General features: G+C 43.3%; 2 protein-coding genes and 2 long non-coding RNA genes across 6 annotated transcripts; 2 read left to right on the top strand and 2 right to left on the bottom strand.

The window, feature by feature from the left end:
* Positions 1 to 12607: 12607 nt before the first annotated feature.
* On the bottom strand, positions 12608 to 17581 carry LOC308110405. 2 transcript variants are annotated; one of them, XR_013935390.1, is made up of 4 exons: positions 17226 to 17581; positions 16438 to 16489; positions 14286 to 16130; positions 12994 to 13170 (listed from the first exon to the last, which is right to left on the bottom strand). It is a non-coding gene; the product is annotated as an uncharacterized lncRNA (long non-coding RNA). The 2 variants fall into 2 exon arrangements; XR_013935389.1 differs by having other exon boundaries at positions 12608 to 16130.
* On the top strand, positions 13717 to 15747 carry LOC308110404 (uncharacterized protein; the record flags this gene model as incomplete). Its single annotated transcript, XM_080464664.1, has 2 exons — positions 13717 to 14788; positions 14999 to 15747. 2 exons carry the CDS (start codon positions 13717 to 13719, stop codon positions 15745 to 15747), a joined length of 1821 nt encoding a protein of 606 aa, XP_080320790.1.
* A 3953-nt stretch (positions 17582 to 21534) lies between the features above and the next one.
* On the bottom strand, positions 21535 to 26508 carry LOC308110403. 2 transcript variants are annotated; one of them, XR_013935388.1, is made up of 4 exons: positions 26153 to 26508; positions 25365 to 25416; positions 23213 to 25057; positions 21921 to 22097 (listed from the first exon to the last, which is right to left on the bottom strand). It is a non-coding gene; the product is annotated as an uncharacterized lncRNA (long non-coding RNA). The 2 variants fall into 2 exon arrangements; XR_013935387.1 differs by having other exon boundaries at positions 21535 to 25057.
* Positions 22644 to 24674, top strand: LOC308110402 (uncharacterized protein; the record flags this gene model as incomplete). Its single annotated transcript, XM_080464663.1, has 2 exons — positions 22644 to 23715; positions 23926 to 24674. 2 exons carry the CDS (start codon positions 22644 to 22646, stop codon positions 24672 to 24674), a joined length of 1821 nt encoding a protein of 606 aa, XP_080320789.1.
* Positions 26509 to 66371: the final 39863 nt, after the last annotated feature.

Genomic DNA, 66371 nt, shown 5'->3' with positions numbered 1-66371 from the left:
ACCACTCTCTCCATACAGATGGCCCTGGATATGATAAAAACAGTATCCAACTTCTGGCCGGACTCCCCCATCCCAGCAAACGCCCCCTCCACTCCGCCGGCCTCCAGTCCTCAACAAGAAGAGAACCAGCGGCCACCTCAAACAACGGGGAGCCGCACCGAGGAGCCGCAGCAGAGGAAGGAGGAACCACCACAACCAGGCCAGAGGGGGGCCAGTCCAGAGACCATCCCGGACCACCCCCGAAGCAAGGCAGGAGGGGAACGACAGCGCCGACGGGGAGCCCAACAACATCCCCCCACCCCACCATCCCGGACTGTCCCGGGCTCAGAAGTACCACTCCCTGAGGCAGTCCGGGTGGTGTTGGACGCAGAGGATCCTCCCCCCCGGCCTACCGAGACCTCCCAGGCTCCCAAACTAACCCAGAGGGACACCTGGAAAAAACGAGCAGGCAGGGGGCCACCAACAACCCCAGTCGGCACTGACCTTCCAGACCTGCGAGGGATGAGAACCACACAACACACGGACTCCTTCCCCAGCACGCTGCAACCCAGGGGCACTAAATATCGCCACCTAAGTACACGGCTAACCCCACCAGCTCAATGTAGGGGGCTTTTAACCTCACCGCAACTCAGACAATTTTAATAAAAAAACTCAATACTCAGCGACGTTCTGTATTTTATAATTTTAGCTTTTTTATAAATTAAAAATATTTTACTCCCCTTCTTCTCTCCTTCTTCCCCCCAATTCCTTACCCCCTCACCCACTTCCCCACCCTAAACCTAACCATCCTCCCTCCTTCCTTTCCTAACCCTAACCCCTCCTTCCCCTTACCTAACCCTAACCAATTTCCCCCCCCCCCCCCCCGACCTAAAACCCAGCCCCTATTCCTACCCTAAACCTAACCATACCCCCCCCCTTTTTCCTTTCCTAACCTTAACCCCTCCTTCCCCTCACCTAACCCTAACCCCCTCCCCCTGCCTAAAACCCAACCCCCTTTCCCATCCTAAACCTAACCACATCCCCTTCTCTCCAAACCACCCCCCCCCTTTTTCCCCCCCCCCTTCCTCCTTGTTTCACCCCTTCCCCAGTAACTTATCAATTTTAAACAAAACCAGGCAAACGTCGACTGTTTTAGGATCCGGAGTTCAATTTTAATTTGGGTGATATCTCTTTTATCTTAATTTAATTTTTTTTAATTATTTATTTCTTTCTTTCTTACCTTTTATTGTAAAAACGTCAGTCTTTTATTTCCCCTTTTAAAGTCATCCACTTGGGGTAATATAGATGAACCCACCTCCTTTTAAACATATGACGATTTTTATGAACACCCGAGGTGAAACTACCCTCTTTTAAAAGGACTGAAGTAATTTTAATATCACAAGGAAACACTTTTTAAATATGGTGTACTGTTGCCCGTGCCTTCCTCTCCTTTGTCCCAAACCTAACCTTGCCAGAGCCAGCACTATAAATAAGTGTTTTTAACCTACAGATATTTAATTACCTTTTATATTTCTCTTCTTAAACTCTCTTTTCTTCCTTTATTCAGTCAGTTTGTTTTGAGGCTCTGATTCTTTCCAGAGGGGCAATCTATGAGGTGACCACTAGAGGGAGCCAACTTCAAACCTACCAAGGCATACAGGCACCTGGACTACAGAAGGGAGTAAGAGGACAAACTTCCGGTCCAGGCCCCTCCCACTTCCTCAAACCACCCACAGAAGACCTTCAAAAACAGCCAGCAACACATGCAGACTCACCTTGCCCCTGAAGAAGCCGGATAGGCGAAACGTCGGGCCTTTTTAACCTTTTTTCTCTCCTCTTTCGTTTTTATGGAGTATTTTATGGATTAAAGGATTTGCAATTTTAGACTTTTTTTATTCTGAGCTCAGAATGGGACCTTTTTAGGATGGATACAACGACTTTTTAAAGACCACAGCTCCAACCTCCAACCAGGAAACCGGCTACAAACAAAAGGACCACTCAGCCGCAGCCTTGCAAAAACCTGACGATCCTCAGGATAACTGACTGCAGGCTTTGGGCCTACTCTGCAGGCTTTGGGCCTACTCTGCAAGCACGGTAATTTGGCAGGTTGGCAGCAAACTGGCACCTTGATTGAACCCCTCCGGGACACAATCATCCTTCTTTCTAAAGGGTTTTAACAACTTTTATCCAATCCTGCTTTTTAGATCCCGGGAGCAGAAGAGTCTAATTTAATTACTTCCGTTTCTAAAAATTTATCTCCTGTTTTCCTCTCTCCTCTCCCTGGTTTTTAAATTTGTTTTGATAATTTAAATCCACTTTTAAGCTTTATTATTCCTAGTTTTCCTTTTGTTTAAACAAGAGAGGAAGTAGCTTTTACTGGAGCTGAAGATTTTAATCATTACATTAAAAACCTCATTTTAATTTCTTATCACCTCTTTGATTTTTAGAAAACTTTTAACAAAAAAACCCTTTTCCTCTTTCCCTGAGAGATATCACCCCCATGGCGTTTTATTGCACCAACTGCCGCACGGCTCAGCCCACCCAGCTGGGAGGCCACAGGGAATCTCCACCCGGACCACGGGGCCCTGAGCAATCAGTGGGAACAGACGACAGTTTTACACACCGCAGATGCACAAGGTTATATTTCAAATACATCCAACTCATGCACCACTCCAATATTACTGAAGCAGCCATTGAGAACCACACCATTCCACCAGGAATGAGGAGGAAAACCGAACAACTGACAGAATTCATTAAACCGGCCTGCCCAAATGATAAAATCAAAAACCTGATCAGACAGAACACGATTCAGTGGATGGAGCAGAACCTAAAAATACTAAATCAACATTATAATGACAGCATGGATGATTTAAGTACAATAATTGAAGAGCTCCAACCGTTTAGACCACTAGCCTGGCAGGCAGCACGAACCACAGCAAAAAAAAGATTTGGCCCACGTCTCACCACTCTCTCCATACAGATGGCCCTGGATATGATAAAAACAGTATCCAACTTCTGGCCGGACTCCCCCATCCCAGCAAACGCCCCCTCCACTCCGCCGGCCTCCAGTCCTCAACAAGAAGAGAACCAGCGGCCACCTCAAACAACGGGGAGCCGCACCGAGGAGCCGCAGCAGAGGAAGGAGGAACCACCACAACCAGGCCAGAGGGGGGCCAGTCCAGAGACCATCCCGGACCACCCCCGAAGCAAGGCAGGAGGGGAACGACAGCGCCGACGGGGAGCCCAACAACATCCCCCCACCCCACCATCCCGGACTGTCCCGGGCTCAGAAGTACCACTCCCTGAGGCAGTCCGGGTGGTGTTGGACGCAGAGGATCCTCCCCCCCGGCCTACCGAGACCTCCCAGGCTCCCAAACTAACCCAGAGGGACACCTGGAAAAAACGAGCAGGCAGGGGGCCACCAACAACCCCAGTCGGCACTGACCTTCCAGACCTGCGAGGGATGAGAACCACACAACACACGGACTCCTTCCCCAGCACGCTGCAACCCAGGGGCACTAAATATCGCCACCTAAGTACACGGCTAACCCCACCAGCTCAATGTAGGGGGCTTTTAACCTCACCGCAACTCAGACAATTTTAATAAAAAAACTCAATACTCAGCGACGTTCTGTATTTTATAATTTTAGCTTTTTTATAAATTAAAAATATTTTACTCCCCTTCTTCTCTCCTTCTTCCCCCCAATTCCTTACCCCCTCACCCACTTCCCCACCCTAAACCTAACCATCCTCCCTCCTTCCTTTCCTAACCCTAACCCCTCCTTCCCCTTACCTAACCCTAACCAATTTCCCCCCCCCCCCCCCCGACCTAAAACCCAGCCCCTATTCCTACCCTAAACCTAACCATACCCCCCCCCTTTTTCCTTTCCTAACCTTAACCCCTCCTTCCCCTCACCTAACCCTAACCCCCTCCCCCTGCCTAAAACCCAACCCCCTTTCCCATCCTAAACCTAACCACATCCCCTTCTCTCCAAACCACCCCCCCCCTTTTTCCCCCCCCCCTTCCTCCTTGTTTCACCCCTTCCCCAGTAACTTATCAATTTTAAACAAAACCAGGCAAACGTCGACTGTTTTAGGATCCGGAGTTCAATTTTAATTTGGGTGATATCTCTTTTATCTTAATTTAATTTTTTTTAATTATTTATTTCTTTCTTTCTTACCTTTTATTGTAAAAACGTCAGTCTTTTATTTCCCCTTTTAAAGTCATCCACTTGGGGTAATATAGATGAACCCACCTCCTTTTAAACATATGACGATTTTTATGAACACCCGAGGTGAAACTACCCTCTTTTAAAAGGACTGAAGTAATTTTAATATCACAAGGAAACACTTTTTAAATATGGTGTACTGTTGCCCGTGCCTTCCTCTCCTTTGTCCCAAACCTAACCTTGCCAGAGCCAGCACTATAAATAAGTGTTTTTAACCTACAGATATTTAATTACCTTTTATATTTCTCTTCTTAAACTCTCTTTTCTTCCTTTATTCAGTCAGTTTGTTTTGAGGCTCTGATTCTTTCCAGAGGGGCAATCTATGAGGTGACCACTAGAGGGAGCCAACTTCAAACCTACCAAGGCATACAGGCACCTGGACTACAGAAGGGAGTAAGAGGACAAACTTCCGGTCCAGGCCCCTCCCACTTCCTCAAACCACCCACAGAAGACCTTCAAAAACAGCCAGCAACACATGCAGACTCACCTTGCCCCTGAAGAAGCCGGATAGGCGAAACGTCGGGCCTTTTTAACCTTTTTTCTCTCCTCTTTCGTTTTTATGGAGTATTTTATGGATTAAAGGATTTGCAATTTTAGACTTTTTTTATTCTGAGCTCAGAATGGGACCTTTTTAGGATGGATACAACGACTTTTTAAAGACCACAGCTCCAACCTCCAACCAGGAAACCGGCTACAAACAAAAGGACCACTCAGCCGCAGCCTTGCAAAAACCTGACGATCCTCAGGATAACTGACTGCAGGCTTTGGGCCTACTCTGCAGGCTTTGGGCCTACTCTGCAAGCACGGTAATTTGGCAGGTTGGCAGCAAACTGGCACCTTGATTGAACCCCTCCGGGACACAATCATCCTTCTTTCTAAAGGGTTTTAACAACTTTTATCCAATCCTGCTTTTTAGATCCCGGGAGCAGAAGAGTCTAATTTAATTACTTCCGTTTCTAAAAATTTATCTCCTGTTTTCCTCTCTCCTCTCCCTGGTTTTTAAATTTGTTTTGATAATTTAAATCCACTTTTAAGCTTTATTATTCCTAGTTTTCCTTTTGTTTAAACAAGAGAGGAAGTAGCTTTTACTGGAGCTGAAGATTTTAATCATTACATTAAAAACCTCATTTTAATTTCTTATCACCTCTTTGATTTTTAGAAAACTTTTAACAAAAAAACCCTTTTCCTCTTTCCCTGAGAGATATCACCCCCATGGCGTTTTATTGCACCAACTGCCGCACGGCTCAGCCCACCCAGCTGGGAGGCCACAGGGAATCTCCACCCGGACCACGGGGCCCTGAGCAATCAGTGGGAACAGACGACAGTTTTACACACCGCAGATGCACAAGGTTATATTTCAAATACATCCAACTCATGCACCACTCCAATATTACTGAAGCAGCCATTGAGAACCACACCATTCCACCAGGAATGAGGAGGAAAACCGAACAACTGACAGAATTCATTAAACCGGCCTGCCCAAATGATAAAATCAAAAACCTGATCAGACAGAACACGATTCAGTGGATGGAGCAGAACCTAAAAATACTAAATCAACATTATAATGACAGCATGGATGATTTAAGTACAATAATTGAAGAGCTCCAACCGTTTAGACCACTAGCCTGGCAGGCAGCACGAACCACAGCAAAAAAAAGATTTGGCCCACGTCTCACCACTCTCTCCATACAGATGGCCCTGGATATGATAAAAACAGTATCCAACTTCTGGCCGGACTCCCCCATCCCAGCAAACGCCCCCTCCACTCCGCCGGCCTCCAGTCCTCAACAAGAAGAGAACCAGCGGCCACCTCAAACAACGGGGAGCCGCACCGAGGAGCCGCAGCAGAGGAAGGAGGAACCACCACAACCAGGCCAGAGGGGGGCCAGTCCAGAGACCATCCCGGACCACCCCCGAAGCAAGGCAGGAGGGGAACGACAGCGCCGACGGGGAGCCCAACAACATCCCCCCACCCCACCATCCCGGACTGTCCCGGGCTCAGAAGTACCACTCCCTGAGGCAGTCCGGGTGGTGTTGGACGCAGAGGATCCTCCCCCCCGGCCTACCGAGACCTCCCAGGCTCCCAAACTAACCCAGAGGGACACCTGGAAAAAACGAGCAGGCAGGGGGCCACCAACAACCCCAGTCGGCACTGACCTTCCAGACCTGCGAGGGATGAGAACCACACAACACACGGACTCCTTCCCCAGCACGCTGCAACCCAGGGGCACTAAATATCGCCACCTAAGTACACGGCTAACCCCACCAGCTCAATGTAGGGGGCTTTTAACCTCACCGCAACTCAGACAATTTTAATAAAAAAACTCAATACTCAGCGACGTTCTGTATTTTATAATTTTAGCTTTTTTATAAATTAAAAATATTTTACTCCCCTTCTTCTCTCCTTCTTCCCCCCAATTCCTTACCCCCTCACCCACTTCCCCACCCTAAACCTAACCATCCTCCCTCCTTCCTTTCCTAACCCTAACCCCTCCTTCCCCTTACCTAACCCTAACCAATTTCCCCCCCCCCCCCCCCGACCTAAAACCCAGCCCCTATTCCTACCCTAAACCTAACCATACCCCCCCCCTTTTTCCTTTCCTAACCTTAACCCCTCCTTCCCCTCACCTAACCCTAACCCCCTCCCCCTGCCTAAAACCCAACCCCCTTTCCCATCCTAAACCTAACCACATCCCCTTCTCTCCAAACCACCCCCCCCCTTTTTCCCCCCCCCCTTCCTCCTTGTTTCACCCCTTCCCCAGTAACTTATCAATTTTAAACAAAACCAGGCAAACGTCGACTGTTTTAGGATCCGGAGTTCAATTTTAATTTGGGTGATATCTCTTTTATCTTAATTTAATTTTTTTTAATTATTTATTTCTTTCTTTCTTACCTTTTATTGTAAAAACGTCAGTCTTTTATTTCCCCTTTTAAAGTCATCCACTTGGGGTAATATAGATGAACCCACCTCCTTTTAAACATATGACGATTTTTATGAACACCCGAGGTGAAACTACCCTCTTTTAAAAGGACTGAAGTAATTTTAATATCACAAGGAAACACTTTTTAAATATGGTGTACTGTTGCCCGTGCCTTCCTCTCCTTTGTCCCAAACCTAACCCTAACCCTAACCCTAACCCTAACCCTAACCCTAACCCTAACCCTAACCCTAACCCTAACCCTAACCCTAACCCTAACCCTAACCCTAACCCTAACCCTAACCCTAACCCTAAACCCCTAACCCTAACCCTAACCCTAACCCTAACCCTAACCCTAACCCTAACCCTAACCCTAACCCTAACCCTAACCCTAACCCTAACCCTAACCCTAACCCTAACCCCTAACCCTAACCCTAACCCTAACCCTAACCCTAACCCTAACCCTAACCCCTAACCCTAACCCTAACCCTAACCCTAACCCTAACCCTAACCCTAACCCTAACCCTAACCCTAACCCCTAACCCCTAACCCTAACCCTAACCCTAACCCTAACCCTAACCCTAACCCTAACCCTAACCCTAACCCTAACCCAGTAACTTATCAATTTTAAACAAAACCAGGCAAACGTCGACTGTTTTAGGATCCGGAGTTCAATTTTAATTTGGGTGATATCTCTTTTATCTTAATTTAATTATTTATTTCTTTCTTTCTTACCTTTTATTGTAAAAACGTCAGTCTTTTATTTTCCCTTTTAAAGTCATCCACTTGGGGTAATATAGATGAACCCACCTCCTTTTAAACATATGACGCTTTTTACGAACACCCGAGGTGAAACTACCCTCTTTTAAAAGGACCTATGTATTTTAAATATCACAAGGAAACACTTTTTAAATATGGTGTACTGTTGCCCGTGCCTTCCTCTCCTTTGTCCCAAACCTAACCTTGCCAGAGCCAGCACTATAAATAAGTGTTTTTAACCTACAGATATTTAATTACCTTTTATATTTCTCTTCTTAAACTCTCTTTCCTTCCTTTATTCAGTCAGTTTGTTTTGAGGCTCTGATTCTTTCCAGAGGGGCAATCTACGAGGTGACCACTAGAGGGAGCCAACTTCAAACCTACCAAGGCATACAGGCACCTGGACTACAAACAGGGAGTAAGAGGACAAACTTCCTGTCCAGGCCCCTCCCACTTCCTCAAACCGCCCCCACAAGACCTTCAAAAAGCAGCCAGCAACACATGCAGACTCACCTTGCCCCTGAAGAAGCCGGATAGGCGAAACGTCGGGCCTTTTTAACCTTTTTTCTCTCCTCTTTCGTTTTTATGGAGTAATTTTATGGATTAAAGGATTTGCAATTTTAGACTTTTTTTATTCTGAGCTCAGAATGGGACCTTTTTAGGATGGATACAACGACTTTTTAAAGACCACAGCTCCAACCTCCCACCAGGATACCAGCTACAAACAAAAGGACCACTCAGCCGCAGCCTTGCAACAACCTGACGATCCTCAGGATAACTGACTGCAGGCTTTGGGCCTACTCTGCAGGCTTTGGGCCTACTCTGCAAGCATGGTAAAACTGTAGGTTGGCTGCAAAATGGCACCTTGATTGAACCCCTCTGGGACACAATCATCCTTCTTTCTAAAGGGTTTTAACAACTTTTATCCAATCCTGCTTTTTAGATCCCGGGAGCAGAAGAGTCTAATTTAATTACTTCCGTTTCTAAAAGTTTATCTCCTGTTTTCCTCTCTCCTCTCCCTGGTTTTTAAATTTGTTTTGATAATTTAAATCCACTTTTAAGCTTTATTATTCCTAGTTTTCCTTGTTTAAACAAGAGAGGAAGTAGCTTTTACTGGAGCAGAATATTTTAATCATTACATTAAAAACCTTATTTTAATTTCTTATCACCTCTCTGTTTTTAAGAAAACCTTTAACAAAAAAAACCCTTTTCTTCTTTTTTTGAGAGATATCACCCCCATGGCCTTTTATTGCACCAACTGCCGCACGGCTCAGCCCACCCAGCTGGGAGGCCACAGGGAATCTCCACCCGGACCACGGGGCCCTGAGCAATCAGTGGGAACAGACGACAGTTTTACACACCGCAGATGCACAAAGTTATATTTCAAATACATCCAACTGATGCACCACTCCAATATTACTGAAGCAGCCATTGAGAACCACACTATTCCACCAGGAATGAGGAGGAAAACCGAACAACTGACAGAATTCATTAAACCGGCCTGCCCAAATGATAAAATCAAAAACCTGATCAGACAGAACACGATTCAGTGGATGGAGCAGAACCTAAAAATACTAAATCAACATTATAATGACAGCATGGATGATTTAAGTACAATAATTGAAGAGCTCCAACCGTTTAGACCACTAGCCTGGCAGGCAGCACGAACCACAGCAAAAAAAAGATTTGGCCCACGTCTCACCGCTCTCTCTATACAGATGGCCCTGGATACAATAAAAACAGTATCCAACTTCTGGCCGGACTCCCCCATCCCAGCAAACGCCCCCTCCACTCCGCCGGCCTCCAGTCCTCAACAAGAAGAGAACCAGCGGCCACCTCAAACAACGGGGAGCCGCACCGAGGAGCCGCAGCAGAGGAAGGAGGAACCACCACAACCAGGCCAGAGGGGGGCCAGTCCAGAGACCATCCCGGACCACCCCCGAAGCAAGGCTGGAGGGGAACGACAGCGCCGACGGGGAGCCCAACAACATCCCCCCACCCCACCATCCCGGACTGTCCCGGGCTCAGAAGTACCACTCCCTGAGGCAGTCCGGGTGGTGTTGGACGCAGAGGATCCTCCCCCCCGGCCTACCGAGACCTCCCAGGCTCCCAAACTAACCCAGAGGGACACCTGGAAAAGACGAGCAGGCAGGGGGCCACCAACAACCCCAGTCGGCACTGACCTTCCAGACCTGCGAGGGATGAGAACCACACAACACACGGACTCCTTCCCCAGCACGCTGCAACCCAGGGGCACTAAATATCGCCACCTAAGTACACGGCTAACCCCACCAGCTCAATGTAGGGGGCTTTTAACCTCACCGCAACTCAGACAATTTTAATAAAAAAACTCAATACTCAGCGACGTTCCGTATTTTATAATTTTAGCTTTTTTATAAATTAAAAATATTTTACTCCCCTTCTCTCCTTCTTCCCCCCAATTCCTTACCCCCTCACCCACTTCCCCACCCTAAACCTAACCATCCTCCCTCCTTCCTTTCCTAACCCTAACCCCTCCTTCCCCTTACCTAACCCTAACCAATTCCCCCCCCCCCCCGACCTAAAACCCAGCCCCTATTCCTACCCTAAACCTAACCATACCCCCCACCTTTTTCCTTTCCTAACCTTAACCCCTCCTTCCCCTCACCTAACCCTAACCCCCTCCCCCTGCCTAAAACCCAACCCCCTTTCCCATCCTAAACCTAACCACATCCCCTTCTCTCCAAACCAACCCCCCCCCCTTTCCCCCCCCCCTTCCTCCTTGTTTCACCCCTTCCCCAGTAACTTATCAATTTTAAACAAAACCAGGCAAACGTCGACTGTTTTAGGATCCGGAGTTCAATTTTAATTTGGGTGATATCTCTTTTATCTTAATTTAATTATTTATTTCTTTCTTTCTTACCTTTTATTGTAAAAACGTCAGTCTTTTATTTTCCCTTTTAAAGTCATCCACTTGGGGTAATATAGATGAACCCACCTCCTTTTAAACATATGACGCTTTTTACGAACACCCGAGGTGAAACTACCCTCTTTTAAAAGGACCTATGTATTTTAAATATCACAAGGAAACACTTTTTAAATATGGTGTACTGTTGCCCGTGCCTTCCTCTCCTTTGTCCCAAACCTAACCCTAACCCTAACCCTAACCCTAACCCTAACCCTAACCCTAACCCTAACCCTAACCCTAACCCTAACCCTAACCCTAACCCTAACCCTAAACCCTAACCCTAAACCCTAACCCTAACCCTAACCCTAACCCTAACCCTAACCCTAACCCTAACCCTAACCCTAACCCTAACCCTAACCCAAAACCCCCCCCCCCTTTTTATTTTCCCATCCCCCCTCCCATTCCCCCTTCCTAACCCTAACCATCCCCACTCCCCATACCTAACCCTAACCAAACCCCCCCCCCCCCCCCCCCTTCCCTCAATTTCCCGTTCCCCCCTCCCTTCCCCCTTCCTAACCCTAATCACTCCCACTCCCCATGCCTAACCCTAACCATTCCCACTCCCCATACCTTACCCAAACCCCCCCCCCCCCCTTTTTATTTTCCCATCCCCCCTCCCATTCCCCCTTCCTAACCCTAACCATCCCCACTCCCCATACCTAACCCTAACCACTCCCACTCCCCATGCCTAACCCTAACCATTCCCACTCCCCATACCTAACCCAAAACCCCCCAACCCCCCCCCCCCCCCCCCCCATTTTATTTTTTCGTCCCCCCTCCCATTCCCCCTTCCCAACCCTAACCATCCCCACTCCCCATACCTAACCTTAACCAAACCCTCCCAAACCCCCCCCCCCCCCCCCCCCTCCGCTTCCTTCCAATCACTCCCCCCACTCTTCTTCCACGTACCTTTCACCTTAATCCCCAGCGCATCAGGATCCGGGCGGGTGTTAAATCTTCTCCTCCGCTATGCTCCTTTAAATCCTCAAGAGGGAGCCATTGCCCAACATAAAGAAAATTCTCAACGGCAGTGGCTCCTCAGAAACAAACTACAAAGCAACTTTGGGCTCCTACTTTCCTACTCTCCTACCCCTTCTACTTCACATTTACATCATCTTTCACACACACTATGAGGAATCCTCAATTCTAATTTATTCTACTTTATTTTATTTTAATTTATTTTATTTACTTTTTTTTAAAAAACCTGGGGACACATTCATTTAAATTCATATCACTTACTTCATACACCTTTCTTTTAACAAAAACTTTTCTGGGGTCACTAGTTGCTCTTTTGTAAATTACAGTAGAAATATTTTTTTTTTTTAAAAAAAGAGTCTGTTGCCAATGCCTTTCTCCAAATCATGTTCCAAACCTAACCTTGCTAGAGCCAGACTCATTTCTACAGTACCTGTAAAACGTAACAGAGCAACTACTATTAACGGAACTACCACAAAGGGAGAACCTGTGAAGTAAAAACACTAACTCTTGTGGACATGTACAGAACATAAACTCCATTTAGTTATTTTTATTTTTATTTTCATTTTAGAAACTATGGTGAATTTCTTTTATCTTTTTACCCCCTTCTTTTTTCTTTTTTAAAGAAAAGAAATTATAAACAACCCCCCCCCCCCCCCCCCCCCAATCTTCTCTGTGACAATGGTGTGCGGGTTGTGTTTCTGGTATGGATGCAATTTTAATTTTTACTTTTAATTATTTTTTTTTTTTTTTTTTTTTTTTTTTTTTTTTTTTTTTTTTTTTTATTTTTTTTTTTTTTTAATTTTATTTACCCTGTTTGCAAAACACGATCGTGAATGGAGGGTCTCCCAAAAAAAATACAAATTGATAAAAGACCGGATTATATTACCACCAGGGGGCACCAACCACCAGCAGGTATGGATCACTTGGAACAGGATCAGCATGGACTTCCTGTTGGGAGGAGAGCCCCGCCTTACCGGACACCACTCCCCCTCTTTTCCCTCCAAAAAATCTATAAACACACCAAACACCATCACTGTCTTACCTTTGCCCCTGAGGAAGCCGAGCGGCGAAACGTTGGGCCCCCCCCCCCCCCCTCCCCCTTCTTTTTTTACCCTTTATTTTCAACTTGTGTTTTCTCTTTCGCTATATTTTGCGATTTTTCCTTTTTTCCTTTTTATTCTTTGGACCACATATTGTTTTTTCAAAGGGACTAGGCCCTACATTCACACAAAGCCAGCTTGGCACAGAATTCTTTGTCGGATACGCTGCGAGTGGACTATCATCTCCACAGCCGGAAGAGAGGAGTTCCAACGACACCCCCCCGGGGTCCCCCAATCCTCGAAGGAGACCTACCTCACCCCTAGAAACAAAGGGGACAAGAAAGGACTACAGTGTGTGAGTGTGCATTGACAAATTTTTACAGGCCTCAAACATCCGGAAGGACCCCGCCCGTAGAAGCCGGCCTGCAGGACTCGGGCGTCGAGCAAAACTCTGATGCATGTATGTGGCCTTAAAAAATCCAACAATCTGACGGTACAATTTGTTGTTTTCTTTGAAAAAAAGAAACCCCACGCATAAGCTGGTTAAGTCAGTACTGTGATTAACTTCTTCCTGTTCTCCCTTGATGAGGATTCTTATTACTATGATTGCTTTTGATTTTCTTGTTTAAAAACTCTTCTTGAACACACCTGCCACCTCAACCTATAACCACAGGTCAACGGTTTTTATTTCTCCTCCTTCTTTCTGTGTCATTCCAATTCATGCACTCCCAATTTTAGACTACTTTCTTATCCCCTTTTAATCCACCATCAAATTTATTAGTCAGAAACTTTTCAGGGTTGATAATTAATTCTCTACTCACCTGGAGGCAAAAGGTTTCCTCCCCCCAAAAAAATACTCTGATATTATGTCTATCCCTTTACGCAATAGGTTTTCAGCCTTGTCAACGCAGGGGCGGGAAGACCGCTCAGAACGCCCGCCTGGGCCCCAAGACAAAACACCCACATCTGGTCCAGATGTCCGGAACAGGGCGGCTAACTTAAGCAGTACTAAACGGTATTTTAAGATTCTTCAAACCCTACATCACGCAGAAGTTTTAACCACAGCTAAGGAGACAAAAATATTACCAGCAGGTATGAAGAAAAAAACTGAGAAACTGGCGGCCTTTATCAAGCCTGCATGCCCGAATGAAAGAACCCTCAACAGAATAAAACTAAATACACAGAACTGGATGGAGGCAAACCTCGCCACCTTAAGGGAACATTATGACACCACGCTGGCCGACCTCCTCACAGAAATAATGACTTTTGAACCTGAAGCTTTTAGCAAGGCCCTACAATGGGCCAAACAACGATATGGTAGAAGACTAACAGACAGCTCAGTGACAGAATTTGAATCCATACTAAAACATGGTGCCCCTGGTTGTCCTCATTCTCCTTCTCTTCCAATGGCTGCAAACCCACAGGTGGCACTTACGGAGGAAAACTTCCCCACCCTTCCAGCAACACGGGAAGAGGACCCCCTCCTTTCCGTCGGTGCAGCTTCCCCACGTCCCCAGCGCAGTAATCTGCATAGGGACAGGAAAAGTAAGAACCATACAAACATCAAAGAAATTGCAGTATTTCCAGTGCCACCTTCCGTAACAATAACAGCACAAATACACAGAAACAGTGAAACCTTGGAATCATGTAAGTCTCACATGGGACAGAATATTGGTTCACAATCTCTATTTATCTCTCCGGAACCCAGTTCCTGCCCTCCCTCCCGAGTTACAGCAGAACTTCAGCAGACACTCCTCCCGATTGGGGATCCATTTTCCAACCACCGGGAAGCAATCTTCGGTACAGGACCAGCTAACTCCCCCAGGGTGAGGGAACCACTGGACGTAGGAGATTTCGACAAGAACGATGCAAATTTCCTACAAAAAACATCCACCTTTCCCAGGGAAGAGGACAAACAACAACAGGCCAACCAAACAGGTGAACCCACCATATCAGAACTTGGGATTGCACCGGCCGGGCCCGAGCTGGACCTTGTACTCCCCGAGGAGCATCTTATGACACACCCGGGGCAGAATACAAAGGAACACACAGTAAAAGCAGTATACAGTAATGTTATTGTGGCAAGCTCCGAATTACAAATACTTACCTTGACAGACTCTAATCCAGACACCTTGCCTCCAACTCCAGATTCTCCAACACTGCGATATGATGCGCAGGGGGCGGGACCAAGCGGTGGCAAAAGACACCCATGTACACCAGTCCACGAGGACCCGGGGTTAGCACAACTGATTACGACTGATGGAACGACGGACGAACTCACCACTTCACCGTGCCAGTCTGAGTCTAACTTGAACCACTCGCCCCCCGTTGGGCGACCCAGCCCCCCCACCCCCCGGAGGTCTGAACCTGTAATTCATTGTCATACTGCACAAAAAATTAAAAACTGGGAACTGGAAATAACTAAGCCTGTTCTAATCATTGGGGATTCCAATCTGGCACGACTAACGTCGTTTACACATCCCAAAATCCAAGTGGACAGCTTTCCAGGAGCACAGCTCCATCACATTAAAAAAGTTTTGGAAAAACTAACCCCAGACAATAGAGTTGAAACGGTTGTATTGTCAGTGGGCTTAAATGACTGCCTGAAAAGACTACGACCATTAACGGTGGCAAAGCATTTAAACGCGTGCCTCAATCAGATCGAACGAATCTTCCCGGCAGCTATTTCCCTCGTTCCATTACTCAATTACAGCCCTGAATTAGAGAAGGGTCAAATACAGTGCCTCATGGCCCTGAACGAACACATAGTAAAGAAACACAATTTCTTAACAGACATTAAGGCAGACGTCTTCAAAACCGAAACAACAGACCCAGTGCATTGGACCTGCGAAACGGCAAACACCATTTTAAATCACTGGCTGTCACAGTTAAACTAGTAGGAGGGGAGCCGAATCAATATAGTGCCCCCAGTAACTCTAATGTTACAAATCTATCAAGCCATAACATAAGTGTCTCACAACAGGAACTTCTGGAAAAAGGATTAACCTTTATACCCACACCCAAACCTCCGAAACTGCTAGAACTACGCAAAGAGGTTCACCTCTTTCACAGAAGGCTAAAAATCATGGAATACTTCGAAGGAACAGAATACAATCACTTACCTTTCACTGAACAATCAAACTGGGAACCCCCAGATGAGGCTCTCTCGAAACCCCTCCGGGAGCTTATCCAAAGAGACAAAAACACCCTATCTCACTTGGTAATTCCCCGGGGACGTCCTCCTAATATTACAGAGGACCAACAAAAGGCCTTGGACATCCTGAAAAAAAGGAAAGATATTATTATCAAACCAGCAGATAAGGGAGGCCAAGTGGTAATCCAGAACAGACACGATTACTTTCTGGAGGCCACCAGGCAACTAAATGACCTCAAATACTATGTACCTTTACAAACACCGTTACAGCCTATTACAGCCTCACTCATTCGACCCATGGTGAGGTCTTTATATGACAACAAATTTATCTCAGCCAAACAAATGTACTATCTGCTGGGACCAGCTTCGCCACGTCCTCGCTGCTTTTATTTACTACCTAAAATCCATAAAACTCCGGACACCTGGACCGTACCTTTTAAAATCCCCCCGGGACGTCCAATTGTCAGCGACTGCGGCTCGGAGACCTATAGGTTAGCAGAATACATAGATTACTACATCAATCCATTATCAAAACAACACCCGAGTTATATTAAAGACACATATGATTTTGTTAACAAACTCCGACAACTCAGCGTCCCAGAGGGGACTTTTCTTTTTACCATAGACATCACCTCCTTATACACAAACATTGACACCAGCCTGGGTCTGGAGGCCATCAGGAAGGTCTTTCAACAATATCCAGACCCCGACCGCCCGGATGAAATTATCTATGAAATGCTGCAGGTTACTCTTACTCGCAATGATTTTATTTTCAACAACCAGTGGTATCTTCAAGTATGCGGATGTGCGATGGGCCGGAAATATTCCCCAGCATATGCCGACATATATATGGCGGAGTGGGAGCGGACGGCCCTATTAAAATGCAAGGAACGCCCCCTTCTTTATCTACGTTACTTGGATGACATATTTGGGTTATGGTGCAAGTCAGAGGATTCATTCCAACATTTCCTCCACACCCTCAACACACACCACCCCAACATCAAAATCAAACATAACAAACAATCCTCACATATCGAATATCTGGACACTACAGTTTATTTTCACAATATCAAACACTCTACTAAGGAATTGGGCACCAAAGTATTTTTCAAAGAAACAGACAGACACACACTACTTCATAAAAAGAGTTACCACCCCAAACATACATTCCGGGGGATCATCAAATCCCAACTAATCAGATTTCACAAAATATGTACGCACCAGAAAGACGCAGAGGCAGCTACAGCAGTGTTATTTAAAGCACTAGGACCCAGGGGTTACTCCAAACGCCTCCTTCGGGGAATCAAGGCGGAAGTTCACGGAAGCCTCCTGGGACCAACTCCGTCTAGGCGAACCGAGGGGAGCCCCCTGCTGGTACCTTTTGTTACCACATATCACCAACAATTACATCCGTTTAACCAGGGCCTCCGCAACAGTTTTCAACAACTTCAGCACTCCAAATCTCAAACCGGACAATACAAGATGATTACAGCTTACAAAAGAAATAAAAACTTGGCGGACATCCTGGTTCACTCCCAGTACAAACCGGCAAACAGAATCACTTCTCCTCCAATAAACCACAACTCACCCCCCTACATCTTCAATACGTTATCAGGCAAAGGACTGCCCACAATAACCAACTGGTCTATACACTCCTACAATATAATTTACACCATAGAATGCAAACATTGCAACAGGATATATGTGGGAGAATCCAGAAATTCCATCCGAACCAGGATGTCCCAACACCTGTACCTCATCCGGAATAACAAAGGGGTCAATTCCCTCCATAAACACTTCCAGGAAGTAGGGGCTCACTGCCTCGTTTATAGAGTTGTGGAGCAGAATACCAACTGGTCCACAGGACAAAGGAAACACAGAGAAAAAGTATGGATCCAGAAATTAGAGACCGTTTCCCCTCTGGGCCTAAATGAAAGATCGGGCCCCTAGAGAAAGAAAGGGAAATCTTTAAAGTAGCCTAAAGTTGTTTCTTCTGGACCCTGAAACCACCTTTTCTCACCTTCCCCCCTTTTTTTTCCCTCTTTTAATTGCCTTTCCTTAATAGAGAGGTGAAATCTTGCACCAGCCCGGAGCTTAGCCAAAAAAAACAAAAGTTTAAAATTGATTAACCTTTTTATAAAAAAATTTTTTTGTATATTTATTCAGCCTGGTCAAAAAATTTAATATATGAAATTACCCTTACAAATTGTGAAATTACGATTTGAATAAATCCCCCCCCCCCCTTTTTGGTTTTTAAAAAAAACAAAGCCGACCTCTCCTCCTCTTGAATTTCAAACAGTTTTAAATAAAGCTCTGCGACATATTGAAGTGACTAACTGACTTATATTTTCTTTGTTTGATACTGACAAAATGTGTGAATTTTTTTCTTCAAAATAAATCAAAGTAGGACCAGACGTCGGCTTTACTGTTAGAACCCAGATTGCTCTTGAATATCTATATATTTCTATATTTATAGTCACCAACTGAAGCACTTTATGGCCCTATGCCAGGCCCCTTTTAACAAAATATTAAAAGAATAATGAGGAATTGACCATTTCCCTTCTGATTGGTCAAAGACTCAGGAGCCAGAACCGAGTAGAACAGGCAACATGTATCATATGCACTGTTGACATGGAATGTTTTCTCACTGCTTGTGACTTTTTTGTATATGGGAATTGAACTGCATTAGTTGGAATGTTTATTAATTATTTACTATGTTTTACAGTTGCCTGGACAATAAGGTTCTGGCTCCTTCCCTTGCACTAAACGAACCCCAACCCCCCCCCCCCCCCCCCCCTTCCTTCCCTTCCTATTACCCTTCCCAATTCCTTCACCTAACCCTAACCATTCCCACTCCCCATACCTAACCCTAACCAAACCCCCCCCCCCCAAATCTCCCGTTCCCCCCTCCCTTCCCCCTTCCTAACCCTAATCACTCCCACTCCCCATGCCTAACCCTAACCATTCCCACTCCCCATACCTTACCCAACCCCCCCCCCTTTTTATTTTCCCATCCCCCCTCCCTTCCCCCTTCCTAACCCTAATCACTCCCACTCCCCATGCCTAACCCTAACCATTCCCACTCCCCATACCTTACCCAAACCCCCCCCCCCCTTTTTATTTTCCCATCCCCCCTCCCATTCCCCCTTCCTAACCCTAACCATCCCCACTCCCCATACCTAACCCTAACCAAACCCCCCCCCCCCCTTCCCTCAATTTCCCGTTCCCCCCTCCCTTCCCCCTTCCTAACCCTAATCACTCCCACTCCCCATGCCTAACCCTAACCATTCCCACTCCCCATACCTTACCCAAACCCCCCCCCCCTTTTTATTTTCCCATCCCCCCTCCCATTCCCCCTTCCTAACCCTAACCATCCCCACTCCCCATACCTAACCCTAACCACTCCCACTCCCCATGCCTAACCCTAACCATTCCCACTCCCCATACCTAACCCAAAACCCCCCAAACCCCCCCCCCCCCCCCCCCCCTCCGCTTCCTTCCAATCACTCCCCCCACTCTTCTTCCACGTACCTTTCACCTTAATCCCCAGCGCATCAGGATCCGGGCGGGTGTTAAATCTTCTCCTCCGCTATGCTCCTTTAAATCCTCAAGAGGGAGCCATTGCCCAACATAAAGAAAATTCTCAACGGCAGTGGCTCCTCAGAAACAAACTACAAAGCAACTTTGGGCTCCTACTTTCCTACTCTCCTACCCCTTCTACTTCACATTTACATCATCTTTCACACACACTATGAGGAATCCTCAATTCTAATTTATTCTACTTTATTTTATTTTAATTTATTTTATTTACTTTTTTTTAAAAACCTGGGGACACATTCATTTAAATTCATATCACTTACTTCATACACCTTTCTTTTAACAAAAACTTTTCTGGGGTCACTAGTTGCTCTTTTGTAAATTACAGTAGAAATATTTTTTTTAAAAAAAGAGTCTGTTGCCAATGCCTTTCTCCAAATCATGTTCCAAACCTAACCCTAACCCTAACCCTAACCCCTAACCCTAACCCTAACCCTAACCCTAACCCTAACCCTAACCCTAACCCTAACCCTAACCCCTAACCCTAACCCTAACCCTAACCCTAACCCTAACCCTAACCCTAACCCAAAACCCCCCCCCCCTTTTTATTTTCCCATCCCCCCTCCCATTCCCCCTTCCTAACCCTAACCATCCCCACTCCCCATACCTAACCCTAACCAAACCCCCCCCCCCCCCCCCCCCCTTCCCTCAATTTCCCGTTCCCCCCTCCCTTCCCCCTTCCTAACCCTAATCACTCCCACTCCCCATGCCTAACCCTAACCATTCCCACTCCCCATACCTTACCCAAACCCCCCCCCCCCCTTTTTATTTTCCCATCCCCCCTCCCATTCCCCCTTCCTAACCCTAACCATCCCCACTCCCCATACCTAACCCTAACCACTCCCACTCCCCATGCCTAACCCTAACCATTCCCACTCCCCATACCTAACCCAAAACCCCCCAACCCCCCCCCCCCCCCCCATTTTATTTTTTCGTCCCCCCTCCCATTCCCCCTTCCCAACCCTAACCATCCCCACTCCCCATACCTAACCTTAACCAAACCCTCCCAAACCCCCCCCCCCCCCCCCCCCCCTCCGCTTCCTTCCAATCACTCCCCCCACTCTTCTTCCACGTACCTTTCACCTTAATCCCCAGCGCATCAGGATCCGGGCGGGTGTTAAATCTTCTCCTCCGCTATGCTCCTTTAAATCCTCAAGAGGGAGCCATTGCCCAACATAAAGAAAATTCTCAACGGCAGTGGCTCCTCAGAAACAAACTACAAAGCAACTTTGGGCTCCTACTTTCCTACTCTCCTACCCCTTCTACTTCACATTTACATCATCTTTCACACACACTATGAGGAATCCTCAATTCTAATTTATTCTACTTTATTTTATTTTAATTTATTTTATTTACTTTTTTTTAAAAAACCTGGGGACACATTCATTTAAATTCATATCACTTACTTCATACACCTTTCTTTTAACAAAAACTTTTCTGGGGTCACTAGTTGCTCTTTTGTAAATTACAGTAGAAATATTTTTTTTTTTTAAAAAAAGAGTCTGTTGCCAATGCCTTTCTCCAAATCATGTTCCAAACCTAACCTTGCTAGAGCCAGACTCATTTCTACAGTACCTGTAAAACTTAACAGAGCAACTACTATTAACGGAACTACCACAAAGGGAGAACCTGTGAAGTAAAAACACTAACTCTTGTGGACATGTACAGAACATAAACTCCATTTAGTTATTTTTATTTTTATTTTCATTTTAGAAACTATGGTGAATTTCTTTTATCTTTTTACCCCCTTCTTTTTTCTTTTTTAAAGAAAAGAAATTATAAACAACCCCCCCCCCCCCCCCCCCCCCCCAATCTTCTCTGTGACAATGGTGTGCGGGTTGTGTTTCTGGTATGGATGCAATTTTAATTTTTACTTTTAATTTTTTTTTTTTTTTTTTTTTTTTTTTTTTTTTTTTTTTTTTTTTTTTTTTTTAATTTTATTTACCCTGTTTGCAAAACACGATCGTGAATGGAGGGTCTCCCAAAAAAAATACAAATTGATAAAAGACCGGATTATATTACCACCAGGGGGCACCAACCACCAGCAGGTATGGATCACTTGGAACAGGATCAGCATGGACTTCCTGTTGGGAGGAGAGCCCCGCCTTACCGGACACCACTCCCCCTCTTTTCCCTCCAAAAAATCTATAAACACACCAAACACCATCACTGTCTTACCTTTGCCCCTGAGGAAGCCGAGCGGCGAAACGTTGGGCCCCCCCCCCCCCCCTCCCCCTTCTTTTTTTACCCTTTATTTTCAACTTGTGTTTTCTCTTTCGCTATATTTTGCGATTTTTCCTTTTTTCCTTTTTATTCTTTGGACCACATATTGTTTTTTCAAAGGGACTAGGCCCTACATTCACACAAAGCCAGCTTGGCACAGAATTCTTTGTCGGATACGCTGCGAGTGGACTATCATCTCCACAGCCGGAAGAGAGGAGTTCCAACGACACCCCCCCGGGGTCCCCCAATCCTCGAAGGAGACCTACCTCACCCCTAGAAACAAAGGGGACAAGAAAGGACTACAGTGTGTGAGTGTGCATTGACAAATTTTTACAGGCCTCAAACATCCGGAAGGACCCCGCCCGTAGAAGCCGGCCTGCAGGACTCGGGCGTCGAGCAAAACTCTGATGCATGTATGTGGCCTTAAAAAATCCAACAATCTGACGGTACAATTTGTTGTTTTCTTTGAAAAAAAGAAACCCCACGCATAAGCTGGTTAAGTCAGTACTGTGATTAACTTCTTCCTGTTCTCCCTTGATGAGGATTCTTATTACTATGATTGCTTTTGATTTTCTTGTTTAAAAACTCTTCTTGAACACACCTGCCACCTCAACCTATAACCACAGGTCAACGGTTTTTATTTCTCCTCCTTCTTTCTGTGTCATTCCAATTCATGCACTCCCAATTTTAGACTACTTTCTTATCCCCTTTTAATCCACCATCAAATTTATTAGTCAGAAACTTTTCAGGGTTGATAATTAATTCTCTACTCACCTGGAGGCAAAAGGTTTCCTCCCCCCAAAAAAATACTCTGATATTATGTCTATCCCTTTACGCAATAGGTTTTCAGCCTTGTCAACGCAGGGGCGGGAAGACCGCTCAGAACGCCCGCCTGGGCCCCAAGACAAAACACCCACATCTGGTCCAGATGTCCGGAACAGGGCGGCTAACTTAAGCAGTACTAAACGGTATTTTAAGATTCTTCAAACCCTACATCACGCAGAAGTTTTAACCACAGCTAAGGAGACAAAAATATTACCAGCAGGTATGAAGAAAAAAACTGAGAAACTGGCGGCCTTTATCAAGCCTGCATGCCCGAATGAAAGAACCCTCAACAGAATAAAACTAAATACACAGAACTGGATGGAGGCAAACCTCGCCACCTTAAGGGAACATTATGACACCACGCTGGCCGACCTCCTCACAGAAATAATGACTTTTGAACCTGAAGCTTTTAGCAAGGCCCTACAATGGGCCAAACAACGATATGGTAGAAGACTAACAGACAGCTCAGTGACAGAATTTGAATCCATACTAAAACATGGTGCCCCTGGTTGTCCTCATTCTCCTTCTCTTCCAATGGCTGCAAACCCACAGGTGGCACTTACGGAGGAAAACTTCCCCACCCTTCCAGCAACACGGGAAGAGGACCCCCTCCTTTCCGTCGGTGCAGCTTCCCCACGTCCCCAGCGCAGTAATCTGCATAGGGACAGGAAAAGTAAGAACCATACAAACATCAAAGAAATTGCAGTATTTCCAGTGCCACCTTCCGTAACAATAACAGCACAAATACACAGAAACAGTGAAACCTTGGAATCATGTAAGTCTCACATGGGACAGAATATTGGTTCACAATCTCTATTTATCTCTCCGGAACCCAGTTCCTGCCCTCCCTCCCGAGTTACAGCAGAACTTCAGCAGACACTCCTCCCGATTGGGGATCCATTTTCCAACCACCGGGAAGCAATCTTCGGTACAGGACCAGCTAACTCCCCCAGGGTGAGGGAACCACTGGACGTAGGAGATTTCGACAAGAACGATGCAAATTTCCTACAAAAAACATCCACCTTTCCCAGGGAAGAGGACAAACAACAACAGGCCAACCAAACAGGTGAACCCACCATATCAGAACTTGGGATTGCACCGGCCGGGCCCGAGCTGGACCTTGTACTCCCCGAGGAGCATCTTATGACACACCCGGGGCAGAATACAAAGGAACACACAGTAAAAGCAGTATACAGTAATGTTATTGTGGCAAGCTCCGAATTACAAATACTTACCTTGACAGACTCTAATCCAGACACCTTGCCTCCAACTCCAGATTCTCCAACACTGCGATATGATGCGCAGGGGGCGGGACCAAGCGGTGGCAAAAGACACCCATGTACACCAGTCCACGAGGACCCGGGGTTAGCACAACTGATTACGACTGATGGAACGACGGACGAACTCACCACTTCACCGTGCCAGTCTGAGTCTAACTTGAACCACTCGCCCCCCGTTGGGCGACCCAGCCCCCCCACCCCCCGGAGGTCTGAACCTGTAATTCATTGTCATACTGCACAAAAAATTAAAAACTGGGAACTGGAAATAACTAAGCCTGTTCTAATCATTGGGGATTCCAATCTGGCACGACTAACGTCGTTTACACATCCCAAAATCCAAGTGGACAGCTTTCCAGGAGCACAGCTCCATCACATTAAAAAAGTTTTGGAAAAACTAACCCCAGACAATAGAGTTGAAACGGTTGTATTGTCAGTGGGCTTAAATGACTGCCTGAAAAGACTACGACCATTAACGGTGGCAAAGCATTTAAACGCGTGCCTCAATCAGATCGAACGAATCTTCCCGGCAGCTATTTCCCTCGTTCCATTACTCAATTACAGCCCTGAATTAGAGAAGGGTCAAATACAGTGCCTCATGGCCCTGAACGAACACATAGTAAAGAAACACAATTTCTTAACAGACATTAAGGCAGACGTCTTCAAAACCGAAACAACAGACCCAGTGCATTGGACCTGCGAAACGGCAAACACCATTTTAAATCACTGGCTGTCACAGTTAAACTAGTAGGAGGGGAGCCGAATCAATATAGTGCCCCCAGTAACTCTAATGTTACAAATCTATCAAGCCATAACATAAGTGTCTCACAACAGGAACTTCTGGAAAAAGGATTAACCTTTATACCCACACCCAAACCTCCGAAACTGCTAGAACTACGCAAAGAGGTTCACCTCTTTCACAGAAGGCTAAAAATCATGGAATACTTCGAAGGAACAGAATACAATCACTTACCTTTCACTGAACAATCAAACTGGGAACCCCCAGATGAGGCTCTCTCGAAACCCCTCCGGGAGCTTATCCAAAGAGACAAAAACACCCTATCTCACTTGGTAATTCCCCGGGGACGTCCTCCTAATATTACAGAGGACCAACAAAAGGCCTTGGACATCCTGAAAAAAAGGAAAGATATTATTATCAAACCAGCAGATAAGGGAGGCCAAGTGGTAATCCAGAACAGACACGATTACTTTCTGGAGGCCACCAGGCAACTAAATGACCTCAAATACTATGTACCTTTACAAACACCGTTACAGCCTATTACAGCCTCACTCATTCGACCCATGGTGAGGTCTTTATATGACAACAAATTTATCTCAGCCAAACAAATGTACTATCTGCTGGGACCAGCTTCGCCACGTCCTCGCTGCTTTTATTTACTACCTAAAATCCATAAAACTCCGGACACCTGGACCGTACCTTTTAAAATCCCCCCGGGACGTCCAATTGTCAGCGACTGCGGCTCGGAGACCTATAGGTTAGCAGAATACATAGATTACTACATCAATCCATTATCAAAACAACACCCGAGTTATATTAAAGACACATATGATTTTGTTAACAAACTCCGACAACTCAGCGTCCCAGAGGGGACTTTTCTTTTTACCATAGACATCACCTCCTTATACACAAACATTGACACCAGCCTGGGTCTGGAGGCCATCAGGAAGGTCTTTCAACAATATCCAGACCCCGACCGCCCGGATGAAATTATCTATGAAATGCTGCAGGTTACTCTTACTCGCAATGATTTTATTTTCAACAACCAGTGGTATCTTCAAGTATGCGGATGTGCGATGGGCCGGAAATATTCCCCAGCATATGCCGACATATATATGGCGGAGTGGGAGCGGACGGCCCTATTAAAATGCAAGGAACGCCCCCTTCTTTATCTACGTTACTTGGATGACATATTTGGGTTATGGTGCAAGTCAGAGGATTCATTCCAACATTTCCTCCACACCCTCAACACACACCACCCCAACATCAAAATCAAACATAACAAACAATCCTCACATATCGAATATCTGGACACTACAGTTTATTTTCACAATATCAAACACTCTACTAAGGAATTGGGCACCAAAGTATTTTTCAAAGAAACAGACAGACACACACTACTTCATAAAAAGAGTTACCACCCCAAACATACATTCCGGGGGATCATCAAATCCCAACTAATCAGATTTCACAAAATATGTACGCACCAGAAAGACGCAGAGGCAGCTACAGCAGTGTTATTTAAAGCACTAGGACCCAGGGGTTACTCCAAACGCCTCCTTCGGGGAATCAAGGCGGAAGTTCACGGAAGCCTCCTGGGACCAACTCCGTCTAGGCGAACCGAGGGGAGCCCCCTGCTGGTACCTTTTGTTACCACATATCACCAACAATTACATCCGTTTAACCAGGGCCTCCGCAACAGTTTTCAACAACTTCAGCACTCCAAATCTCAAACCGGACAATACAAGATGATTACAGCTTACAAAAGAAATAAAAACTTGGCGGACATCCTGGTTCACTCCCAGTACAAACCGGCAAACAGAATCACTTCTCCTCCAATAAACCACAACTCACCCCCCTACATCTTCAATACGTTATCAGGCAAAGGACTGCCCACAATAACCAACTGGTCTATACACTCCTACAATATAATTTACACCATAGAATGCAAACATTGCAACAGGATATATGTGGGAGAATCCAGAAATTCCATCCGAACCAGGATGTCCCAACACCTGTACCTCATCCGGAATAACAAAGGGGTCAATTCCCTCCATAAACATTTCCAGGAAGTAGGGGCTCACTGCCTCGTTTATAGAGTTGTGGAGCAGAATACCAACTGGTCCACAGGACAAAGGAAACACAGAGAAAAAGTATGGATCCAGAAATTAGAGACCGTTTCCCCTCTGGGCCTAAATGAAAGATCGGGCCCCTAGAGAAAGAAAGGGAAATCTTTAAAGTAGCCTAAAGTTGTTTCTTCTGGACCCTGAAACCACCTTTTCTCACCTTCCCCCCTTTTTTTTCCCTCTTTTAATTGCCTTTCCTTAATAGAGAGGTGAAATCTTGCACCAGCCCGGAGCTTAGCCAAAAAAAACAAAAGTTTAAAATTGATTAACCTTTTTATAAAAAAATTTTTTTGTATATTTATTCAGCCTGGTCAAAAAATTTAATATATGAAATTACCCTTACAAATTGTGAAATTACGATTTGAATAAATCCCCCCCCCCCCTTTTTGGTTTTAAAAAAAACAAAGCCGACCTCTCCTCCTCTTGAATTTCAAACAGTTTTAAATAAAGCTCTGCGACATATTGAAGTGACTAACTGACTTATATTTTCTTTGTTTGATACTGACAAAATGTGTGAATTTTTTTCTTCAAAATAAATCAAAGTAGGACCAGACGTCGGCTTTACTGTTAGAACCCAGATTGCTCTTGAATATCTATATATTTCTATATTTATAGTCACCAACTGAAGCACTTTATGGCCCTATGCCAGGCCCCTTTTAACAAAATATTAAAAGAATAATGAGGAATTGACCATTTCCCTTCTGATTGGTCAAAGACTCAGGAGCCAGAACCGAGTAGAACAGGCAACATGTATCATATGCACTGTTGACATGGAATGTTTTCTCACTGCTTGTGACTTTTTTGTATATGGGAATTGAACTGCATTAGTTGGAATGTTTATTAATTATTTACTATGTTTTACAGTTGCCTGGACAATAAGGTTCTGGCTCCTTCCCTTGCACTAAACGAACCCCAACCCCCCCCCCCCCCCCCCCCCCTTCCTTCCCTTCCTATTACCCTTCCCAATTCCTTCACCTAACCCTAACCATTCCCACTCCCCATACCTAACCCTAACCAAACCCCTCCCCCCCCCCAAATCTCCCGTTCCCCCCTCCCTTCCCCCTTCCTAACCCTAATCACTCCCACTCCCCATGCCTAACCCTAACCATTCCCACTCCCCATACCTTACCCAACCCCCCCCCCTTTTTATTTTCCCATCCCCCCTCCCTTCCCCCTTCCTAACCCTAATCACTCCCACTCCCCATGCCTAACCCTAACCATTCCCACTCCCCATACCTTACCCAACCCCCCCCCCCTTTTTATTTTCCCATCCCCCCTCCCATTCCCCCTTCCTAACCCTAACCATCCCCACTCCCCATACCTAACCCTAACCAAACCCCCCCCCCCCCCCCCCCCTTCCCTCAATTTCCCGTTCCCCCCTCCCTTCCCCCTTCCTAACCCTAATCACTCCCACTCCCCATGCCTAACCCTAACCATTCCCACTCCCCATACCTTACCCAAACCCCCCCCCCCCCCTTTTTATTTTCCCATCCCCCCTCCCATTCCCCCTTCCTAACCCTAACCATCCCCACTCCCCATACCTAACCCTAACCACTCCCACTCCCCATGCCTAACCCTAACCATTCCCACTCCCCATACCTAACCCAAAACCCCCCAACCCCCCCCCCCCCCCCCCCATTTTATTTTTTCGTCCCCCCTCCCATTCCTCCTTCCCAACCCTAACCATCCCCACTCCCCATACCTAACCTTAACCAAACCCTCCCAAACCCCCCCCCCCCCCCCCCCTCCGCTTCCTTCCAATCACTCCCCCCACTCTTCTTCCACGTACCTTTCACCTTAATCCCCAGCGCATCAGGATCCGGGCGGGTGTTAAATCTTCTCCTCCGCTATGCTCCTTTAAATCCTCAAGAGGGAGCCATTGCCCAACATAAAGAAAATTCTCAACGGCAGTGGCTCCTCAGAAACAAACTACAAAGCAACTTTGGGCTCCTACTTTCCTACTCTCCTACCCCTTCTACTTCACATTTACATCATCTTTCACACACACTATGAGGAATCCTCAATTCTAATTTATTCTACTTTATTTTATTTTAATTTATTTTATTTACTTTTTTTTAAAAAACCTGGGGACACATTCATTTAAATTCATATCACTTACTTCATACACCTTTCTTTTAACAAAAACTTTTCTGGGGTCACTAGTTGCTCTTTTGTAAATTACAGTAGAAATATTTTTTTTTTAAAAAAAGAGTCTGTTGCCAATGCCTTTCTCCAAATCATGTTCCAAACCTAACCCTAACCCTAACCCTAACCCTAACCCTAACCCTAACCCTAACCCTAACCCTAACCCTAACCCTAACCCTAACCCTAACCCCTAACCCCTAACCCCTAACCCTAACCCTAACCCTAACCCTAACCCTAACCCTAACCCTAACCCTAACCCTAACCCTAACCCTAACCCCTAACCCTAACCCTAACCCCTAACCCTAACCCTAACCCTAACCCTAACCCTAACCCTAACCCCTAACCCCTAACCCTAACCCTAACCCTAACCCTAACCCTAACCCTAACCCTAACCCTTTTTTATAAACTAAAAATATTTTACTCCCCTTCTTCTCTCCTTCTTCCCCCCAATTCCTTACCCCCTCACCCACTTCCCCACCCTAAACCTAACCATCCTCCCTCCTTCCTTTCCTAACCCTAACCCCTCCTTCCCCTTACCTAACCCTAACCAACCCCCCCCCCCCCCGACCTAAAGCCCAGCCCCTATTCCTACCCTAAACCTAACCATACCCCCCCCCCCTTTTTTCTTTCCTAACCTTAACCCCTCCTTCCCCTCACCTAACCCTAACCCCCTCCCCCTGCCTAAAACCCAACCCCCTTTCCCATCCTAAACCTAACCACATCCCCTTCTCTCCAAACCCCCCCCCCCCCCCCCCCCCCCTTTCCTCCTTGTTTCACCCCTTCCCCAGTAACTTATCAATTTTAAACAAAACCAGGCAAACGTCGACTGTTTTAGGATCCGGAGTTCAATTTTAATTTGGGTGATATCTCTTTTATCTTAATTTAATTTTTTTTAATTATTTATTTCTTTCTTTCTTACCTTTTATTGTAAAAACGTCAGTCTTTTATTTTCCCTTTTAAAGTCATCCACTTGGGGTAATATAGATGAACCCACCTCCTTTTAAACATATGACGATTTTTACGAACACCCGAGGTGAAACTACCCTCTTTTAAAAGGACTGAAGTAATTTTAATATCACAAGGAAACACTTTTTAAATATGGTGTACTGTTGCCCGTGCCTTCCTCTCCTTTGTCCCAAACCTAACCTTGCCAGAGCCAGCACTATAAATAAGTGTTTTTAACCTACAGATATTTAATTACCTTTTATATTTCTCTTCTTAAACTCTCTTTCCTTCCTTTATTCAGTCAGTTTGTTTTGAGGCTCTGATTCTTTCCAGAGGGGCAATCTATGAGGTGACCACTAGAGGGAGCCAACTTCAAACCTACCAAGGCATACAGGCACCTGGACTACAGAAGGGAGTAAGAGGACAAACTTCTGGTCCAGGCCCCTCCCACTTCCTCAAACCACCCCCAGAAGACCTTCAAAAACAGCCAGCAACACATGCAGACTCACCTTGCCCCTGAAGAAGCCGGATAGGCGAAACGTCGGGCCTTTTTAACTTTTTTTCTCTCTCCTCCTTTGTTTTTATGGAATAATTTTAGGGATTAAAGGATTTGCAATTTTAGACTTTTTATTCTGAGCTCAGAATGGGATTTTTCAGGATGGATACAAAGACTTTTTAAAGAACACTGCTCCAACCTCCCACCAGGATACCAGCTACAAACAAAAGGACTACTCAGCCGCAGCCTTGCAACAACCTGACGATCTTCAGGACAACCGACTGCAGGCTTTGGGCCTACTCTGCAGGCTTTGGGCCTACTCTGCAAGCATGGTAAAACTGTAGGTTGGCTGCAAAATGGCACCTTGATTGAACCCCTCTGGGACACAATCATCCTTCTTTCTAAAGGGTTTTAACAACTTTTATCCAATCCTGCTTTTTAGATCCCGGGAGCAGAAGAGTCTAATTTAATTACTTCCGTTTCTAAAAGTTTATCTCCTGTTTTCCTCTCTCCTCTCCCTGGTTTTTAAATTTGTTTTGATAAATTAAATCCACTTTTAAGCTTTATTATTCCTAGTTTTCCTTGTTTAAACAAGAGAGGAAGTAGCTTTTACTGGAGCAGAATATTTTAATCATTACATTAAAAACCTTTTTTTTAATTTCTTATCACCTCTCTGTTTTTAAGAAAACCTTTAACCAAAAAAAACCCTTCCTTTCTTCTTTTTTTGAGAGATATCACCCCCATGGCGTTTTATTGCACCAACTGCCGCACGGCTCAGCCCACCCAGCTGGGAGGCCACAGGGAATCTCCACCCGGACCACGGGGCCCTGAGCAATCAGTGGGAACAGACGACAGTTTTACACACCGCAGATGTACAAGGTTATATTTCAAATACATCCAACTGATGCACCACTCCAATATTACTGAAGCAGCCATTGAGAACCACACTATTCCACCAGGAATGAGGAGGAAAACCGAACAACTGACAGAATTCATTAAACCGGCCTGCCCAAATGATAAAATCAAAAACCTGATCAGAGAGAACACTTTTCAATGGATGGAGCAAAACCTAAAAATACTAAATCAACATTATAATGACAGCATGGATGAGTTAAGTACAGTAATTGAAGAGCTCCAACCGTTTAGACCACTAGCCTGGCAGGCAGCACAAACCACAGCAAAAAAAAGATTTGGCCCACGTCTCACCGCTCTCTCCATACAGATGGCCCTGGATACGATAAAAACAGTATCCTACTTCTGGCCGGACTCCCCCATCCCAGCAAAAGCTCCCTCCACTCCGCCGGCCCCCAGTCCTCGGCAGGAAGAGAACCGGCGGCCACCTCAAACAACGGGGAGCCGCACCGAGGAACCACAACAACCACAACCCAGTCCGAGGGCGGCCATCCAAGAGGCAATCCCGGACCACCCCCGAAGCAAGGCAGGAGGGGAACAACAGCGCCGACGGGGAGCCCAACAACATCCCCCCACCCCACCATCCCGGACTGTCCCGGGTTCAGAAGTACCACTCCCTGAGGCAGTCCGGGTGGTGTTGGACACAGAGGATCCTCCCCCCCGGCCTACCGAGACCTCCCAGGCTCCCAAACTAACCCAGAGGGACACCTGGAAAAGACGAGCAGGCAGGGGGCCACCAACAACCCCAGTTGGCACTGACCTTCCAGACCTGCGAGGGATGAGAACCACACAACACACGGACTCCTTTCCCAGCACGCTGCAACCCAGGGGCACTAAATATCGCCACCTAAGTACACGGCTAACCCCACCAGCTCAATGTAGGGGGCTTTTAACCTCACCGCAACTCAGACAATTTTAATAAAAAAACTCAATACTCAGCGACGTTCCGTATTTTATAATTTTAGCTTTTTTATAAACTAAAAATATTTTACTCCCCTTCTTCTCTCCTTCTTCCCCCCAATTCCTTACCCCCTCACCCACTTCCCCACCCTAAACCTAACCATCCTCCCTCCTTCCTTTCCTAACCCTAACCCCTCCTTCCCCTTACCTAACCCTAACCAACCCCCCCCCCCCCCGACCTAAAGCCCAGCCCCTATTCCTACCCTAAACCTAACCATACCCCCCCCCCTTTTTTCTTTCCTAACCTTAACCCCTCCTTCCCCTCACCTAACCCTAACCCCCTCCCCCTGCCTAAAACCCAACCCCCTTTCCCATCCTAAACCTAACCACATCCCCTTCTCTCCAAACCCCCCCCCCCCCCCCCCCCCTTTCCTCCTTGTTTCACCCCTTCCCCAGTAACTTATCAATTTTAAACAAAACCAGGCAAACGTCGACTGTTTTAGGATCCGGAGTTCAATTTTAATTTGGGTGATATCTCTTTTATCTTAATTTAATTTTTTTTAATTATTTATTTCTTTCTTTCTTACCTTTTATTGTAAAAACGTCAGTCTTTTATTTTCCCTTTTAAAGTCATCCACTTGGGGTAATATAGATGAACCCACCTCCTTTTAAACATATGACGATTTTTACGAACACCCGAGGTGAAACTACCCTCTTTTAAAAGGACTGAAGTAATTTTAATATCACAAGGAAACACTTTTTAAATATGGTGTACTGTTGCCCGTGCCTTCCTCTCCTTTGTCCCAAACCTAACCTTGCCAGAGCCAGCACTATAAATAAGTGTTTTTAACCTACAGATATTTAATTACCTTTTATATTTCTCTTCTTAAACTCTCTTTCCTTCCTTTATTCAGTCAGTTTGTTTTGAGGCTCTGATTCTTTCCAGAGGGGCAATCTATGAGGTGACCACTAGAGGGAGCCAACTTCAAACCTACCAAGGCATACAGGCACCTGGACTACAGAAGGGAGTAAGAGGACAAACTTCTGGTCCAGGCCCCTCCCACTTCCTCAAACCACCCCCAGAAGACCTTCAAAAACAGCCAGCAACACATGCAGACTCACCTTGCCCCTGAAGAAGCCGGATAGGCGAAACGTCGGGCCTTTTTAACTTTTTTTCTCTCTCCTCCTTTGTTTTTATGGAATAATTTTAGGGATTAAAGGATTTGCAATTTTAGACTTTTTATTCTGAGCTCAGAATGGGATTTTTCAGGATGGATACAAAGACTTTTTAAAGAACACTGCTCCAACCTCCCACCAGGATACCAGCTACAAACAAAAGGACTACTCAGCCGCAGCCTTGCAACAACCTGACGATCTTCAGGACAACCGACTGCAGGCTTTGGGCCTACTCTGCAGGCTTTGGGCCTACTCTGCAAGCATGGTAAAACTGTAGGTTGGCTGCAAAATGGCACCTTGATTGAACCCCTCTGGGACACAATCATCCTTCTTTCTAAAGGGTTTTAACAACTTTTATCCAATCCTGCTTTTTAGATCCCGGGAGCAGAAGAGTCTAATTTAATTACTTCCGTTTCTAAAAGTTTATCTCCTGTTTTCCTCTCTCCTCTCCCTGGTTTTTAAATTTGTTTTGATAAATTAAATCCACTTTTAAGCTTTATTATTCCTAGTTTTCCTTGTTTAAACAAGAGAGGAAGTAGCTTTTACTGGAGCAGAATATTTTAATCATTACATTAAAAACCTTTTTTTTAATTTCTTATCACCTCTCTGTTTTTAAGAAAACCTTTAACCAAAAAAAACCCTTCCTTTCTTCTTTTTTTGAGAGATATCACCCCCATGGCGTTTTATTGCACCAACTGCCGCACGGCTCAGCCCACCCAGCTGGGAGGCCACAGGGAATCTCCACCCGGACCACGGGGCCCTGAGCAATCAGTGGGAACAGACGACAGTTTTACACACCGCAGATGTACAAGGTTATATTTCAAATACATCCAACTGATGCACCACTCCAATATTACTGAAGCAGCCATTGAGAACCACACTATTCCACCAGGAATGAGGAGGAAAACCGAACAACTGACAGAATTCATTAAACCGGCCTGCCCAAATGATAAAATCAAAAACCTGATCAGAGAGAACACTTTTCAATGGATGGAGCAAAACCTAAAAATACTAAATCAACATTATAATGACAGCATGGATGAGTTAAGTACAGTAATTGAAGAGCTCCAACCGTTTAGACCACTAGCCTGGCAGGCAGCACAAACCACAGCAAAAAAAAGATTTGGCCCACGTCTCACCGCTCTCTCCATACAGATGGCCCTGGATACGATAAAAACAGTATCCTACTTCTGGCCGGACTCCCCCATCCCAGCAAAAGCTCCCTCCACTCCGCCGGCCCCCAGTCCTCGGCAGGAAGAGAACCGGCGGCCACCTCAAACAACGGGGAGCCGCACCGAGGAACCACAACAACCACAACCCAGTCCGAGGGCGGCCATCCAAGAGGCAATCCCGGACCACCCCCGAAGCAAGGCAGGAGGGGAACAACAGCGCCGACGGGGAGCCCAACAACATCCCCCCACCCCACCATCCCGGACTGTCCCGGGTTCAGAAGTACCACTCCCTGAGGCAGTCCGGGTGGTGTTGGACACAGAGGATCCTCCCCCCCGGCCTACCGAGACCTCCCAGGCTCCCAAACTAACCCAGAGGGACACCTGGAAAAGACGAGCAGGCAGGGGGCCACCAACAACCCCAGTTGGCACTGACCTTCCAGACCTGCGAGGGATGAGAACCACACAACACACGGATTCCTTTCCCAGCACGCTGCAACCCAGGGGCACTAAATATCGCCACCTAAGTACACGGCTAACCCCACCAGCTCAATGTAGGGGGCTTTTAACCTCACCGCAACTCAGACAATTTTAATAAAAAAACTCAATACTCAGCGACGTTCCGTATTTTATAATTTTAGCTTTTTTATAAACTAAAAATATTTTACTCCCCTTCTTCTCTCCTTCTTCCCCCCAATTCCTTACCCCCTCACCCACTTCCCCACCCTAAACCTAACCATCCTCCCTCCTTCCTTTCCTAACCCTAACCCCTCCTTCCCCTTACCTAACCCTAACCAACCCCCCCCCCCCCGACCTAAAGCCCAGCCCCTATTCCTACCCTAAACCTAACCATACCCCCCCCCCTTTTTTCTTTCCTAACCTTTAACCCCTCCTTCCCCTCACCTAACCCTAACCCCCTCCCCCTGCCTAAAACCCAACCCCCTTTCCCATCCTAAACCTAACCACATCCCCTTCTCTCCAAACCCCCCCCCCCCCCCCCCCCCCCTTTCCTCCTTGTTTCACCCCTTCCCCAGTAACTTATCAATTTTAAACAAAACCAGGCAAACGTCGACTGTTTTAGGATCCGGAGTTCAATTTTAATTTGGGTGATATCTCTTTTATCTTAATTTAATTTTTTTTAATTATTTATTTCTTTCTTTCTTACCTTTTATTGTAAAAACGTCAGTCTTTTATTTTCCCTTTTAAAGTCATCCACTTGGGGTAATATAGATGAACCCACCTCCTTTTAAACATATGACGATTTTTACGAACACCCGAGGTGAAACTACCCTCTTTTAAAAGGACTGAAGTAATTTTAATATCACAAGGAAACACTTTTTAAATATGGTGTACTGTTGCCCGTGCCTTCCTCTCCTTTGTCCCAAACCTAACCTTGCCAGAGCCAGCACTATAAATAAGTGTTTTTAACCTACAGATATTTAATTACCTTTTATATTTCTCTTCTTAAACTCTCTTTCCTTCCTTTATTCAGTCAGTTTGTTTTGAGGCTCTGATTCTTTCCAGAGGGGCAATCTATGAGGTGACCACTAGAGGGAGCCAACTTCAAACCTACCAAGGCATACAGGCACCTGGACTACAGAAGGGAGTAAGAGGACAAACTTCTGGTCCAGGCCCCTCCCACTTCCTCAAACCACCCCCAGAAGACCTTCAAAAACAGCCAGCAACACATGCAGACTCACCTTGCCCCTGAAGAAGCCGGATAGGCGAAACGTCGGGCCTTTTTAACTTTTTTTCTCTCTCCTCCTTTGTTTTTATGGAATAATTTTAGGGATTAAAGGATTTGCAATTTTAGACTTTTTATTCTGAGCTCAGAATGGGATTTTTCAGGATGGATACAAAGACTTTTTAAAGAACACTGCTCCAACCTCCCACCAGGATACCAGCTACAAACAAAAGGACTACTCAGCCGCAGCCTTGCAACAACCTGACGATCTTCAGGACAACCGACTGCAGGCTTTGGGCCTACTCTGCAGGCTTTGGGCCTACTCTGCAAGCATGGTAAAACTGTAGGTTGGCTGCAAAATGGCACCTTGATTGAACCCCTCTGGGACACAATCATCCTTCTTTCTAAAGGGTTTTAACAACTTTTATCCAATCCTGCTTTTTAGATCCCGGGAGCAGAAGAGTCTAATTTAATTACTTCCGTTTCTAAAAGTTTATCTCCTGTTTTCCTCTCTCCTCTCCCTGGTTTTTAAATTTGTTTTGATAAATTAAATCCACTTTTAAGCTTTATTATTCCTAGTTTTCCTTGTTTAAACAAGAGAGGAAGTAGCTTTTACTGGAGCAGAATATTTTAATCATTACATTAAAAACCTTTTTTTTAATTTCTTATCACCTCTCTGTTTTTAAGAAAACCTTTAACCAAAAAAAACCCTTCCTTTCTTCTTTTTTTGAGAGATATCACCCCCATGGCGTTTTATTGCACCAACTGCCGCACGGCTCAGCCCACCCAGCTGGGAGGCCACAGGGAATCTCCACCCGGACCACGGGGCCCTGAGCAATCAGTGGGAACAGACGACAGTTTTACACACCGCAGATGTACAAGGTTATATTTCAAATACATCCAACTGATGCACCACTCCAATATTACTGAAGCAGCCATTGAGAACCACACTATTCCACCAGGAATGAGGAGGAAAACCGAACAACTGACAGAATTCATTAAACCGGCCTGCCCAAATGATAAAATCAAAAACCTGATCAGAGAGAACACTTTTCAATGGATGGAGCAAAACCTAAAAATACTAAATCAACATTATAATGACAGCATGGATGAGTTAAGTACAGTAATTGAAGAGCTCCAACCGTTTAGACCACTAGCCTGGCAGGCAGCACAAACCACAGCAAAAAAAAGATTTGGCCCACGTCTCACCGCTCTCTCCATACAGATGGCCCTGGATACGATAAAAACAGTATCCTACTTCTGGCCGGACTCCCCCATCCCAGCAAAAGCTCCCTCCACTCCGCCGGCCCCCAGTCCTCGGCAGGAAGAGAACCGGCGGCCACCTCAAACAACGGGGAGCCGCACCGAGGAACCACAACAACCACAACCCAGTCCGAGGGCGGCCATCCAAGAGGCAATCCCGGACCACCCCCGAAGCAAGGCAGGAGGGGAACAACAGCGCCGACGGGGAGCCCAACAACATCCCCCCACCCCACCATCCCGGACTGTCCCGGGTTCAGAAGTACCACTCCCTGAGGCAGTCCGGGTGGTGTTGGACACAGAGGATCCTCCCCCCCGGCCTACCGAGACCTCCCAGGCTCCCAAACTAACCCAGAGGGACACCTGGAAAAGACGAGCAGGCAGGGGGCCACCAACAACCCCAGTTGGCACTGACCTTCCAGACCTGCGAGGGATGAGAACCACACAACACACGGACTCCTTTCCCAGCACGCTGCAACCCAGGGGCACTAAATATCGCCACCTAAGTACACGGCTAACCCCACCAGCTCAATGTAGGGGGCTTTTAACCTCACCGCAACTCAGACAATTTTAATAAAAAAACTCAATACTCAGCGACGTTCCGTATTTTATAATTTTAGCTTTTTTATAAACTAAAAATATTTTACTCCCCTTCTTCTCTCCTTCTTCCCCCCAATTCCTTACCCCCTCACCCACTTCCCCACCCTAAACCTAACCATCCTCCCTCCTTCCTTTCCTAACCCTAACCCCTCCTTCCCCTTACCTAACCCTAACCAACCCCCCCCCCCCCGACCTAAAGCCCAGCCCCTATTCCTACCCTAAACCTAACCATACCCCCCCCCCTTTTTTCTTTCCTAACCTTAACCCCTCCTTCCCCTCACCTAACCCTAACCCCCTCCCCCTGCCTAAAACCCAACCCCTTTTCCCATCCTAAACCTAACCACATCCCCTTCTCTCCAAACCCCCCCCCCCCCCCCCCCCCCTTTCCTCCTTGTTTCACCCCTTCCCCAGTAACTTATCAATTTTAAACAAAACCAGGCAAACGTCGACTGTTTTAGGATCCGGAGTTCAATTTTAATTTGGGTGATATCTCTTTTATCTTAATTTAATTTTTTTTAATTATTTATTTCTTTCTTTCTTACCTTTTATTGTAAAAACGTCAGTCTTTTATTTTCCCTTTTAAAGTCATCCACTTGGGGTAATATAGATGAACCCACCTCCTTTTAAACATATGACGATTTTTACGAACACCCGAGGTGAAACTACCCTCTTTTAAAAGGACTGAAGTAATTTTAATATCACAAGGAAACACTTTTTAAATATGGTGTACTGTTGCCCGTGCCTTCCTCTCCTTTGTCCCAAACCTAACCTTGCCAGAGCCAGCACTATAAATAAGTGTTTTTAACCTACAGATATTTAATTACCTTTTATATTTCTCTTCTTAAACTCTCTTTCCTTCCTTTATTCAGTCAGTTTGTTTTGAGGCTCTGATTCTTTCCAGAGGGGCAATCTATGAGGTGACCACTAGAGGGAGCCAACTTCAAACCTACCAAGGCATACAGGCACCTGGACTACAGAAGGGAGTAAGAGGACAAACTTCTGGTCCAGGCCCCTCCCACTTCCTCAAACCACCCCCAGAAGACCTTCAAAAACAGCCAGCAACACATGCAGACTCACCTTGCCCCTGAAGAAGCCGGATAGGCGAAACGTCGGGCCTTTTTAACTTTTTTTCTCTCTCCTCCTTTGTTTTTATGGAATAATTTTAGGGATTAAAGGATTTGCAATTTTAGACTTTTTATTCTGAGCTCAGAATGGGATTTTTCAGGATGGATACAAAGACTTTTTAAAGAACACTGCTCCAACCTCCCACCAGGATACCAGCTACAAACAAAAGGACTACTCAGCCGCAGCCTTGCAACAACCTGACGATCTTCAGGACAACCGACTGCAGGCTTTGGGCCTACTCTGCAGGCTTTGGGCCTACTCTGCAAGCATGGTAAAACTGTAGGTTGGCTGCAAAATGGCACCTTGATTGAACCCCTCTGGGACACAATCATCCTTCTTTCTAAAGGGTTTTAACAACTTTTATCCAATCCTGCTTTTTAGATCCCGGGAGCAGAAGAGTCTAATTTAATTACTTCCGTTTCTAAAAGTTTATCTCCTGTTTTCCTCTCTCCTCTCCCTGGTTTTTAAATTTGTTTTGATAAATTAAATCCACTTTTAAGCTTTATTATTCCTAGTTTTCCTTGTTTAAACAAGAGAGGAAGTAGCTTTTACTGGAGCAGAATATTTTAATCATTACATTAAAAACCTTTTTTTTAATTTCTTATCACCTCTCTGTTTTTAAGAAAACCTTTAACCAAAAAAAACCCTTCCTTTCTTCTTTTTTTGAGAGATATCACCCCCATGGCGTTTTATTGCACCAACTGCCGCACGGCTCAGCCCACCCAGCTGGGAGGCCACAGGGAATCTCCACCCGGACCACGGGGCCCTGAGCAATCAGTGGGAACAGACGACAGTTTTACACACCGCAGATGTACAAGGTTATATTTCAAATACATCCAACTGATGCACCACTCCAATATTACTGAAGCAGCCATTGAGAACCACACTATTCCACCAGGAATGAGGAGGAAAACCGAACAACTGACAGAATTCATTAAACCGGCCTGCCCAAATGATAAAATCAAAAACCTGATCAGAGAGAACACTTTTCAATGGATGGAGCAAAACCTAAAAATACTAAATCAACATTATAATGACAGCATGGATGAGTTAAGTACAGTAATTGAAGAGCTCCAACCGTTTAGACCACTAGCCTGGCAGGCAGCACAAACCACAGCAAAAAAAAGATTTGGCCCACGTCTCACCGCTCTCTCCATACAGATGGCCCTGGATACGATAAAAACAGTATCCTACTTCTGGCCGGACTCCCCCATCCCAGCAAAAGCTCCCTCCACTCCGCCGGCCCCCAGTCCTCGGCAGGAAGAGAACCGGCGGCCACCTCAAACAACGGGGAGCCGCACCGAGGAACCACAACAACCACAACCCAGTCCGAGGGCGGCCATCCAAGAGGCAATCCCGGACCACCCCCGAAGCAAGGCAGGAGGGGAACAACAGCGCCGACGGGGAGCCCAACAACATCCCCCCACCCCACCATCCCGGACTGTCCCGGGTTCAGAAGTACCACTCCCTGAGGCAGTCCGGGTGGTGTTGGACACAGAGGATCCTCCCCCCCGGCCTACCGAGACCTCCCAGGCTCCCAAACTAACCCAGAGGGACACCTGGAAAAGACGAGCAGGCAGGGGGCCACCAACAACCCCAGTTGGCACTGACCTTCCAGACCTGCGAGGGATGAGAACCACACAACACACGGACTCCTTTCCCAGCACGCTGCAACCCAGGGGCACTAAATATCGCCACCTAAGTACACGGCTAACCCCACCAGCTCAATGTAGGGGGCTTTTAACCTCACCGCAACTCAGACAATTTTAATAAAAAAACTCAATACTCAGCGACGTTCCGTATTTTATAATTTTAGCTTTTTTATAAACTAAAAATATTTTACTCCCCTTCTTCTCTCCTTCTTCCCCCCAATTCCTTACCCCCTCACCCACTTCCCCACCCTAAACCTAACCATCCTCCCTCCTTCCTTTCCTAACCCTAACCCCTCCTTCCCCTTACCTAACCCTAACCAACCCCCCCCCCCCCCGACCTAAAGCCCAGCCCCTATTCCTACCCTAAACCTAACCATACCCCCCCCCCTTTTTTCTTTCCTAACCTTAACCCCTCCTTCCCCTCACCTAACCCTAACCCCCTCCCCCTGCCTAAAACCCAACCCCCTTTCCCATCCTAAACCTAACCACATCCCCTTCTCTCCAAACCCCCCCCCCCCCCCTTTCCTCCTTGTTTCACCCCTTCCCCAGTAACTTATCAATTTTAAACAAAACCAGGCAAACGTCGACTGTTTTAGGATCCGGAGTTCAATTTTAATTTGGGTGATATCTCTTTTATCTTAATTTAATTTTTTTTAATTATTTATTTCTTTCTTTCTTACCTTTTATTGTAAAAACGTCAGTCTTTTATTTTCCCTTTTAAAGTCATCCACTTGGGGTAATATAGATGAACCCACCTCCTTTTAAACATATGACGATTTTTACGAACACCCGAGGTGAAACTACCCTCTTTTAAAAGGACTGAAGTAATTTTAATATCACAAGGAAACACTTTTTAAATATGGTGTACTGTTGCCCGTGCCTTCCTCTCCTTTGTCCCAAACCTAACCTTGCCAGAGCCAGCACTATAAATAAGTGTTTTTAACCTACAGATATTTAATTACCTTTTATATTTCTCTTCTTAAACTCTCTTTCCTTCCTTTATTCAGTCAGTTTGTTTTGAGGCTCTGATTCTTTCCAGAGGGGCAATCTATGAGGTGACCACTAGAGGGAGCCAACTTCAAACCTACCAAGGCATACAGGCACCTGGACTACAGAAGGGAGTAAGAGGACAAACTTCTGGTCCAGGCCCCTCCCACTTCCTCAAACCACCCCCAGAAGACCTTCAAAAACAGCCAGCAACACATGCAGACTCACCTTGCCCCTGAAGAAGCCGGATAGGCGAAACGTCGGGCCTTTTTAACTTTTTTTCTCTCTCCTCCTTTGTTTTTATGGAATAATTTTAGGGATTAAAGGATTTGCAATTTTAGACTTTTTATTCTGAGCTCAGAATGGGATTTTTCAGGATGGATACAAAGACTTTTTAAAGAACACTGCTCCAACCTCCCACCAGGATACCAGCTACAAACAAAAGGACTACTCAGCCGCAGCCTTGCAACAACCTGACGATCTTCAGGACAACCGACTGCAGGCTTTGGGCCTACTCTGCAGGCTTTGGGCCTACTCTGCAAGCATGGTAAAACTGTAGGTTGGCTGCAAAATGGCACCTTGATTGAACCCCTCTGGGACACAATCATCCTTCTTTCTAAAGGGTTTTAACAACTTTTATCCAATCCTGCTTTTTAGATCCCGGGAGCAGAAGAGTCTAATTTAATTACTTCCGTTTCTAAAAGTTTATCTCCTGTTTTCCTCTCTCCTCTCCCTGGTTTTTAAATTTGTTTTGATAAATTAAATCCACTTTTAAGCTTTATTATTCCTAGTTTTCCTTGTTTAAACAAGAGAGGAAGTAGCTTTTACTGGAGCAGAATATTTTAATCATTACATTAAAAACCTTTTTTTTAATTTCTTATCACCTCTCTGTTTTTAAGAAAACCTTTAACCAAAAAAAACCCTTCCTTTCTTCTTTTTTTGAGAGATATCACCCCCATGGCGTTTTATTGCACCAACTGCCGCACGGCTCAGCCCACCCAGCTGGGAGGCCACAGGGAATCTCCACCCGGACCACGGGGCCCTGAGCAATCAGTGGGAACAGACGACAGTTTTACACACCGCAGATGTACAAGGTTATATTTCAAATACATCCAACTGATGCACCACTCCAATATTACTGAAGCAGCCATTGAGAACCACACTATTCCACCAGGAATGAGGAGGAAAACCGAACAACTGACAGAATTCATTAAACCGGCCTGCCCAAATGATAAAATCAAAAACCTGATCAGAGAGAACACTTTTCAATGGATGGAGCAAAACCTAAAAATACTAAATCAACATTATAATGACAGCATGGATGAGTTAAGTACAGTAATTGAAGAGCTCCAACCGTTTAGACCACTAGCCTGGCAGGCAGCACAAACCACAGCAAAAAAAAGATTTGGCCCACGTCTCACCGCTCTCTCCATACAGATGGCCCTGGATACGATAAAAACAGTATCCTACTTCTGGCCGGACTCCCCCATCCCAGCAAAAGCTCCCTCCACTCCGCCGGCCCCCAGTCCTCGGCAGGAAGAGAACCGGCGGCCACCTCAAACAACGGGGAGCCGCACCGAGGAACCACAACAACCACAACCCAGTCCGAGGGCGGCCATCCAAGAGGCAATCCCGGACCACCCCCGAAGCAAGGCAGGAGGGGAACAACAGCGCCGACGGGGAGCCCAACAACATCCCCCCACCCCACCATCCCGGACTGTCCCGGGTTCAGAAGTACCACTCCCTGAGGCAGTCCGGGTGGTGTTGGACACAGAGGATCCTCCCCCCCGGCCTACCGAGACCTCCCAGGCTCCCAAACTAACCCAGAGGGACACCTGGAAAAGACGAGCAGGCAGGGGGCCACCAACAACCCCAGTTGGCACTGACCTTCCAGACCTGCGAGGGATGAGAACCACACAACACACGGATTCCTTTCCCAGCACGCTGCAACCCAGGGGCACTAAATATCGCCACCTAAGTACACGGCTAACCCCACCAGCTCAATGTAGGGGGCTTTTAACCTCACCGCAACTCAGACAATTTTAATAAAAAAACTCAATACTCAGCGACGTTCCGTATTTTATAATTTTAGCTTTTTTATAAACTAAAAATATTTTACTCCCCTTCTTCTCTCCTTCTTCCCCCCAATTCCTTACCCCCTCACCCACTTCCCCACCCTAAACCTAACCATCCTCCCTCCTTCCTTTCCTAACCCTAACCCCTCCTTCCCCTTACCTAACCCTAACCAACCCCCCCCCCCCCGACCTAAAGCCCAGCCCCTATTCCTACCCTAAACCTAACCATACCCCCCCCCCTTTTTTCTTTCCTAACCTTAACCCCTCCTTCCCCTCACCTAACCCTAACCCCCTCCCCCTGCCTAAAACCCAACCCCCTTTCCCATCCTAAACCTAACCACATCCCCTTCTCTCCAAACCCCCCCCCCCCCCCCCCCCCCTTTCCTCCTTGTTTCACCCCTTCCCCAGTAACTTATCAATTTTAAACAAAACCAGGCAAACGTCGACTGTTTTAGGATCCGGAGTTCAATTTTAATTTGGGTGATATCTCTTTTATCTTAATTTAATTTTTTTTAATTATTTATTTCTTTCTTTCTTACCTTTTATTGTAAAAACGTCAGTCTTTTATTTTCCCTTTTAAAGTCATCCACTTGGGGTAATATAGATGAACCCACCTCCTTTTAAACATATGACGATTTTTACGAACACCCGAGGTGAAACTACCCTCTTTTAAAAGGACTGAAGTAATTTTAATATCACAAGGAAACACTTTTTAAATATGGTGTACTGTTGCCCGTGCCTTCCTCTCCTTTGTCCCAAACCTAACCTTGCCAGAGCCAGCACTATAAATAAGTGTTTTTAACCTACAGATATTTAATTACCTTTTATATTTCTCTTCTTAAACTCTCTTTCCTTCCTTTATTCAGTCAGTTTGTTTTGAGGCTCTGATTCTTTCCAGAGGGGCAATCTATGAGGTGACCACTAGAGGGAGCCAACTTCAAACCTACCAAGGCATACAGGCACCTGGACTACAGAAGGGAGTAAGAGGACAAACTTCTGGTCCAGGCCCCTCCCACTTCCTCAAACCACCCCCAGAAGACCTTCAAAAACAGCCAGCAACACATGCAGACTCACCTTGCCCCTGAAGAAGCCGGATAGGCGAAACGTCGGGCCTTTTTAACTTTTTTTCTCTCTCCTCCTTTGTTTTTATGGAATAATTTTAGGGATTAAAGGATTTGCAATTTTAGACTTTTTATTCTGAGCTCAGAATGGGATTTTTCAGGATGGATACAAAGACTTTTTAAAGAACACTGCTCCAACCTCCCACCAGGATACCAGCTACAAACAAAAGGACTACTCAGCCGCAGCCTTGCAACAACCTGACGATCTTCAGGACAACCGACTGCAGGCTTTGGGCCTACTCTGCAGGCTTTGGGCCTACTCTGCAAGCATGGTAAAACTGTAGGTTGGCTGCAAAATGGCACCTTGATTGAACCCCTCTGGGACACAATCATCCTTCTTTCTAAAGGGTTTTAACAACTTTTATCCAATCCTGCTTTTTAGATCCCGGGAGCAGAAGAGTCTAATTTAATTACTTCCGTTTCTAAAAGTTTATCTCCTGTTTTCCTCTCTCCTCTCCCTGGTTTTTAAATTTGTTTTGATAATTTAAATCCACTTTTAAGCTTTATTATTCCTAGTTTTCCTTGTTTAAACAAGAGAGGAAGTAGCTTTTACTGGAGCAGAATATTTTAATCATTACATTAAAAACCTTATTTTAATTTCTTATCACCTCTCTGTTTTTAAGAAAACCTTTAACAAAAAAAACCCTTTTCTTCTTTTTTTGAGAGATATCACCCCCATGGCGTTTTATTGCACCAACTGCCGCACGGCTCAGCCCACCCAGCTGGGAGGCCACAGGGAATCTCCACCCGGACCACGGGGCCCTGAGCAATCAGTGGGAACAGACGACAGTTTTACACACCGCAGATGCACAAGGTTATATTTCAAATACATCCAACTGATGCACCACTCCAATATTACTGAAGCAGCCATTGAGAACCACACCATTCCACCAGGAATGAGGAGGAAAACCGAACAACTGACAGAATTCATTAAACCGGCCTGCCCAAATGATAAAATCAAAAACCTGATCAGACAGAACACGATTCAGTGGATGGAGCAGAACCTAAAAATACTAAATCAACATTATAATGACAGCATGGATGATTTAAGTACAATAATTGAAGAGCTCCAACCGTTTAGACCACTAGCCTGGCAGGCAGCACGAACCACAGCAAAAAAAAGATTTGGCCCACGTCTCACCGCTCTCTCTATACAGATGGCCCTGGATACAATAAAAACAGTATCCAACTTCTGGCCGGACTCCCCCATCCCAGCAAACGCCCCCTCCACTCCGCCGGCCTCCAGTCCTCAACAAGAAGAGAACCAGCGGCCACCTCAAACAACGGGGAGCCGCACCGAGGAGCCGCAGCAGAGGAAGGAGGAACCACCACAACCAGGCCAGAGGGGGGCCAGTCCAGAGACCATCCCGGACCACCCCCGAAGCAAGGCTGGAGGGGAACGACAGCGCCGACGGGGAGCCCAACAACATCCCCCCACCCCACCATCCCGGACTGTCCCGGGCTCAGAAGTACCACTCCCTGAGGCAGTCCGGGTGGTGTTGGACGCAGAGGATCCTCCCCCCCGGCCTACCGAGACCTCCCAGGCTCCCAAACTAACCCAGAGGGACACCTGGAAAAGACGAGCAGGCAGGGGGCCACCAACAACCCCAGTCGGCACTGACCTTCCAGACCTGCGAGGGATGAGAACCACACAACACACGGACTCCTTCCCCAGCACGCTGCAACCCAGGGGCACTAAATATCGCCACCTAAGTACACGGCTAACCCCACCAGCTCAATGTAGGGGGCTTTTAACCTCACCGCAACTCAGACAATTTTAATAAAAAAACTCAATACTCAGCGACGTTCCGTATTTTATAATTTTAGCTTTTTTATAAATTAAAAATATTTTACTCCCCTTCTTCTCTCCTTCTTCCCCCCAATTCCTTACCCCCTCACCCACTTCCCCACCCTAAACCTAACCATCCTCCCTCCTTCCTTTCCTAACCCTAACCCCTCCTTCCCCTTACCTAACCCTAACCAATTCCCCCCCCCCCGACCTAAAACCCAGCCCCTATTCCTACCCTAAACCTAACCATACCCCCCACCTTTTTCCTTTCCTAACCTTAACCCCTCCTTCCCCTCACCTAACCCTAACCCCCTCCCCCTGCCTAAAACCCAACCCCCTTTCCCATCCTAAACCTAACCACATCCCCTTCTCTCCAAACCACCCCCCCCCCCCTTTCCCCCCCCCCCCTTCCTCCTTGTTTCACCCCTTCCCCAGTAACTTATCAATTTTAAACAAAACCAGGCAAACGTCGACTGTTTTAGGATCCGGAGTTCAATTTTAATTTGGGTGATATCTCTTTTATCTTAATTTAATTATTTATTTATTTCTTTCTTACCTTTTATTGTAAAAACGTCAGTCTTTTATTTTCCCTTTTAAAGTCATCCACTTGGGGTAATATAGATGAACCCACCTCCTTTTAAACATATGACGCTTTTTACGAACACCCGAGGTGAAACTACCCTCTTTTAAAAGGACCTATGTATTTTAAATATCACAAGGAAACACTTTTTAAATATGGTGTACTGTTGCCCGTGCCTTCCTCTCCTTTGTCCCAAACCTAACCTTGCCAGAGCCAGCACTATAAATAAGTGTTTTTAACCTACAGATATTTAATTACCTTTTATATTTCTCTTCTTAAACTCTCTTTCCTTCCTTTATTCAGTCAGTTTGTTTTGAGGCTCTGATTCTTTCCAGAGGGGCAATCTACGAGGTGACCACTAGAGGGAGCCAACTTCAAACCTACCAAGGCATACAGGCACCTGGACTACAAACAGGGAGTAAGAGGACAAACTTCCTGTCCAGGCCCCTCCCACTTCCTCAAACCGCCCCCACAAGACCTTCAAAAAGCAGCCAGCAACACATGCAGACTCACCTTGCCCCTGAAGAAGCCGGATAGGCGAAACGTCGGGCCTTTTTAACTTTTTTTCTCTCTCCTCCTTTGTTTTTATGGAATAATTTTAGGGATTAAAGGATTTGCAATTTTAGACTTTTTATTCTGAGCTCAGAATGGGATTTTTCAGGATGGATACAAAGACTTTTTAAAGAACACTGCTCCAACCTCCCACCAGGATACCAGCTACAAACAAAAAGACTACTCAGCCGCAGCCTTGCAACAACCTGACGATCTTCAGGACAACCGACTGCAGGCTTTGGGCCTACTCTGCAGGCTTTGGGCCTACTCTGCAAGCATGGTAAAACTGTAGGTTGGCTGCAAAATGACACCTTGATTGAACCCCTCTGGGACACAATCATCCTCCTTTCTAAAGGGTTTTAACAACTTTTATCCAATCCTGCTTTTTAGATCCCGGGAGCAGAAGAGTCTAATTTAATTACTTCCGTTTCTAAAAGTTTATCTCCTGTTTTCCTCTCTCCTCTCCCTGGTTTTTAAATTTGTTTTGATAATTTAAATCCACTTTTAAGCTTTATTATTCCTAGTTTTCCTTGTTTAAACAAGAGAGGAAGTAGCTTTTACTGGAGCAGAATATTTTAATCATTACATTAAAAACCTTATTTTAATTTCTTATCACCTCTCTGTTTTTAAGAAAACCTTTAACAAAAAAAAACCCTTTTCTTCTTTTTTTGAGAGATATCACCCCCATGGCGTTTTATTGCACCAACTGCCGCACGGCTCAGCCCACCCAGCTGGGAGGCCACAGGGAATCTCCACCCGGACCACGGGGCCCTGAGCAATCAGTGGGAACAGACGACAGTTTTACACACCGCAGATGCACAAGGTTATATTTCAAATACATCCAACTGATGCACCACTCCAATATTACTGAAGCAGCCATTGAGAACCACACCATTCCACCAGGAATGAGGAGGAAAACCGAACAACTGACAGAATTCATTAAACCGGCCTGCCCAAATGATAAAATCAAAAACCTGATCAGACAGAACACGATTCAGTGGATGGAGCAGAACCTAAAAATACTAAATCAACATTATAATGACAGCATGGATGATTTAAGTACAATAATTGAAGAGCTCCAACCGTTTAGACCACTAGCCTGGCAGGCAGCACGAACCACAGCAAAAAAAAGATTTGGCCCACGTCTCACCGCTCTCTCTATACAGATGGCCCTGGATACAATAAAAACAGTATCCAACTTCTGGCCGGACTCCCCCATCCCAGCAAACGCCCCCTCCACTCCGCCGGCCTCCAGTCCTCAACAAGAAGAGAACCAGCGGCCACCTCAAACAACGGGGAGCCGCACCGAGGAGCCGCAGCAGAGGAAGGAGGAACCACCACAACCAGGCCAGAGGGGGGCCAGTCCAGAGACCATCCCGGACCACCCCCGAAGCAAGGCTGGAGGGGAACGACAGCGCCGACGGGGAGCCCAACAACATCCCCCCACCCCACCATCCCGGACTGTCCCGGGCTCAGAAGTACCACTCCCTGAGGCAGTCCGGGTGGTGTTGGACGCAGAGGATCCTCCCCCCCGGCCTACCGAGACCTCCCAGGCTCCCAAACTAACCCAGAGGGACACCTGGAAAAGACGAGCAGGCAGGGGGCCACCAACAACCCCAGTCGGCACTGACCTTCCAGACCTGCGAGGGATGAGAACCACACAACACACGGACTCCTTCCCCAGCACGCTGCAACCCAGGGGCACTAAATATCGCCACCTAAGTACACGGCTAACCCCACCAGCTCAATGTAGGGGGCTTTTAACCTCACCGCAACTCAGACAATTTTAATAAAAAAACTCAATACTCAGCGACGTTCCGTATTTTATAATTTTAGCTTTTTTATAAATTAAAAATATTTTACTCCCCTTCTTCTCTCCTTCTTCCCCCCAATTCCTTACCCCCTCACCCACTTCCCCACCCTAAACCTAACCATCCTCCCTCCTTCCTTTCCTAACCCTAACCCCTCCTTCCCCTTACCTAACCCTAACCAATTCCCCCCCCCCCCGACCTAAAACCCAGCCCCTATTCCTACCCTAAACCTAACCATACCCCCCACCTTTTTCCTTTCCTAACCTTAACCCCTCCTTCCCCTCACCTAACCCTAACCCCCTCCCCCTGCCTAAAACCCAACCCCCTTTCCCATCCTAAACCTAACCACATCCCCTTCTCTCCAAACCACCCCCCCCCCCCTTTCCCCCCCCCCCCTTCCTCCTTGTTTCACCCCTTCCCCAGTAACTTATCAATTTTAAACAAAACCAGGCAAACGTCGACTGTTTTAGGATCCGGAGTTCAATTTTAATTTGGGTGATATCTCTTTTATCTTAATTTAATTATTTATTTATTTCTTTCTTACCTTTTATTGTAAAAACGTCAGTCTTTTATTTTCCCTTTTAAAGTCATCCACTTGGGGTAATATAGATGAACCCACCTCCTTTTAAACATATGACGCTTTTTACGAACACCCGAGGTGAAACTACCCTCTTTTAAAAGGACTGAAGTAATTTTAATATCACAAGGAAACACTTTTTAAATATGGTGTACTGTTGCCCGTGCCTTCCTTTCCTTTGTCCCAAACCTAACCCTAACCCTAACCCTAACCCTAACCCTAACCCTAACCCTAACCCTAACCCTAACCCTAACCCTAACCCTACTTCCCCCCAATTCCTTACCCCCTCACCCACTTCCCCACCCTAAACCTAACCATCCTCTCTCCTTCCTTTCCTAACCCTAACCCCTCCTTCCCCTTACCTAACCCTAACCAAACCCCCCCCCCCCGACCTAAAGCCCAGCCCCTATTCCTACCCTAAACCTAACCATACCCCCCCCCTTTTTTCTTTCCTAACCTTAACCCCTCCTTCCCCTCACCTAACCCTAACCCCCTCCCCCTGCCTAAAACCCAACCCCCTTTCCCATCCTAAACCTAACCACATCCCCTTCTCTCCAACCCCCCCCCCCCCCCCCCCTTTTTCCCCCCCTTCCTCCTTGTTTCACCCCTTCCCCAGTAACTTATCAATTTTAAACAAAACCAGGCAAACGTCGACTGTTTTAGGATCCGGAGTTCAATTTTAATTTGGGTGATATCTCTTTTATCTTAATTTAATTTTTTTTAATTATTTATTTCTTTCTTTCTTACTTTTTATTGTAAAAACGTCAGTCTTTTATTTTCCCTTTTAAAGTCATCCACTTGGGGTAATATAGATGAACCCACCTCCTTTTAAACATATGACGATTTTTACGAACACCCGAGGTGAAACTACCCTCTTTTAAAAGGACTGAAGTAATTTTAATATCACAAGGAAACACTTTTTAAATATGGTGTACTGTTGCCCGTGCCTTCCTCTCCTTTGTCCCAAACCTAACCCTAACCACTCCTTCCTTTCCTAACCCTAACCCCTCCTTCCCCTTACCTAACCCTAACCTAACCCCCCCCCCCCGGCCTAAGAAGCCAACCCCTATTCCTACCCTAAACCTAACCATTCCCCCCCCCCCCCCCCTTTCCCTTCCTAAACTTAACCCCTCCTTCCCCTCACCTAACCCTAACCCCCCCCCCCCCCCCCCCCCCCCCCGCCTACAAACCCAACCCCCTCTCCCATCCTAAACCTAACCACATCCCCTCTTTCTCTCCTAACCCCCCCCCCCCACTCCTTTTTCACCCCTTCCCCAGTAATTTATCAGTTTTAAACAAGTTTTCGGACGTCGACTGTTTTAGGATCCAGAGTTCAATTTTAATTTGGGTGATATCTCTTTTATCCTATTTTAATTTCTTATGGATTTACTTCTTACTTTTAATTGTAAAAACGTCCAAGTCTCTTATTTTCCCTTTTAAGTTAATCACTTGGGAGATTATGGATGAACCCACCTCTTTTAAAACATAGGGCGCTTTTTACAACACCCGAGGTGACACTACCCTCTTTTAAAAGGACTGAAGTAATTTTAATATCACAAGGAAACACTTTTTAAATATGGTGTACTGTTGCCCGTGCCTTTCTCTCCTTTGTCCCTAACCCTAACCCTAACCCCTAACCCCTAACCCTAACCCTAACCCTAACCCCTAACCCTAACCCTAAGTTTATATTTCACAAGAACAAACTCGTACTTTCACTGATCAACCACATACAACATGCAGTAATATGTTCAAGCAGTTTCAACCTGCTTATTCATTGGATTTACTCTGCGATTGTCATTTTCATCATTTGTGACCAAAAACATGCTCCAGACGAGATACTGAGTTTGATTTTGGAAAAATGTTTATATTTCACAAGAACTAACTCGTACTTTCACTGATCAACCAAATACAATATTGATTCAGCATATTCAAGCAGTTTAAACTTGTTTATTCATTGGATTTACAGTAATATTGTCATTTTCATCATTTGTGGCCAAAAACGTGCTCCAGACGAGAAACCGAGCTTGATTTTGGAAAAAAGTTTATAATCACAAAAACACACTGGTACTTTCACATTTCAACCACATATAAATATTGATTCAGCATATTCAAGCAGTTTCAAGCTTTTTATTAATTGAATTTACAGTACTACTGTCAATTTCATCATTTGTGGCCAGAAACGTGCTCAAGACGAGAAACCGACCTTGGTTTTGGAAAAAAGTTTATATTTCCCAAGAACAAACTTGTACTTTCACTGATCAACCACACACAATATATATTCAGCATATTCAAGCAGTTTCAACTTGTTTATTCATTAGATTTACAGTACTATTGTCATTTTCATCATTTGTGACCAAAAACGTGCTCCAGACGAGATACTGAGTTTGATTTTGGAAAAATGTTTATATTTCACAAGAACTAACTCGTACTTTCACTGATCAACCAAATACAATATTGATTCAGCATTTTCGAGCAGTTTAAACTTGTTTATTCATTGGATTTACAATAATATTGTTATTTTCATCATTTGTGGCCAAAAACGTGCTCCAGACGAGAAACCGAGCTTGATTTTCGAAGAATGTTTATATTTCACGAGACAAACTCGAACTTTCACTAATCAACCACATACAACATGCAGTAGCATGTTCAAGCAGTTTCAACTTGTTTATTCATTTTATTTACACTAATATTGTCATTTTCATCATTTGTGGCCAAAAACGTGCTCCAGAAGAGATACTGAGGGTGATTTGGGAAAAATCTTTATATTTCACAAGAACAAACTCGTACTTTCACTAATCAACCACATACAACATGCAGTAGCATGTTCAAGCAGTTTCAACTTGTTTATTCATTTTATTTACACTAATATTGTCATTTTCATCATTTGTGGCCAAAAACTTGCTCCAGACGAGAAACCGAGCTTGATTTAGGAATAAAAATTATATTTCACAAGAACTAACTCGTACTTTCACTGATCAACCTTATTCAAGATGCAGCAGCTTGTTCAAGCAGTTTCAAACTGTTTATTCATTGGATTGACAGTAATATTTTCATTTTCATCAATCATGGCCAAAAACGTGCTCAAGACGAGAAACCGACCTTGGTTTTGGAAAAAAGTTTATATTTCCCAAGAACAAACTTGTACTTTCACTGATCAACCACATACAATATATATTCAGCATATTCAAGCAGTTTCAACTTGTTTATTCATTAGATTTAAAGTAATATTGTCATTTTCATCATTTGTGGCCATAAACGTGCTCCAGAAGAGATACTGAGGGTGATTTGGGAAAAATCTTTATATTTCACAAGAACAAACTCGTACTTTCACTAATCAACCACATACAACATGCAGTAGCATGTTCAAGCAGTTTCAACTTGTTTATTCATTTTATTTACACTAATATTGTCATTTTCATCATTTGTGGCCAAAAACTTGCTCCAGAAGAGATACTGAGGGTGATTTGGGAAAAATCTTTATATTTCACAAGAACAAACTCGTACTTTCACTGATTAACCACATACAATATTGATTCAGCATATTCAAGCAGTTTCAACTTGTTTATTCATTGGATTTACTCGGCAATTGTCATTTTCATCATTTGTGGCAAAAAACGTGCTCCAGACGAGAAACCGAGCTTGATTTAGGAATAAAAATTATATTTCACAAGAACTAACTCGTACTTTCACTGATCAACCTTATTCAAGATGCAGCAGCTTGTTCAAGCAGTTTCAAACTGTTTATTCATTGGATTGACAGTAATATTTTCATTTTCATCAATCATGGCCAAAAACGTGCTCAAGACGAGAAACCGACCTTGGTTTTGGAAAAAAGTTTATATTTCCCAAGAACAAACTTGTACTTTCACTGATCAACCACATACAATATATATTCAGCATATTCAAGCAGTTTCAACTTGTTTATTCATTAGATTTACAGTACTATTGTCATTTTCATCATTTGTGGCCATAAACGTGCTCCAGACGAGAAACCGAGCATGATTTTGGAAAAAAGTTTATATTTCACAAGAACAAACTCGTACTTTCACTGATCAACCACATACAATATGCAGTAATATGTTCAAGCAGTTTCAACCTGCTTATTCATTGGATTTACTCTGCGATTGTCATTTTCATCATTTGTGACCAAAAACATGCTCCAGACGAGATACTGAGTTTGATTTTGGAAAAATGTTTATATTTCACAAGAACTAACTCGTACTTTCACTGATCAACCAAATACAATATTGATTCAGCATATTCAAGCAGTTTAAACTTGTTTATTCATTGGATTTACAGTAATATTGTCATTTTCATCATTTGTGGCCAAAAACGTGCTCCAGACGAGAAACCGAGCTTGATTTTGGAAAAAAGTTTATAATCACAAAAACACACTGGTACTTTCACATTTCAACCACATATAAATATTGATTCAGCATATTCAAGCAGTTTCAAGCTTTTTATTAATTGAATTTACAGTACTACTGTCAATTTCATCATTTGTGGCCAGAAACGTGCTCAAGACGAGAAACCGACCTTGGTTTTGGAAAAAAGTTTATATTTCCCAAGAACAAACTTGTACTTTCACTGATCAACCACACACAATATATATTCAGCATATTCAAGCAGTTTCAACTTGTTTATTCATTAGATTTAAGGTAATATTGTCATTTTCATCATTTGTGGCAATAAACGTGCTCCCGACGAGAAACCGAGCATGATTTTGAAAAAAAGTTTATATTTCACAAGAACAAACTCGTACTTTCACTGATCAACCACATACAATATGCAGTAGCATGTTCAAGCAGTTTCAACCTGCTTATTCATTGGATTTACTCTGCGATTGTCATTTTCATCATTTGTGACCATAAACGTGCTCCAGACGAGATACTGAGTTTGATTTTGGAAAAATGTTTATATTTCACAAGAACTAACTCGTACTTTCACTGATCAACCAAATACAATATTGATTCAGCATATTCAAGCAGTTTAAACTTGTTTATTCATTGGATTTACAGTACTACTGTCATTTTCATCATTTTGGCCAAAAACGTGCTCCAGACGAGAAACCGAGCATGATTTTGGAAGAATGTTTATATTTCAGGAGACAAACCCGTACTTTCACTGATCAACCACATACAATATTAATTCAGCATGTTCAAGCAGTTTCAACTTGTTTATTCATTGGATTTACAGTAATATTGTCATTTTCATCATTTGTGGCCAAAAACGTGCTCCAGAAGAGATACTGAGGGTGATTTGGGAAAAATCTTTATATTTCACAAGAACAAACTCGTACTTTCACTAATCAACCACATACAACATGCAGTAGCATGTTCAAGCAGTTTCAACTTGTTTATTCATTTTATTTACACTAATATTGTCCTTTTCATCATTTGTGGCAAAAAACGTGCTCCAGACGAGAAACCGAGCTTGATTTTGGAAAAAAAATTATATTTCACAAGAACTAACTCGTACTTTCACTGATCAACCTTATTCAAGATGCAGTAGCTTGTTCAAGCAGTTTCAAACTGTTTATTCATTGGCTTGACAGTAATATTGTCATTTTCATCATTTATGGCCAAAAACTTTCTCCAGACGTGATACTGAGGATGATTTGGGAAAAAAGTTTATATTTCACAAGAACAAACTCGTACTTTCACTGAGGAACCACATTCAATATGGATTCACCATGTTCAAGCAGTTTCAACTTTTTTGTTCATTGGATTTACAGTACTATTGTCAATTTCATCATTTATGTCCAAAAACGTGCTCCAGACGAGAAACCGAGCTTGATTTAAGAAAAAAGTTTAAATTTCACAAGAACTAACTCGTACTTTCACTTATCAACCAAATACAATATTGATTCAGCATATTCAAGCAGTTTAAACTTGTTTATTCATTGGATTTACAATAATATTGTTATTTTCATCATTTGTGGCCAGAAACGTGCTCCAGACGAGATACTGAGTTTGATTTTGGAAAAATGTTTATATTTCACAAGAACTAACTCGTACTTTCACTGATCAACCAAATACAATATTGATTCAGCATATTCAAGCAGTTTAAACTTGTTTATTCATTGGATTTACAGTAATCTTGTCATTTTCATCATTTGTGGCCAAAAACGTGCTCCAGACGAGAAACCGAGCTTGATTTTGGAAAAAAGTTTATAATCTCAAAAACACACTGGTACTTTCACTGATCAACCACATATAATGTTGATTCAGCATATTCAAGCAGTTTCAACTTGTTTATTCATTGGATTTACTCGGCAATTGTTATTTTCATCATTTGTGGCCAGAAACGTGCTCCAGACGAGAAACCGAGCTTGATTTTGGAAGAATGTTTATATTTCACGAGACAAACTCGAACTTTCACTAATCAACCACATACAACATGCAGTAGCATGTTCAAGCAGTTTCAACTTGTTTATTCATTTTATTTACACTAATATTGTCATTTTCATCATTTGTGGCCAAAAACGTGCTCCAGAAGAGATACTGAGGGTGATTTGGGAAAAATCTTTATATTTCACAAGAACAAACTCGTACTTTCACTAATCAACCACATACAACATGCAGTAGCATGTTCAAGCAGTTTCAACTTGTTTATTCATTTTATTTACACTAATATTGTCATTTTCATCATTTGTGGCCAAAAACTTGCTCCAGACGAGAAACCGAGCTTGATTTAGGAATAAAAATTATATTTCACAAGAACTAACTCGTACTTTCACTGATCAACCTTATTCAAGATGCAGCAGCTTGTTCAAGCAGTTTCAAACTGTTTATTCATTGGATTGACAGTAATATTTTCATTTTCATCAATCATGGCCAAAAACGTGCTCAAGACGAGAAACCGACCTTGGTTTTGGAAAAAAGTTTATATTTCCCAAGAACAAACTTGTACTTTCACTGATCAACCACATACAATATATATTCAGCATATTCAAGCAGTTTCAACTTGTTTATTCATTAGATTTAAAGTAATATTGTCATTTTCATCATTTGTGGCCATAAACGTGCTCCAGAAGAGATACTGAGGGTGATTTGGGAAAAATCTTTATATTTCACAAGAACAAACTCGTACTTTCACTAATCAACCACATACAACATGCAGTAGCATGTTCAAGCAGTTTCAACTTGTTTATTCATTTTATTTACACTAATATTGTCATTTTCATCATTTGTGGCCAAAAACTTGCTCCAGAAGAGATACTGAGGGTGATTTGGGAAAAATCTTTATATTTCACAAGAACAAACTCGTACTTTCACTGATTAACCACATACAATATTGATTCAGCATATTCAAGCAGTTTCAACTTGTTTATTCATTGGATTTACTCGGCAATTGTCATTTTCATCATTTGTGGCAAAAAACGTGCTCCAGACGAGAAACCGAGCTTGATTTAGGAATAAAAATTATATTTCACAAGAACTAACTCGTACTTTCACTGATCAACCTTATTCAAGATGCAGCAGCTTGTTCAAGCAGTTTCAAACTGTTTATTCATTGGATTGACAGTAATATTTTCATTTTCATCAATCATGGCCAAAAACGTGCTCAAGACGAGAAACCGACCTTGGTTTTGGAAAAAAGTTTATATTTCCCAAGAACAAACTTGTACTTTCACTGATCAACCACATACAATATATATTCAGCATATTCAAGCAGTTTCAACTTGTTTATTCATTAGATTTACAGTAATATTGTCATTTTCATCATTTGTGGCCATAAACGTGCTCCAGACGAGAAACCGAGCATGATTTTGGAAAAAAGTTTATATTTCACAAGAACAAACTCGTACTTTCACTGATCAACCACATACAATATGCAGTAATATGTTCAAGCAGTTTCAACCTGCTTATTCATTGGATTTACTCTGCGATTGTCATTTTCATCATTTGTGACCAAAAACATGCTCCAGACGAGATACTGAGTTTGATTTTGGAAAAATGTTTATATTTCACAAGAACTAACTCGTACTTTCACTGATCAACCAAATACAATATTGATTCAGCATATTCAAGCAGTTTAAACTTGTTTATTCATTGGATTTACAGTAATATTGTCATTTTCATCATTTGTGGCCAAAAACGTGCTCCAGACGAGAAACCGAGCTTGATTTAAGAAAAAAGTTTAAATTTCACAAGAACTAACTCGTACTTTCACTTATCAACCAAATACAATATTGATTCAGCATATTCAAGCAGTTTAAACTTGTTTATTCATTGGATTTACAATAATATTGTTATTTTCATCATTTGTGGCCAGAAACGTGCTCCAGACGAGATACTGAGTTTGATTTTGGAAAAATGTTTATATTTCACAAGAACTAACTCGTACTTTCACTGATCAACCAAATACAATATTGATTCAGCATATTCAAGCAGTTTAAACTTGTTTATTCATTGGATTTACAGTAATATTGTCATTTTCATCATTTGTGGCCAAAAACGTGCTCCAGACGAGAAACCGAGCTTGATTTTGGAAAAAAGTTTATAATCACAAAAACACACTGGTACTTTCACATTTCAACCACATATAAATATTGATTCAGCATATTCAAGCAGTTTCAAGCTTTTTATTAATTGAATTTACAGTACTACTGTCAATTTCATCATTTGTGGCCAGAAACGTGCTCAAGACGAGAAACCGACCTTGGTTTTGGAAAAAAGTTTATATTTCCCAAGAACAAACTTGTACTTTCACTGATCAACCACACACAATATATATTCAGCATATTCAAGCAGTTTCAACTTGTTTATTCATTAGATTTACAGTAATATTGTCATTTTCATCATTTGTGGCAATAAACGTGCTCCCGACGAGAAACCGAGCATGATTTTGGAAAAAAGTTTATATTTCACAAGAACAAACTCGTACTTTCACTGATCAACCACATACAATATGCAGTAGCATGTTCAAGCAGTTTCAACCTGCTTATTCATTGGATTTACTCTGCGATTGTCATTTTCATCATTTGTGACCATAAACGTGCTCCAGACGAGATACTGAGTTTGATTTTGGAAAAATGTTTATATTTCACAAGAACTAACTCGTACTTTCACTGATCAACCAAATACAATATTGATTCAGCATATTCAAGCAGTTTAAACTTGTTTATTCATTGGATTTACAGTACTACTGTCATTTTCATCATTTTGGCCAAAAACGTGCTCCAGACGAGAAACCGAGCATGATTTTGGAAGAATGTTTATATTTCAGGAGACAAACCCGTACTTTCACTGATCAACCACATACAATATTAATTCAGCATATTCAAAGCAGTTTCAACTTGTTTATTCATTGGATTTACAGTAATATTGTCATTTTCATCATTTGTGGCCAAAAACGTGCTCCAGAAGAGATACTGAGGGTGATTTGGGAAAAATCTTTATATTTCACAAGAACAAACTCGTACTTTCACTAATCAACCACATACAACATGCAGTAGCATGTTCAAGCAGTTTCAACTTGTTTATTCATTTTATTTACACTAATATTGTCCTTTTCATCATTTGTGGCAAAAAACGTGCTCCAGACGAGAAACCGAGCTTGATTTTGGAAAAAAAATTATATTTCACAAGAACTAACTCGTACTTTCACTGATCAACCTTATTCAAGATGCAGTAGCTTGTTCAAGCAGTTTCAAACTGTTTATTCATTGGCTTGACAGTAATATTGTCATTTTCATCATTTATGGCCAAAAACTTTCTCCAGACGTGATACTGAGGATGATTTGGGAAAAAAGTTTATATTTCACAAGAACAAACTCGTACTTTCACTGAGGAACCACATTCAATATGGATTCACCATGTTCAAGCAGTTTCAACTTTTTTGTTCATTGGATTTACAGTACTATTGTCAATTTCATCATTTATGTCCAAAAACGTGCTCCAGACGAGAAACCGAGCTTGATTTAAGAAAAAAGTTTAAATTTCACAAGAACTAACTCGTACTTTCACTTATCAACCAAATACAATATTGATTCAGCATATTCAAGCAGTTTAAACTTGTTTATTCATTGGATTTACAATAATATTGTTATTTTCATCATTTGTGGCCAGAAACGTGCTCCAGACGAGATACTGAGTTTGATTTTGGAAAAATGTTTATATTTCACAAGAACTAACTCGTACTTTCACTGATCAACCAAATACAATATTGATTCAGCATATTCAAGCAGTTTAAACTTGTTTATTCATTGGATTTACAGTAATCTTGTCATTTTCATCATTTGTGGCCAAAAACGTGCTCCAGACGAGAAACCGAGCTTGATTTTGGAAAAAAGTTTATAATCTCAAAAACACACTGGTACTTTCACTGATCAACCACATATAATGTTGATTCAGCATATTCAAGCAGTTTCAACTTGTTTATTCATTGGATTTACTCGGCAATTGTTATTTTCATCATTTGTGGCCAGAAACGTGCTCCAGACGAGATACTGAGTTTGATTTTGGAAAAATGATTATATTTTACAAGAACTAACTCGTACTTTCACTGATCAACCAAATACAATATTGATTCAGCATATTCAAGCAGTTTAAACTTGTTTATTCATTGGATTTACTGTAATATTGTCATTTTCATCATTTGTGGCCAAAAACGTGCTCCAGACGAGAAACCGAGCTTGATTTTGGAAAAAAGTTTATAATCACAAAAACACACTGGTACTTTCACATTTCAACCACATATAATGTTGTTTGAGATTATTCAAGCAGTTTCAACTCGTTTATTCATTGGATTTACAGTACTACTGTCATTTTCATCATTTTGGCCAAAAACGTGCTCCAGACGAGAAACCGAGCTTGATTTCGGAAAAAAGTTTATAATCACAAAAACACACTGGTACTTTCACATTTCAACCACATATAATGTTGATTGAGATTATTCAAGCAGACGAGAAACCGACCTTGGTTTTGGAAAAAAGTTTATATTTCCCAAGAACAAACTTGTACTTTCACTGATCAACCACACACAATATATATTCAGCATATTCAAGCAGTTTCAACTTGTTTATTCATTGGATTTACAGTACTACTGTCATTTTCATCATTTTGGCCAAAAACGTGCTCCAGACGAGAAACCGAGCTTGATTTTGGAAAAAAGTTTATAATCACAAAAACACACTGGTACTTTCACATTTCAACCACATATAATGTTGTTTGAGATTATTCAAGCAGTTTCAACTCGTTTATTCATTGGATTTACAGTACTACTGTCATTTTCATCATTTTGGCCAAAAACGTGCTCCAGACGAGAAACCGAGCTTGATTTTGGAAAAAAGTTTATAATCACAAAAACACACTGGTACTTTCACATTTCAACCACATATAATGTTGATTGAGATTATTCAAGCAGACGAGAAACCGACCTTGGTTTTGGAAAAAAGTTTATATTTCCCAAGAACAAACTTGTACTTTCACTGATCAACCACACACAATATATATTCAGCATATTCAAGCAGTTTCAACTTGTTTATTCATTAGATTTACAGTACTATTGTCATTTTCATCATTTGTGACCAAAAACGTGCTCCAGACGAGATACTGAGTTTGATTTTGGAAAAATGTTTATATTTCAGAAGAACTAACTCGTACTTTCACTGATCAACCAAATACAATATTGATTCAGCATTTTCGAGCAGTTTAAACTTGTTTATTCATTGGATTTAAAATAATATTGTTATTTTCATCATTTGTGGCCAAAAACGTGCTCCAGACGAGAAACCGAGCTTGATTTTGGAAGAATGTTTATATTTCACGAGACAAACTCGAACTTTCACTAATCAACCACATACAACATGCAGTAGCATGTTCAAGCAGTTTCAACTTGTTTATTCATTTTATTTACACTAATATTGTCATTTTCATCATTTGTGGCCAAAAACGTGCTCCAGAAGAGATACTGAGGGTGATTTGGGAAAAATCTTTATATTTCACAAGAACAAACTCGTACTTTCACTAATCAACCACATACAACATGCAGTAGCATGTTCAAGCAGTTTCAACTTGTTTATTCATTTTATTTACACTAATATTGTCATTTTCATCATTTGTGGCCAAAAACTTGCTCCAGAAGAGATACTGAGGGTGATTTGGGAAAAATCTTTATATTTCACAAGAACAAACTCGTACTTTCACTGATTAACCACATACAATATTGATTCAGCATATTCAAGCAGTTTCAACTTGTTTATTCATTGGATTTACTCGGCAATTGTCATTTTCATCATTTGTGGCAAAAAACGTGCTCCAGACGAGAAACCGAGCTTGATTTAGGAATAAAAATTATATTTCACAAGAACTAACTCGTACTTTCACTGATCAACCTTATTCAAGATGCAGCAGCTTGTTCAAGCAGTTTCAAACTGTTTATTCATTGGATTGACAGTAATATTTTCATTTTCATCAATCATGGCCAAAAACGTGCTCAAGACGAGAAACCGAGCATGATTTTGGAAAAAAGTTTATATTTCACAAGAACAAACTCGTACTTTCACTGATCAACCACATACAATATATATTCAGCATATTCAAGCAGTTTCAACTTGTTTATTCATTAGATTTACAGTAATATTGTCATTTTCATCATTTGTGGCCATAAACGTGCTCCAGACGAGAAACCGAGCATGATTTTGGAAAAAAGTTTATATTTCACAAGAACAAACTCGTACTTTCACTGATCAACCACATACAATATGCAGTAATATGTTCAAGCAGTTTCAACCTGCTTATTCATTGGATTTACTCTGCGATTGTCATTTTCATCATTTGTGACCAAAAACATGCTCCAGACGAGATACTGAGTTTGATTTTGGAAAAATGTTTATATTTCACAAGAACTAACTCGTACTTTCACTGATCAACCAAATACAATATTGATTCAGCATATTCAAGCAGTTTAAACTTGTTTATTCATTGGATTTACAGTAATATTGTCATTTTCATCATTTGTGGCCAAAAACGTGCTCCAGACGAGAAACCGAGCTTGATTTTGGAAAAAAGTTTATAATCACAAAAACACACTGGTACTTTCACATTTCAACCACATATAAATATTGATTCAGCATATTCAAGCAGTTTCAAGCTTTTTATTAATTGAATTTACAGTACTACTGTCAATTTCATCATTTGTGGCCAGAAACGTGCTCAAGACGAGAAACCGACCTTGGTTTTGGAAAAAAGTTTATATTTCCCAAGAACAAACTTGTACTTTCACTGATCAACCACACACAATATATATTCAGCATATTCAAGCAGTTTCAACTTGTTTATTCATTAGATTTACAGTAATATTGTCATTTTCATCATTTGTGGCAATAAACGTGCTCCCGACGAGAAACCGAGCATGATTTTGGAAAAAAGTTTATATTTCACAAGAACAAACTCGTACTTTCACTGATCAACCACATACAATATTGATTCAGCATTTTCGAGCAGTTTAAACTTGTTTATTCATTGGATTTACAATAATATTGTTATTTTCATCATTTGTGGCCAAAAACGTGCTCCAGACGAGAAACCGAGCTTGATTTTGGAAGAATGTTTCTATTTCACGAGACAAACTCGAACTTTCACTAATCAACCACATACAACATGCAGTAGCATGTTCAAGCAGTTTCAACTTGTTTATTCATTTTATTTACACTAATATTGTCATTTTCATCATTTGTGGCCAAAAACGTGCTCCAGAAGAGATACTGAGGGTGATTTGGGAAAAATCTTTATATTTCACAAGAACAAACTCGTACTTTCACTAATCAACCACATACAACATGCAGTAGCATGTTCAAGCAGTTTCAACTTGTTTATTCATTTTATTTACACTAATATTGTCATTTTCATCATTTGTGGCCAAAAACTTGCTCCAGAAGAGATACTGAGGGTGATTTGGGAAAAATCTTTATATTTCACAAGAACAAACTCGTACTTTCACTGATTAACCACATACAATATTGATTCAGCATATTCAAGCAGTTTCAACTTGTTTATTCATTGGATTTACTCGGCAATTGTCATTTTCATCATTTGTGGCAAAAAACGTGCTCCAGACGAGAAACCGAGCTTGATTTAGGAATAAAAATTATATTTCACAAGAACTAACTCGTACTTTCACTGATCAACCTTATTCAAGATGCAGCAGCTTGTTCAAGCAGTTTCAAACTGTTTATTCATTGGATTGACAGTAATATTTTCATTTTCATCAATCATGGCCAAAAACGTGCTCAAGACGAGAAACCGACCTTGGTTTTGGAAAAAAGTTTATATTTCCCAAGAACAAACTTGTACTTTCACTGATCAACCACATACAATATATATTCAGCATATTCAAGCAGTTTCAACTTGTTTATTCATTAGATTTAAAGTAATATTGTCATTTTCATCATTTGTGGCCATAAACGTGCTCCAGAAGAGATACTGAGGGTGATTTGGGAAAAATCTTTATATTTCACAAGAACAAACTCGTACTTTCACTAATCAACCACATACAACATGCAGTAGCATGTTCAAGCAGTTTCAACTTGTTTATTCATTTTATTTACACTAATATTGTCATTTTCATCATTTGTGGCCAAAAACTTGCTCCAGAAGAGATACTGAGGGTGATTTGGGAAAAATCTTTATATTTCACAAGAACAAACTCGTACTTTCACTGATTAACCACATACAATATTGATTCAGCATATTCAAGCAGTTTCAACTTGTTTATTCATTGGATTTACTCGGCAATTGTCATTTTCATCATTTGTGGCAAAAAACGTGCTCCAGACGAGAAACCGAGCTTGATTTAGGAATAAAAATTATATTTCACAAGAACTAACTCGTACTTTCACTGATCAACCTTATTCAAGATGCAGCAGCTTGTTCAAGCAGTTTCAAACTGTTTATTCATTGGATTGACAGTAATATTTTCATTTTCATCAATCATGGCCAAAAACGTGCTCAAGACGAGAAACCGACCTTGGTTTTGGAAAAAAGTTTATATTTCCCAAGAACAAACTTGTACTTTCACTGATCAACCACATACAATATATATTCAGCATATTCAAGCAGTTTCAACTTGTTTATTCATTAGATTTACAGTAATATTGTCATTTTCATCATTTGTGGCCATAAACGTGCTCCAGACGAGAAACCGAGCATGATTTTGGAAAAAAGTTTATATTTCACAAGAACAAACTCGTACTTTCACTGATCAACCACATACAATATGCAGTAATATGTTCAAGCAGTTTCAACCTGCTTATTCATTGGATTTACTCTGCGATTGTCATTTTCATCATTTGTGACCAAAAACATGCTCCAGACGAGATACTGAGTTTGATTTTGGAAAAATGTTTATATTTCACAAGAACTAACTCGTACTTTCACTGATCAACCAAATACAATATTGATTCAGCATATTCAAGCAGTTTAAACTTGTTTATTCATTGGATTTACAGTAATATTGTCATTTTCATCATTTGTGGCCAAAAACGTGCTCCAGACGAGAAACCGAGCTTGATTTTGGAAAAAAGTTTATAATCACAAAAACACACTGGTACTTTCACATTTCAACCACATATAAATATTGATTCAGCATATTCAAGCAGTTTCAAGCTTTTTATTAATTGAATTTACAGTACTACTGTCAATTTCATCATTTGTGGCCAGAAACGTGCTCAAGACGAGAAACCGACCTTGGTTTTGGAAAAAAGTTTATATTTCCCAAGAACAAACTTGTACTTTCACTGATCAACCACACACAATATATATTCAGCATATTCAAGCAGTTTCAACTTGTTTATTCATTAGATTTACAGTAATATTGTCATTTTCATCATTTGTGGCAATAAACGTGCTCCCGACGAGAAACCGAGCATGATTTTGGAAAAAAGTTTATATTTCACAAGAACAAACTCGTACTTTCACTGATCAACCACATACAATATGCAGTAGCATGTTCAAGCAGTTTCAACCTGCTTATTCATTGGATTTACTCTGCGATTGTCATTTTCATCATTTGTGACCAT

The sequence above is a fragment of the Lipophrys pholis genome (genome assembly GCF_963383615.2).
Source record: "Lipophrys pholis genome assembly, chromosome: 5".
Taxonomy (NCBI): domain Eukaryota; kingdom Metazoa; phylum Chordata; class Actinopteri; order Blenniiformes; family Blenniidae; genus Lipophrys; species Lipophrys pholis.
This window is presented reverse-complemented; position numbering and strand designations above follow the sequence as displayed.